The sequence below is a fragment of the Crassostrea angulata genome, chromosome 2, assembly GCF_025612915.1.
Source record: "Crassostrea angulata isolate pt1a10 chromosome 2, ASM2561291v2, whole genome shotgun sequence".
NCBI classification, from domain to species: domain Eukaryota; kingdom Metazoa; phylum Mollusca; class Bivalvia; order Ostreida; family Ostreidae; genus Magallana; species Magallana angulata.
This window is the reverse complement of record NC_069112.1, coordinates 24748129-24811815: the sequence shown is the minus strand read 5'-3', so window position 1 is coordinate 24811815 and position 63687 is coordinate 24748129. Positions and strand designations below refer to the sequence as shown.

The 63687-nt window shown below is 33.8% G+C and overlaps 2 protein-coding genes across 4 annotated transcripts; one reads left to right on the top strand and one right to left on the bottom strand.

Annotated features, from left to right (window-relative positions):
• The first annotated feature begins 3152 nt into the window (after positions 1–3152).
• Positions 3153–38783, top strand: LOC128171201 (uncharacterized). Of its 3 annotated transcripts, none has more exons than XM_052836935.1 (4): positions 3153–3494; positions 13778–13993; positions 26994–27125; positions 37825–38783. In XM_052836935.1, the coding sequence occupies exons 1-4, from the start codon at positions 3182–3184 to the stop codon at positions 37893–37895; spliced, it is 732 nt and encodes a 243-aa protein (XP_052692895.1). In that variant the 5' UTR covers positions 3153–3181; the 3' UTR covers positions 37896–38783. The 3 variants fall into 3 exon arrangements, with proteins under 3 accessions (XP_052692895.1, XP_052692894.1, XP_052692896.1); XM_052836934.1 differs by lacking the exon at positions 37825–38783 and adding an exon at positions 31428–32445; XM_052836936.1 differs by lacking the exon at positions 26994–27125.
• An 8974-nt stretch (positions 38784–47757) lies between these two features.
• On the bottom strand, positions 47758–61032 carry LOC128172928 (uncharacterized). Its single transcript, XM_052838664.1, has 4 exons — positions 59827–61032; positions 57895–58014; positions 49631–49797; positions 47758–48168 (listed from the first exon to the last, which is right to left on the bottom strand). Exons 1-4 carry the CDS (start codon positions 61015–61017, stop codon positions 48117–48119), a joined length of 1530 nt encoding a protein of 509 aa, XP_052694624.1. The 5' UTR covers positions 61018–61032; the 3' UTR covers positions 47758–48116.
• Between the last annotated feature and the right edge of the window lie 2655 nt (positions 61033–63687).

Genomic DNA, 63687 nt, shown 5'->3' with positions numbered 1-63687 from the left:
ATTTAAATTCAAGACATAACAAAAAATGTTAATATATGATGACGCTCTCAAAAAGAAAAAGAAAAAAAAAGACGCGACCAGATAAATAATAAATACTCTTACCGGAAGAGGGGGGGGCACGCTGTTTATTCCAACAATCATATTCTCAACAAAGGGAAGAATTCCCGGGAAAAGAGTTTTCTTTGGGGTAGAATATATTTAAAATGGGGCTTAGAATATTTTAGGTGTGGTAAATTAAAGAATTTATTTTTAACATTGTGTGAGATTTAATGAATAAGAACATTAGGCTGGTACTTTTTCGCACAGGTGCGAATAACAGGTGAAAATACCCTGTTACAATAAGTTTCGAAATAATATATACATGTATTTCAAGTGACAATTCTCTCCGGAGCGAGTAGCAAGAGTATATAAATAAAAACAGACGTTGTTTATTTTTACAATCTTATTTTTTCCATAAAAGGAAACATTTCCGGGAAAACGGGGTTTTTTTTTGGGGGGGGGGGGGATTATATATATAAAATGTCGACACTCGATATACAAAGCATTAATGTCGACACGTAGGAAAATTTAATTTAAAAGCTTTTTTCCAATTACAGTTCCAAATTTTTTGTACAATAATAAAACTATACAGCTCATACAATCGCCGACGCGACATGTCACAGAATGACAACTGGCGACAACTCATCGATATTACATGTATTTACTCTGAAGTGAAAAATCACTTCTTAGATTATTTTTTTCATAATCAGATAATTAAAATATGGCGAAACGTCCCATTAACCGCTTAACTATGTTAACCACGTGGCGCTTCTGTTTAGAGTTTTGGTAAAATGGGTAGCAAACTCGGGCCGGGGCAAAATAAAAGCCGGGGCAGATCGAGATTTTTCAATTTATGTCGATAATAATTAACCAATGTTATTGAAATTTTTAGGGATATGTTACAGACCGGTATTTTTGTATTCGCTGCAAATATCGTTCAACAACAATGCGCATTTTGGTGTTGATTTCCAAGTTGGTAAAATGGGTAGGCAAACCCGGTTCGACATTTTATGGGTTTGTGGACTTATTTAAGGAGAGACTTAAAGTCATGTTTCATTCCATTAAAACATATGAAATACTAGTTAGAAAGCGACATTTATTGAATGGAAAGTAATCATTCAGCGATTATTAATAGATTTTAAGAAAAACCGGGTCATTAATTAAAACCGGATCCGATCATCCGGGACAAACTCAAAAATTCCGAAGTGAGGAAGTTAGCTATCCCAAATATTATGACATTGCCCAGCTTTAACCGCAAGGATGTATCATCATTAGAGCCTTAATTAACAATAATCTCGAGAAAAAAAAGTGATTTATATATAATCATTATAAATTTTACAATTAATAAATGAATTTTTATATACATGTATTATAGTTTTTGAAAATCTAAACAGAACTTATTTTTTAAAAGAGTGATAATACAAATGAATTAGCATGCTGAAGGTTTTATTTGTGTTTATTTTTATTTTGTAAGAAGGTACTGTTATTTTCGTGGTTAACACGTCGTGCCACCAGGGCACAGACTCGGTTTGCCTCATAAAGTAACAAATATCTTACAAGCACAAATGTTAGGATAAAAAGAGAAACAATTGGGAAATTATGTTTAACATATCCGTATGTGTGAGAGGCTGATGCACACTTTGGACAGTTATGAATATGAAACAGGTCACCTGAGTTTGTTACACCTGCACATTTCTGATGATACCGTTGCAGAAAACAGAAAATAAATATCCATGTGGGATAATATTGACACGCAACTATTACGGAATTATCAAGTTTGTCCCGGGTGATCGGATCCGGTTTTAATGACCCGGTTTTTCTTAAAACGTGTTATTAATCGCAGAAATATCAATTTCCTTTAAAGAAATCTATATTTTTTAAATGTATTTCATATGTTTTAACGGAATTAGACATGAATTATTAAGTTTCTTCTTAAATAAGTGCACAAACCCGTAAAACGTCGACCCGGTGTTTTGCCTACCCATTTTACCAACTTGGAAATCAACAATCGTCAATAAATTCCAAAATACGCATAGTTTTGCAGCAATATTTACAGAGAATACAAATATATCGGTCCGTAATATATCCTGAAATTTTTAATGAGATTGGCAGATTAATAAAGAAGAAAATTATAAAATCTAGATCTGCCCCGGCTTTTTTTTTTTTTGCACCGGCCCGGGTTTGGCTACCCATTTTACCAAGGAACATACTAAAAGACCAGAAATACTATTGACCTGAAAGACCTAAATTTTCTATAAATGATACTTTTCTAAGATTTTTGTGAAATGAAATGACTTTGTGGTTTTTTTTAAATTATATTTCCAGGTATCTATGTGTTAAATATATCATACTGATCAGTTATTTACGCAGGAATACAAATACCTGAAAATTTGAATTGACCTGAAAATCATGTTTGGGCTGACCTGAAATTTTATATAATTGATACATTTCTATGTTCTGCGTCAATTTTGATGTCTGTTTGTGAATTTTTATCATATTTCCAGTTATATATGTGTTAAACTTTATCATAAATAGCATCATTATCAATTATTTACGCATTTATAAGTGCGAATTAAAGACTTTTAAAATTGGAATTGACCTGAAAATTTTAGATGACCTGAAATTTTTATGTGAAAGATACATTAATCTTCTGAGTCAAATTAGATGACTATGTCTGTCTTTTACATACTCATATAATACACTATATACAGTCAATTGAATTTACAGTCTTTCATATTCAAAATACAATATTCCCTATTTAAAACAAAAACCCATAAATCATAACTTTAATATTTGTGGGTCCAATAATTATTGAATACGGTGGAAAATATATTAGAATATATCAATATCCTCCCAGAAGACCCCAAAGGAGGAACTCGGACACTGTTATGAAAGGATGTGTATATACATGTGAAAATAAATGGAGACATGTACGTGGTTGTCACCGTTGGGTATCCGAACACATTTCACATTGGAGTATGATAAAAGTCAGACATATATACCTGGAAATATAATTTAAACACCCGGAAAGTCATTTCATTTCACCAAAATATATAAAATTTCAGGTCTTTCAGGTCATTAGTATTTCAGGTCTTTAGTACGTCCCTTTTACCAAGACTCTTTTGACCTCGGAGTTAAAAAGATGGAGGAATTTGATCTTGACAAACGGATATTTAAGGGTTTAGAAGGACTTGATATGCTTAAATTTGCTATTATCAACTTAGTATCTTGTAATGGGACGAAAAGTATATCATTTTCAGAAGTCTCTTGTGATTATGAAGTGCTGAGGGACAAAACAGACCGACGGACATGTTTTTTTCCTTTTCAATTAATCTTCAATTACGGAGTTTCTTTCTTGGAAAGTTTGGAAAAAGCAAGCAGTGATGACATAAAAAACATGGAACCTCACATGAAAAAAGCTGTTTTACGCCTTAATGCATTTTACAAATCAATAGGTGAGAAAAGGAATTAATTAAGTAATCACTCAGGGCTGTGACTGAAATCTATCAACTGATTATTGTCATTTCTACTAACTATACTCTGTCCCGAGTTTTACTTCCACCACTTTTTGCTTGATATTTCTATAATCATAAATACCTTTGTGCTCAAACTATTTTCATCCACTAATATGAAAAATGTCCAGATTATCTGTTTTGAAACGCCCCCTCTACCGCTTCAGGTTTCAATACACATCCCAAAATAGAAAGTCTACGAAGATTTAGCATTGCATCAGCCATTATTAAGCCCGGATGATAACGTTGAAAAATTGTGCGAGGTGTCCCGAGAACTTACGAATGGAGAAAAGATGTAAACATTTCCCATTATAAATCTCCGTAAGAAATTTGTTTTCGTTAGTGAAAAATGATAATTTTTTCAATGAAGATATTTTGGATACTTTTCCTTTTATCGATTTAAACAGCATTTCTTTCACAGGTATGTGTATTTTCATTTAAAATCATCAAAAAGTGATGGAAGCAATAACTTGGGACAGACTATATATAATGTAAACATCTTTTTATTTTTGTAAATACGACTTGCTTTCATCATAATCATATATCCATTCCCAAGTTATTACATTATCCTGCCATGGTCCCAAGTTTAGTATCATAGGATGCAATGTCACATTTTATAGAAGTGTACATATATTGATACAATAATGTATGAAATTAACATATGATTATCAAACAATTTTTTAGCATATATGCAGTCTGTGCAAAAGTTTTTTTGACAACACAGGACATTCGGTCCAGTGTAATCAATAAACACACAGGACCGAACAAAATTTTGTCGGACCGAGATAACATTGACCTAGAGTTTAGTAAGAATAACTTGAACTTCTATTCCGAGCAGATTGTAGACGATCGCTGACCAGAATTTACTCCATCATGAAAAATGTCACATACTAAATTTCTGGTTGCAACGTTAGCCTGTCTCCAAAATTGGATGACGAATTTGATTTTGTCTTTATGTTAAATTTCTTTGAAATAAGGCTGATCTTTATATTCTTTAACACAAATAATGACGTATATATGCATCCCTGCACAAATCATTTATTGTTTCTAATTTTATTTATTCACAAGGAAAAAACTTCATCGTTTTTATTCAATTTGATATTAAAATGATGATCTGATTTCTTTCTCAAACCCAACATGTTGGGTTAGCACACAGCAGGGGTTTTCCTACTGTTTTTAAACTGGGTCCAGAGTCCTTGGAATTGGGAAAATTGACGCGTAAACTGTTCAAATTGGGATAATTGCAAAAACATACTTATCTAGTTTTATTTGCTTATGAGGACCAACCTATGGCAGAAATTTATACTTTATGACTTCTCCCCCACAGGAATTAGTGAGAAGTTTGGAAGACTTACTTTGTTTTATGATGTAACAATGATATATACAGATTTTAAACCTAAATTTTAAATAATTAGTGTTACTGAAATAAAATTGAAGCAAACACACATTTACATTCAAAGATTTTTCTTAAAGTTTTCCAATTTGTAAAAGTTAATCAAATTCATGCATTTTTACCTTTTATAGATGAAATGTTTCTTAATTATGTAAGCCAATCGACAAACATACAATAAAATAATTCTTTGCAATATGGCAATGATATTTGGATTTGGGGGTATTAGTCCTACCCTTTGAGCCAATTACAACCATTATACAGAGAAACTGTTTAATTTTGTAAATAACTGCAGATTTATGATTTAATGATAGTTTTAGCATTTAATCGGCACAATTATTAACTAATTACAGTAGGGCCTCAGATATCCGGACGCCAGATAACCGGACACTTAAGTTTACGGACGATTTTATTTGGAAACAGATTTTTTATACATTATTTTGTTTCATTTATCTGGAATTCCGCGTTCCGGATCCGGACGGTCTGTTCTTACCACAAAACACTGTTTTACTACCATTTTATCTTGCTTCATTTAACCGGACGTTAAAATTTGATGATACCCCGTTCAATACAAAAGATTACGCCTGTCAATTGAGTTTCACACCTTTTTAAGTGCTAGACCCTCATGAGTAGCTCTTCCCAAATCACTTTCAAAGTTACCGACAGTGCTGGCCAGACAGTCACTCCTCACAGCACATGGCTTGGATTTCTTAATTTGTGCACCTGTCAAGTGCTGTATTTCAAATAAAAAATATGCTTATTAATTAAGAAAACTGGAAAGTTTTACAAAGCCTTGTGTTTTATCTACCTATTCAAACGTAATTTTAAAATGAATTGTCTCAGGATTTTTATGCCCCCCTTTGAAGAAGGGAGGGCAAATTGCTTTGCTGCTGTCCGTCTGTTTGTCAGTGTCAGTATGTCGGATGGTTGGTCCACCAACAGTTTCTGTCCATTTTCTTTGCAGAGGATGAACATATTGAAATGAAATTTGGTATTCAGGCTTATCATGATAATATCTAGGTCAATTTCAATATTGTTTATGATCAAGCAATTTTCGACAGAGTTATGGCCCTTGGACATAGAAAAATTTCAGTTATTTGCAGTTTTTGCTCATTTTCTTTACAGAGGATGTACATTTTGAAATGTAATTTGGTATACAGGTCTATCTAAGTAATATCTAGGTCAATTTCAATATTGTTTATGATCAAGCAATTTTCGACAGAGTTATGGCCCTTGGACATAGAAAAATTCCAGTTATTTGCAGTTTCTGCTCATTTTCTTTACAGAGGATGTACATATTGAAATGTAATTTGGTATAAAGGTCTATCTAAGTAATATCTAGGTCAAATTTGACTTTGGGTATGATGGAGCAATTCCGACAGAGATATGGCCCTTGGACGTAGATAAAGTCTATTTATTTGCAGTTTACATTCATTTTCTTCACAAAAGTTGCACATATTGAAGTGAAATTTGGTATACAGATTAAGTATGATAATATCTAGGTCAAGTTCGATATTGGGTATGATTGTGCAATTTTCGACAGAGTTATGTCCCTTGAACTTGGAAAAATTCCAATTATTTGCAGTTTATGTTCATTTTCTTTGTGGGCGTTTCCAAGGGAAGGGGCATACGTGTTTTACAAACATCTCTTGTTTATAACTGTGATAACTGTGAAAAAGGGGCTAGCCCCTATAATTAGGGAGTTAGAGGCGTCCAAAGTTTTTTGTCAACAACTGGTAAAGGAATTAAAATTTCTAATGCATTATTGAAACAAAGTTGTAAAGAAATAATTTCGAATCCTTCTGTAGTATTCAATTTCATGGTTTCGTAATTTATAGTCAGTATTTGCAGAAACAATTTTTGTCAGTTTGGTCCATTTTTGTGGGGGTGTGCAAGTTTAGGAAGTTATGAAAGGGCTTCTTGTTATGCACTAACTGATACATGCAGCGAGTAAAGATGATTCCACATAAAATTCCCAAATGTTTTTATTCATATGTACATTTTCATTTCATGAAGATGAAGCTCTTTGACCTTATTTCTGTTGTTTGCTTCAAAACTGTGCCCCTCTCTATATTTAGATGCATTACGAGACTCGGGTAACCAATCGATAGCAGAGTTGCTAACTGTATTCAGGCCGTCGCCCAGACAACAGTGTATGTGCTTGTAGAGGTGGACATACACATGTTTAACGCCCCACTGTTTTACTGTAATGAAGACATCTTAACCCTTAGGCTGCTGCTTTAATTTTCGCCAAGATGGCCACCACTGCTGAATTAATTAATCATCATTAATGGTAATTGTAAATCGAGTTTTAAAATAATATATCTCAGCAACTATTTATGCTACAGTTACCAAACTTATATTTAAATGCAAGAGAAAATGTTCAAGATTTCAATGCTGCAATGCTCATTTTCCTAATTTGGGTCTTCCGTTGGAAACGGAAGACCCTCTTGTTATTCTATAGGTTTTTTAAAATTATTATTAGGGTCTACCGTTTCCAACGGAAGACGCTCTTGTTAGACCTTATTGTTTTTGCTTTGTTTCTTTTTCCCTATTATTAAGGTCTTCCGTTTCCAACGGAAGACCTTATTGTTATTGCTTTGTTTCTTTTTCCCTATTATTAGGGTCTTCCGTTTCCAACGGAAGACCCTCTTGTTATTCTACGGTTTCTTTTTATTACTATTTTATATTTTTCCTCTGACATTTTTCGAGAGCTATAACTCAAGAACTATCCAATCGATTTTAACCAAATTCACAGGACTGATAGAGCATTCAATGTACTTGCGATTATAAAATTTTGAGCTGATGACTTCACTTCCGGTTGGAGATTTTGAAGATTTTGTGAATTTTTAAGGGCCATTTTGTCCACATAACTCCTCCGAAACTAATGGTAGTAAAAATGTGAGACTTTCAGGAATATGTAGATGGATGTCTGTAGATGATCCTTTGTATTTGACATTGTGGAAAATGCGCAAGGCGCCGACGCTCGCCCGAGGTCGAAAATTAGCACCAAATTTTTGTGCAAAATTTTAACACGTTTTGTAAAATATCTTTTAACTTGTTAATATTTTGTTAAAACATGTAAAACAAAAGTTGTTTTAATTTTGACGGGCTTTCATTTGAAATTAAGAAAAAGGGGCTGGCCCCTCAAATTAGGGGCCAGGAGGGCTCTAAAGTCTTTTTGCAATAACTCTTTACTGAACAATAATTTGTTATCAATTATAGAAGCGAAAATGTTTATTGTACAGCTGTTTATCTATACAGTACCACATTTTAATCATATGTTACGTAATTGAGGTTTCAAGGGGCCAGAAGTCCAAAACTTTGATCATTAATATCTAGAAAAGGAGAAATATTTTGAAAAGCATTGTAGAACAAAAAATGCTTACAATAATGTTCCCAACAATATGCCACCTAAAAAAAATGTTGGTGGCCCCAGTAAGGAGTTTAAGGGTCGGCCCCTAAAACACATTAGTTCAGATATCTTTAAAACGGTCAACAATTCGTGAACACTTGTTGAACAAAATATGTTTATAATTGCGAGATCTTTCATTTGATATCAAGAAAAAAGGGCTGGCCCCTTAAATTAGGGGCCAAAAGGGCTCTAAAGTCCATTAATAATAACTTTTTACTGAAAAATAATTTGTTATATATTATAGAAGCAAAAATATTCTTTGTACAGTTATTTATCTATACAGTACCATACCTAAGTCATATGTTACGTAATTAGGGGTTTCAAGGGGCCAGAAGTCCAAAACTCTGATCAGTAATAGCTAGAAAAGGAGAAATATTTTGAAAAGCATTGTAGAAGAAAAGTTGCTCAAAATAATGTTTTTAATAATATAATACCTAAACCTTTTTTGTTGGTGGCCCCATTAAGGAGTTTAAGGGTCGGCCCCTATAACACAGTTGTTCAGATATCTCTAAAACGGTTAACAATTCGTGAACAGTTGTTGAACAAAATATGTTTATATTTGCAAGACCTTTCATTTGATATCAAGAAAAAGGGGCAAGCCCCTCAAATTAGGGGCCAGGAGGGCTACAAAGTCTTTTAATAATAACTATTTACTGAAAAATAATTTGTTATATATTATTGAAGCAAAAATGTTCAACTTATTAAGCTTAATTTAAATCTGAAATCCGTTTTAAAATCGTACGATGCATTACAGAGATATAGGGGTTTAAAAATTGATTTTTCCGGAAATTTTGATTCCACATTCTTGGTAAAGAAAATAGTGTTATGTTCAAAGTTAAATTAACTCGTACCTAGAATTATTCGATATTTGTTAAGTCGTTCTTAAACACATTCGGATTTTTTTGTCAAGTCGTTCTTGAAATCGTTAAGGTTTTTGTTAGTTCTTACTTAAAGTCATTCGGATTCTGTTAAGTCGTACCAAGAATTATTCGATTTTTTATATCGTTTTGTTTTAAAACTCCTGGTATTTGTTTTAGAGCTCTGCTTCTTACAGGAACATCTAGCTTTTCTTTCGACATTAAAGGAAGACCCACTCGTTGCTTTGCAACGAGATTTGCTCTAGTTATTCTTGTTTTTTTTTTTTACGCATTTTTGTGCAGTCGATTTCTCAGAGATGGCTCAGTAGATTTTCTTGAAACTTTCAGATCCGATAGATGTTCATTTGAACTTAATACATATTTTTTACGCTCACCTGAGCTGAAAGCTCAAGTGAGCTTTTCTGATCACCCGTCGTCTGTCCGTTCGTCTGTAAACTTTTTACATTTTGAACTTTTTCTGAAAAACCACTTGGCCAAATTCAACCAAATTTGGCAAAAAGTATCCTTATAAGAAGGTGAATATAAATTGCAGAAATGAAAGGCTGATCTTTTTCAAAACGGAGAAAACCTCGAAACTGTAAAAAAGGGGTGCAATTTTAAAATTCTTCTTCTCAAGAACTACTGAGTTAAATTCAAAATAATTTAGGAAAAATAATCCTTATGGAAGGGAAAATATAAATTGCAAAAATTATGGGCTAATTCAGTTTCAAATTTGAGTAATTTACGTAACAAATAATAAAGAAATAATAGCTGTCAATCAGTTTATAACTTCGGGTTTGGTATTCCATACCTCTAAAACGGAAATTCTTTGTTCGAAGCAGCCATGATGAACGCATGTGTGGGTTAAACTGGCAAAGATGAATTTGCTGGTTGTGCAACATTTTACGTGCGAAGAGAATATTTGAAACATGCAACATAGATTTGTGCCGATTTTGTGAAGTAAATTGAGGTTAAATATTTCAATGCGTTAATATTTGCACTTACAACATATTATAAAATACTATACATTTTATTGGGAATTCGGAATGATATCTGCGGAATGGTTGATTAATGCAACATGTTTTGTTAAGATGCTTAGCATTTTCAGTATAAACGGAGATTGTTTTCGCTGCTAGAAATATATAGGATAGGTATATATGTGATGAAAAATAAATTGTGATCTTTCTTTTAGTGCACGTTTCTTCTGTTTTAATTGTTTAAAATTTTCTATTTACTTTCCATATTTGAGTGTCAAGCTTCGAATTATAATCAAGATAACATTCTCAGCTTTGCTCACAATTTTCTGTTCGCACACAGAGCTGAGGCCTTGCTTTTGTTCTTTTACAGTTTATCGCAAATCTTACTTGGGTGTATTCGCTGCGAGCGATAAACTGATGCGTTGAGTGACGACACTATTGGGATCGTGAGTTGCAGTTATAAAACAAGCATTTTCATTGGCCGTTTTAGTACCCGCCCACTCTTACCTGCTAATGTGGTATTGATAATTTATGCACCAACTGCCAGATGTGTTGTTAACTCTGTATCTGAACTGCAAAAACTAAATCACTGCAAGAATTGACTAAGAGTTCTCACAAAATCGCATCTTCTTTTTTTTGTAAACAATTGTCAAAAACACGCTGTTTAAACAGGTTCAATCCCCAATTCATTTTTCAATATAATGCATACTTCATCGATAAATTCAAATCATTTTATATAACTGTTTAACGCATCAATTTAAGATGAGGCAGTATTTATTTTGTTGTAGCTTATTCCAAAGAATTCACAACAGATATTGACAATAAATATTACATAGCCTATATTGCATTTTATTGAACTTTGACCGATTAATATGACACACTTAAAACTACAAGTGTGCACGTGTTTTCAATCATACCAAAAATTTGAAATTTACGGCATGTAAACGTGTTCAATTTTGGACTGATCTGTGATAAACATTATTTTGTAACTCACTTTGTCTGTAGAAACATTCATTTTATTATATGTTCTTCGATATTCATCACACAATATTTACTACTGACGTTGACACTGACTTTCTCTCAAACACGCTAATCGACCTCGGATTGTAAAATTCACGTGCAGATCGAGTCGCAATTTTCCCCAAGTATATAAACAAACCACACTTCTTCATTTTGCGAAGGTGTTGACGATGTTTCAAAGATTTTCAGTACAGATTTATTGTAAACAAAACAGTGAGACATATGCTGTAAAATGTCTAATGGATTTCACGGCGTGTCAACCCGAATTTTCCCGTGGATCTACATTTTGCAACAAGTTTTTTGTGAGGAAAAACTGTTCAACTCATGCGATTTTCCATACATACAGTAAATGGTACATTAAGAACGGTAACGTAAAATTTATTTGTTCACTAAACAGTTTCTGGCGATTTTTTTTTTCACAATAAACTGAATAACATAATTCGATAAGCGAAGTACAATCTGTGACTGATAATCTATATGCGCCGATCCCTGCTTTTAGGGAACTTTTCTTTTTCTTTTCATTTATATTATTTACACATGTACGTGAACATCGCCCCGTTTGTTTAATATCAAATAACTCTGTATGTAATTTTTTAACTTGCTAGTACAACTTCATGAGATGTTTTCTTTCTCCGACATATCTTTCCACGTGTTAGCATCATGTTCTCAACATGCATTTGATAAATGGGCGGGTCTATATAAATGCGCCAATCAGAATCTTTATTTCGAATCGCAATTGAAATACACACCGATTAGAAAGTGTCATCACTCAACGCAATGCTACATCGGTCGAAGCGAATACTTTCATGTAAGATTTGCGATAAATGCTAAATAGCATTTATAAATAGCTAAATACCAAGCTTAAAAATCTAAAGTTGAATGTAATAAACTCTTTTGAACAAAAAAATTGACTCAAACCTAGCAGAATTGTGAGCTCTATATCTTGCTAATACCGGTACTTCTGTTCGTGCGTCTCTGATCAAGACAAAAAATATTGTTTCAACGAGATAGCAGATTTGGCAGAGACGTGAACAACCAAACTTTGAGGGAAAATTGACTTATGATTGTACAAATTTTTAACATGTTTTGTTTGGTTTGGTGTTACTCTCGATCGTCACAGAAAGTACTTCAAAAATTGATTTCTTTTTCATTCTCATTGTTTTACATGGAAGTAAAGTCTGGATATTTTATTCACAATAATTATCAAAATCCACTATTTTTTCAATGTGAGAGGAGCAATGTCTTACAGTTAAATTGATACATGTATATCAAAACGGAAGACCTTTTTGTTGCTCTTGCAACAAGAGTCTAGTTGTATTTACATTTTCAACGGTGTTTGTCTTTGATAACATTTCGAATCAATTTTGAACCCTAAAACCCAATAACTTCATATAACATGAGTGACACAAAATGGGCGTGTCTTATAGCATAACCCAAAATGGTATTGGCTGCACCACGTAGTAATTGACATAGCATGTGCTACTTAAAATAATAGTGATTTTAAGTGCAAAAAAACAACGGCATCCTAACATCCACTCATGTCTTAAAGTTATTAAACTGTTGGGGTTTGAATTCGGGTCCTCTGGCATTCCAGTCCAGCACTCTACCGATCGAGCTAAAGGGTTAACTTACTAGCCAGAGCAAGTAGGAATGCCATATATCTGACTCTACCACATTGTCTCCCTCCAAGAAAAGAGGCGTCCCCGACACTTCCGGAGTGCCAACACCTATGGGTTGAAGTACTAGAAACAATGTCTCTCACCCACCAGAGATCACCCAGGTCCCAACATGGGCACCAAATATAACAGAGACACTTGTTGCCTCTGCTGGGGTTTGAATCTGGGTCCTCTGGCACGCCAGTCCAGCACTCTACCAATCCAGCTAAAGGATTAACCCACTAGCCAGAGCTAGTAGGAATGTCATATACCTGACTCTACCACAATTATATAGTGAAAATGCATGAATTCTTTGAAAATCTTCTCTTCCCTTGGGTATTGAGCTGATGAATTATAAGTACATAGTTATGATTAGGTAGGGTGTCTATTCCAAAGTTGTGAATTTCGAAGGGGGGTATTTTTGATCACATATACGGTACAATCGACCTTTTCAATGTTAAACTAATGTGGTCAGGTGAGGGATGTTCCCCATGGGCCTATTTTCATAATACTTACCATTTAGTAAGTTTTAAATTAAATGTATTTTAAAAGATTGCCATTCTTAATTACTGTAACCTATTAAAAATCCATAATGATTTTAAAAATATGTCTAAGAAACTCTGAATACTAGTAGGAAGTCCAAATTGAGACAAATTTGCATGCTACAATCATGTACAAAGCATGTGGAAACATGTACAAAGAATTTCATGCAGCCTTTCCTGTAAACCATGTAGCTTTTTTGTAGACAGTGTTTCATGTAAACCATGTAGCATCTTGTGTAAACTGTGCAGTGTTTGTTCAAATGATGTACTTAGTGTAAAACCATTTGTGTGGCGTACATGTAACGTAGTACATAGCACATTTCAGGGTATGTAAATAAACTTTACAGAAAAGAAACTTTATTATTTGTAGAGTATAACCAAACCTGTCTGAAAAAAGTCTTTGACATGAAACTAAAGGGTGAAGAAATGGCAGCTACAGAGACGGATATAAGCATTACACTTGCGGAGCACTTGCTAGGAAAGTTAGCTCCTGGAGAGTCCTATAAAATTGATAATAAAGCAAGGGAAAAGAAGAGCTGCAGGTGTGGATGTAAAGTGACGCCTGTATTTGATGGAACAGGAATAGGTATGAAAAAACAGTTATGAAGGTACTTTTTTCATTGAACAAATTTATGTAAATGAGAACATGTGTAATAGTCATACACCGTGACAATTGGGACAGGACAATGGTGTCTGGCAAGTGATATATTATTTAGTACCGTAATGAAGTTTTTCCCCCTTTTTGTGGAAAGACCTATTAGAATTGTTCTGTTTATTTAGGTTTTCCATCTGCAACAGAAGATATTTCTACTATTATTTTCCTTATATTTCACTTTTATAGCTTATCTGAGCCAAAGGCATTAAGTGAGCTTTTCTGTTTACATTTTGTCCATTGTTCATTTATCTAGCTGTCTGTTAATGTGATGTTACTGTCTTTGAGATTTTTCAATTTTATCCTTTTTTAGATCACCTGAGCCAAAGGCTCAAGTGATCTTTTCTGATCACAATTTGTCCGTTGTCTGTCGTTGTCGTCGTGGTTGTTGTAAACTTTTCACATTTTCATCTTCACCTCAAGAACCACTGGGCCAATTTCAACCAAACTTGGCACAAAGCATCACTGGGTGAAGGGGATTCAAGTTTGTTCAAATGAAGGGCCACGCCCTCTTCCAAGGGGAGATAATTAGAAATTAAAGAAAAAGTAATGGTGTATTTTAAAAAAATCTTCTTCTCTAGAACCAATTGGCCAGAAAAGCTGTAACATGCATGAAAGAATACTCAGGTAGTGTAGATTCAAGTTTGTTCGAATCATGATCCCTGGGGTTACGGTGGGGCCACAATTGGGGGTCGACTTTTTACAAAGGAATGTATAGAGAAATATCTTTAAAAATCATCTTCTCTAGAACCAATTGGCCAGAAAAGCTGTAACTTGCGTGGAAGCATCAAGTTTGTTCAAATCATGATCCCCACAGGTACGGTGGGGCCACAATGGGGGTCGAATTTTTACATAGAAATATATAGAAAAATATCTTTAAAAATCTTCTTCTCTAGAACCAATTGGCCAGAAAAGCTGTAACTTTCGTGGAAGCATCCTCAGGTAGTGTAGATTCAAGTTGATTCAAATCATGATCCCCGGGGGTACAATGGGGCCACAATTGGGGGTCGAATTTTTACATAGGAATATATAGAAAAATATCTTTAAAAATCTTCTTCTCAAGAACCATCTGGCCAGAAAAGCTGTAACTTGCGTGGAAGCATCCTCAGGTAGTGTAGATTCAAGTTGATTCAAATCATGATCCCCGGGGGTACAATGGGGCCACAATTGGGGGTCAAATTTTTGCATAGGAATATATATAGAGAAATATCTTTAAAAATCTTTTTCTCTAGAACCAATTGGCCAGAAATTAGCGACAGGAGTTCACCTTATGCAGAAATCAATTGATCTCTGAACTTCATTTGATTTTAATTTGGATCTAATGATTAGCTCACCGATATTTTTGTGTTTACTGTATGCAACCATAAGAGGTGTTGTGAATAGTTTTTTGCATACTTCGTCATGTTTTATGTTATCCAATTATTTCATAAGTTTCATTGTCCGTCATCGGTCTGTAAACTTTTTAAATTTGAACTTCTTCTCTAAAACGGCATGGCCAATTTCAACCAAATTTGGCACAAAGTACCTTATGGGAAGGTGAATCTAAATTGCAGAAATGAAAGACTGATCTTTATTCAAAGCGGAGAAAACCTCGAAACTGTAGAAAAAGGGGGGTGCATTTTTTAAAAATCTTCTTCTCAAGAACTACTGAGTCAAATTCAACGTAATTTAATTAGCATAAATCATCCTTATGGGAAGGAAAATATAAATTGCAAAATTGAAGGGCGAATTCTGTTTCAGATTTGAGTAATTTACGAAAATAATGATAACTATAGCAAAGCTCATTGCAAAGCAACGAGTGGGTCTTCCGTTAATGTCAAAAGTAAAGCTTGAAGTTCTTTTAAGAAGAAGAGTTCTTAAACCAATAACAAAAGACACTAAAACAAAACAAAAAATGAAAAAAATCGAATAATTCTTTGTACGACTTCACAAAATCCGAATGATTTTAAGTACGAGTTAACAAATACTTATCAATTACAAGAACGACTTAACCAAAAAAAATCTGAATGTGTTTAAGTACGACTTTAGAATTATCTAATTATTTTTGGTACGAGTTAATTTCACTTTCAACTTGACGCTATTTTTTAAACCAAGAACGCGGAATCAAAAGTCGAAAGTAAAGCTAGAAGTTCCTGTAAGAAGCATAGTTCTTAATCTAATAACAAGAGTAACAAAAACAAAAACAAAATTTAAAAAAATACAATTATTCTTGATATGACTTAACAAAATCTGAATGATTTTAAGTACGAATTAACAACCACATTTACGATTTCTATAACGACTTAACAAAAAAAGTGTTTAGGTACGACTTAGCAATGAATTTTAGGTACGAGTTAATTTTGACCTAGAACTTATTACTTTCTGAACCAAGAACGCGAAATCAAAATTTCCGGAAAAATCAATCTTCTCTGCAATGCATCGTCCGATTTTAAAATAGATATCAGTTTTAAATTAAGCTTAATAAGCTCGTGTTGCGTTTATCATTAACAACAAACTATTACTCATGAAAAAGTTATTATAAAAAGACTTTAGAGCCCTCCTGGTCCCAAATTTGAGGGACCAGCCCCCTTTTTAAATGGTTTCATAAATATAAACATATTTTTGTCAACAAATGTTTAAGAAATGTTGACCTTTTAAGACATATCTGAAAAACTGTGTTTTAAGGGCCAACCTTTAAACTCCTCAACGGGGCCACCAACAAAAAACTTTTTAGGTAGCATTTTGTTTAAAACATATTTCTAAGCAAATTTTCCTCTACACTGCTTTTCAAAGGGTTAACCTTCTGTATTGTGTGTTTGTTGCACTATCACATGTCAGAAACTAACCGATGTATAGTTTACTATAGATAAAATGTTCTATCATTAAAATGACAGGTTTAATGATAGAATTCTTCCCATAGTCTCACTTCATAACAAAGAAAAAAAATACTATCAAGCTGTATCTCGCCTAAATTCATATGACTAGTCTCAAATACCTACAATATTGCTCTTTTATAATCCCATTTTACCACATTAAATGTTTTTGCAGCGAAATCACTGTCACTTTCAACATCGCGTTTGAAAATTCGCTGTTTACGGTCGCCATGTTAATGATAAAATACGAGACATTCCGAGTGCGATTTCCAACAAAATGGCAGGCAAATTCAAACGTGTATATTAAAAACATTGCATTGCTACGACCCATTAAATGGATATTTGTTGGATTTAACTACATTTGCATGTTCAAAAAGATTTGTAATGTATACAAATGTGTTTTTCCCCTGCAGATAATTTGTACAGACTTAAAATCGTCCCGAAGCAGATCCGCTTCGCGGCTGCTACATTATGAGTATATGGGATGAATTCTTACTGTGACCTGAGCGTAGCCTTCTCACATTATGATTATTCTTTCTAAGTTTACTATGTCCCATCCACCTACATTTACTGGCTAAAAGGACGATTGCGAGTTTATTGTCTCCCAAGACAGCAACTATTTCACGAGGCGAAGCCGAGGGAAATAGTTGCTGTCGAGGGGGGACAATTAACTTGCTATCGTCCGAATAGTCAGTAAATAGGAATTTTTTATTCAGAAGAAAACTTTATTTTTCGGCGGTACAGAATTTATTGATGATAAACAAATTAGAGTTATCGGACTTTGAATTTAACGAAGCGATCGGTTTACGTCAGAGGTGTTCCGTGTTTAAATAGGGAGGAAATCGAATGCCCCCGGTGAATAGTTTCGATGACTGTTCACCATGGGCAGATAGCACAGAAACAGTTTCACTGTTAGATAGAATACACTGTAGCATGTTTATTCATAGCTGCAGGTCTGTAGCTCTCGGTCTGAAAAATATCGGATGGACGACCTGGGTTGTCTATCCGGTTGTCCCAGGTCGTCCATCTGAAATTTTTCAGACCGGGGGCTACAGACCTGCAGCTAGTTTATTCATTGTAATTTTACATACAAAATATTCACAGATATTCACTATATTTAAATTTTCATCCTGATTTGCAAAAAATATGGGGCAGGTGGTCGGGTTTTATTTTTTAGGTCACCTGAGTAAACTCAGGTGACCTGACCTATTGCTATCTGTTTTCGTCCGTCGTCGTGCGTCGTGCGACGTGCGTCGTGCGTTAACAATTTACATTTTTAACTTCTTCTTAAAAACTACAAGGCCAATTGTTCCCATTTTTGGTGTGAAGCATCTTTATGGTAAGAGGAATGTAAATTGTGAAATTGGTGGCTCTACCACCACCAGGGTGCCACAGGTGGGGCCAAATATGCAAAAAACAGCCAAATTTTCAAAAATCTTCTTCTCTACTCCCACACATGTGAGGAAAAAACTGATTGCATGGTTATGATGTCCATGAAGCCCTCTACCAAAATTGTGAAATTCATGGCCCCTGGGTCAGGGGTTCAGGCTCTAGGGTGGGGCCAATATGGCCATATAGTAAAAATGTATTAAATCTTAGAAAATCTTCTTCTCTACTCCCATAGATATTTGCTAAAAACTAAATACATGGATATGATATCCATGAAGCCCTCTACCAAAATTGTGAAATTCATGGCCCCTGGGTCAGGGGTTCAGGCTTTAGGGTGAGGCCAATATGGCCATATAGTAAAAATGTATTAAATCTTAGAAAATCTTCTTCTCTACTCCCATAGATATTTGTTTAAAACTAAATGCATGGATATGATGTCCATGAAGCCCTCTACCAAAATTGTGAAATTCATGGCCCCTTGGTCAGGGGTTCAGGCTCTAGGGTGGGGCCAATATGGTCATATAGTAAAAATGTATTAAATCTTAGAAAATCTTCTTCTCTACTCCCATATATATTTGTTTAAAACTAAATGCATGGATATGATGTCCATGAAGCCCTCTACCAAAATTGTGAAATTCATGGCCCCTGGGTCAGGGGTTCAGGCTCTAGGGTGGGGCCAATATGGTCATATAGTAAAAATGTATTAAATCTTAGAAAATCTTCTTCTCTACTCCCATAGATATTTGTTTAAAACTAAATGCATGGATATGATGTCCATGAAGCCCTCTACCAAAATTGTGAAATTTATGGTCCCTGGGTCAGGGGTTCAGGCTCTAGGGTGGGGCCAATATGGCCATATAGTAAAAATGTATTAAATCTTAGAAAATCTTCTTCTCTACTCCCATATATATTTGTGAAAAACTAAAGGCCTGGATATGATGTACATGAAGTCTTCTACCTAAATTGTGAAATTTATGATCGCTGGGATAGGTGTTTAGGCACTAGGGTGGGGCAAATATGGCACAGGAAGGGCCCAAATATCTTGAAAACGGTTAAAATCCCCACCCCTAAACCATATATATTCTTGTTCCTTGTGTTAAGGGCCATCAAATGGTATGTAGGTCATGGGCCTCAGGGGTGGTTCCTGACCCCCCTCAAACAGGAAGAGCCCAAATATCTTGAAAATGGTTAAGAACCCCACCCCTAAACCATATATATTCTTGTTCCTTGTGTCAAGGGGCATCATATGGTATGTAGGTCATGGGCCCTGGGGATGGTCCTGACCCCCCTCAAACAGGAAGTGCACAAATAACTTGTAAACGGTTGAGATCCCCACCCCTAAACCATATATATTCTTGTTCCTTGTGTCAAGGGGCATCATATGGTATGTAGGTCATGGAACTTGGGGTGGTCCTGACCTCCTCAAACAGGTAGTGCCCGAATATCTTGAAAACGGTTGAGATCCCCACCCCTAAACCATATATATTCTTGTTCCTTGTGTCAAGGGGCATCATATGGTATGTAGGTCATGGGCCCATGGGGATGGTCCTGACCCCCCTCAAACAGGAAGTGCACAAATAACTTGAAAACGGTTGAGATCCCCACCCCTAAACTATATATATTCTTGTTCCTTGTGTCAAGGGGCATCATATGGTATGTAGGTCATGGGCCCTTGGGGTGGTTCTGACCCCTCTCAAACAGGTAGTGCCTGAATATCTTGAAAACGGTTAATATCCCCACCCCTAAACCATATATATTCTTGTTCCTTGTTTATGTTAGTTCACCTGATATATAGTTAAGGACCCCTGGGAACCACATGAAACTTTGTGGGTCATCCCTACTCTATATGATAGCCTCGTTCGTTTGGGAGACTTTATAATCGCCCCGATTATAATTTACATCTTGTTTTCCTTGCTTCTTCCTAATGGAGTTATCTTCCTTTGCTTGTTCATATGTAGTAATTAATCGTTGAATATAATGTAATTATAAAGAAGTTGTATGATCAAAAGAGTTATGCAAGGCTTTTTATCATTTGAAACAAAAACAGTTTTTGAACTTTCAAAATAAACAAATAGACTTGTTAATAGTAAAGTAATAATTGGCTAACTAAAATCACTGATATATAAAGGTAAAATGATTTTGGTATATATGCCAGATGGTGATTCTCAACGAATGTTGAATATTCAAAAACTGGAACAGGAGAAGTCAGTAACTCATGATGGCTTTTATCGATAAAGCTGGGTTTTTTTTCGTTTGTTTAAATGCCCATAGGGAGAGTTTCTGTCTGCCCCGGGGGGATGGGAGGTTGTTTTAGATAAAACATGAATAATAACCACCTTGTTATTATTATTAAATTATTTTCTATCAGAGTCTTGCACCTTTTCAATATCAGGTCATGCATTCTTTTATGATCTTTTAAGTTTTTCGCTAAAATTATAGGTTTAATAGTCGTTTTTGAAAGATTTCAGGCAGGGAGGTGGTCGTCATTACAAATTAAAAATGTTTCTATTCCAGAATAAAACTTAACTAAATGCATATATGAGACTCCTTGACAAGTTTGTGTATGGGTTATGCTACTCAGGTGACCGTTAAGGCCATTTGGCCTCTTGTTATTTTTATAAAAATACCTTACTCACCGATCATGTTCTAGCTCTATTATTTTAAGTTGTTAATGCTAATATAAGTACACAAACCCACATGTAATCTTTTAATTCCATTTTATTTTGACTTAACTTTTAATGCATGAACGCATTTGTACCCTTATGATAACAAACATAACTGGAATCAAACGGTAATCCACATGTTTAGGCAGCCATTAAAATGTTTTGAGAATTTTTTGTATACGAAGCTCTTTTTTTTTCCCCAATTTTTTTTTCCACACAATTTTTTTTATTTCAAAATAAAATAAAATGCATTGGGGCGGGCCATTTTCAGAGGGGCTTGCGGGGATGAGAATCTATGAAATTAATTTTACGTGGCCTAAGCCTTCATATACAGCAACTTTCAATTTTACAAAAATATTAACAGGTACTTCATCCAATCTGTCCCTTGCTACCTTTAACTTAGTACATTTACATTTTATGAAAAGACATTTTGTCTTAGAATTAGAAAACTAATGCAATTCTGAGAAAAAGTATACCACATATTGCCAATTCCATTGAGGTTTAAGATAAATATGGCCATTTAAGTGAACCCACCATTTCCACTTTCCTCTATTGAACACAGATTCATAGGGTTCTCCATTGTAAAACATCTTTACCTGACCTTTAAGAAGTCAATTGTTGTTCAACCTCCATTTATAAGAAACCTTATTCAATACTACATACATCTACATGATATTATCATGATAAAAGCATCACATCACTTAGAAATGCCCTTACATGTATACCCCCCCCCCCCCCCCCCCCTATCTTTTGATTATGAATTCATGAAAAAGTCAATGATACTAAAAATTGATTTTTTTTTGTTTATTGGATGATTTGTAGCATTTTTATTAACAAATAGACTTGCTGTCCTGCATGTCATTTCTTGTTTCCCTGAAAAAAGTAAGCTAACAATCATATTTAGTGAATATCTCATCTATTATGGTTTTTAGTGCTAAAACAGTGAGACCTACAATTAAGTTAGACATCTGCCTTAAATTAAAATTAAATTCAAACATACTTGGACAGCTGGACACGGATGAGAATGCCATGAAAAATGTTCAAATTTGACATGCTTTTCTACATTTTTCTATGCATATATACATTAAAAAGGTAAAAATAAGTTGTGTCTTGTTCATTTCAAAAGTAATTATCAAAGCAGATGTTATTTCAATTTCAAATGTACATTTACTGTTACATATCGTACATGTAATCTAACTATATAATCTTAATGGAGACAATTTGAAAGAAGGGGTATTTAACAATTATGTAAACACATCTAAATATCATATTAAATTACAAAATAAAGGAAACAAAATTGCATACTTTTATTGAAAAACAAATTTTCACAACTAACAATTGTAAATTTCTTTAAACAGCCTTTTTTTGTTTGTGAGTCATAATTTTTTATCAAACACAAACCACAACAAGGCATGATGCCTCTTTAAAGTTCCATTATTGCTTATGCATTACCCAATTTAATTTGTATTACCGGTAAAGTCTGTAGAACACAAGGAAATATACATGTGGGTAGAGGTGACAGGTTAACCTCAAGAGCTGTTTTTATTTATTTTATTTTGTAAACAATTCTGTTGGGTGTGTATTAGCTGGGTTAGATGTGGATTTAGCTTGGTTAGTTAACGCATGCATAACCCCTTTGAGCATGCGCCGATTTTCTTGTACAGTAGATTTCTTATAAATCCCAAAAAATTGTAAATCTCCATCTGTTATGTCAGTAAATCCTCGCGTTGTTCAAATCTTACGGTAACTGACATGATATAAAAGCATTTGAACTGCCACACACACATATATATATAAATCCAATAGCATATTATGACACCCTGCCTTCGCCTTCAATGCCAAATTAAATCCATAGATGTTTTACGGAGTTCTGTGAGCAGATGAATTTCAAATCAAGATAATCTCAAACATGTCTCACAATCGTAACAACGTTTTTTAAATCGCGAAATGACCAGACAAACGCTCCGATGTAAACACTAGAACTTACAGCACCTTCCTCATGCAGACTACCACTCATCGACGTCACATTATATAAATAGTGCCTGCTTGGGAGGGTACCAGTTGAAATTGACACCCCGAGAAAACCATTAATCGTCAACCAACGCGAAGCGGAGGTTGACAATGGTTTTCGAGGGGTGTCAATTTCAACTGGTACCCTCCCAAACAGGCACTATTACAGTTAATTTTATTATACTGAATGTTTTAATTATAGCAAATTTTACTTCTTTTATATTGAAAAGACGTGAGTTTTACGGCGAACCGTAAGCGCATAATTAATGCGCATGTAACAATTCATTCTATCGGCCCATTGCCAAGTGTGTTGCTAACGCTGAGGATATGAGAACGAACTGTCAACTGCGTCTAAACCAATCAGATTTCAGTATTTAACATGAAAGTATAATAATGTAAAATACGACGTCACAGGTACATTGTTTTCCTGAACTTTCTTAACCTGAAGCAAACCTTGCACCTTGTAAGTAATATAAGGCATATAGTCTTTTTTATTAAACACACATACTTATAATTTGTTGTAAAAAGTTTCATTTTATACACACAATCAAATATCACAAGAGGAAATCAAACTGGAAAGTAGAAAATAGAAAAATCGAAGTTCGAAGTTTGAAGATCCATGATCCGCACTCATGTTTTACCTCCAGCTAAGATGTGCATTTTTAGTGTGCAAGTGGAGAGTTTTCAAGCCGCTGTGACGTCATTTTTCACAACCTTATTTCATATTCAGTGATCAGAGATTCAGAGATCAGAGATCAATGAAATATAACTCGTATTGTCCTCGGAGATAGACGAAAAGTATAATTTTCATTATAGGATGATTTTATAATGTGTACATAATATAGAGTATAGATCTACTCGGTAATTTCTCTGCACATGCATTTTTTAAAAAAATCCTCATTATTTCACAAATGCAAGCTTTCCTGCTCACATAATGCATGTACGTATTTAATGCTTTTCACATGCAATATTTATATCATGATGCTGTTGTGTAGCTCTGTATATATAGCAGAAGTATATGCATGCTAATAAATACCTACATTTTATTTCCTCTTTAGTATAAGTATAATGATATTTCATTTGGATGTCGGAAGCAAATTAAAAAAAATGGAAATATATGTTACAAAAAAAATTAAATATTGTGTACATCTAATTTTAATTTAAATGAATGAAAATGGGGTGCTAACCCCCTTTCTCATTTATTTTCTGTTTCCGACGTCCCCCCTCTCTCTCTCTCTCTCTCTCTCTCTCTCTCTCTTATTGCAATTTACTAATGCACGGCTTGTGATTATTGTGATTATGTAGTATATGCACCCTCTGATCCTTAAACACCCTCTGTAGTATGCTAGCTAGCTTTGTAACATAACTGCATGGTGTGCGCTTTTGTGCTCATGCGTATGGGTCACTAACCAGCTAATCCAAGCACTATGGACACTGGGGGTTCTAGCTAGTGCCAACAAATCTATTTGAAGTGTTGCGAGTCTTGAACGAACAAAGTTTTATTATATTTAAAAAATAATTCAATCATGCCTAACAAACACATTTTCAGAATAAATGTTGCTTGATTCAAACAATAGCTTCCGGTCTGAAAAAATTGGATTGACGACTTAACTCAAATTACTCCCATCCCAAACTTTTCTTTTTAAGCGCTAAGCATACGCAGTACGCAAAGCGCTGTTGGCATTGCTTTTCGGGGATGCCACTTCTGAATTAGTGCCACCTATAATCATCTAAAAATAATCTGATGACTCAATGTCTAATAATAGAATGCAGAGAAGAACTCGGCTGCGGTATCGGTGAAAAGGCAAAATCATGATCCCCAGGGGTTGGGTGGGGCCACATTGGGGGGGGGGTGGTGGTGTTAAAGTTTTACATAGGAATATGTAGAGTAAATCTTTAAAAATCTTCTTCTCAGAAACTTATCAGCCAGATGATTCTTTATAATTGTTAAGACTTTGGCCCCAGGACAATTCTTCGGCCTCACAAGAAGGTTCAGAGTTTGATGTAGGTTTATATCCCATATATAAAAAATTGTTAAGGATCTTTTTGAGAACTGCAATACTCAACATGTGATATGACTATAAAATCATCCTGTTAGAAAAGGGACTAATGATTATAAACATAAGAATATCCAGGGGGAAAATGGATTTTATTTATACAGGATCTACATGTATTATTGTACATTGTCCAGATAGTTATCATACCTATTTTCCTCAGGTAAGCGATGTGGCCCATGGGCCTCTTGTTGATGTTGGGGATCATGAGCTGCATTTCTGATGCTTTGGTCATCATCTACATCATCATTATCCTCTTCAGCATCATCTTCCTGGAGAAGCTGTAGAAAAAGGGGGATGCATTTTAAAAAATCTTCTCAAGAACTACTGAGTCAAATTCAACGTAATTTTGCATCAATAATCCTTATGTAAAGGAAAATATAAATTGCAAAAATTATTGGCGAATTCTGTTTCAAATTTGAGTAATTTATGAAAATAAAAATTAAGAGATAATTGCTGTCAATCAGTTTATAACTTCAGGTTCGGTATTCCATATCGAAACCAAAAGTTCTTTGTAAAGCAGCCATGTTTGAATGTTGACGCATGTCAAACTGACAAAGATGAATTTGCTTGTTGTGCAACAGTTTACGTGCGAAGGGATACTTGAAACATGCTAAATATATTTGTGTCGATTTCGTGAAGTGAATTGAGGTTAAATCTTTCAATGCGTTGACATTTCACTCGTGACTCTGGTTTTACGTTGTTTTGAATTTCGTTTATGCTTTTTAACTTGAGGGGAAATATCGCCTGTATTTTAGAATTTTTACGTATTGAATCAAATATAGACTTTGGTAAATCAGACATAAATACTATACATTCTATTGGTAATTCGGTAATCGTTATGGTTGATTATAATGAAACGTGTTTTGTTAAGATGCTCTGCATTTTCAGTCTAAACGGTGATTGTTTTTGCTGCTAGAAATATATAGGTATTATGTATTTATTATGAAAAAATAAATTGTGCCCTTTCTTTGTTTTAGTGCATGTTTCCTCTGTTTTAATTGTTTACAATTTTCTCTTTACTAACCATATTCAGCTGTGTCAAGTTTCGATTTATAAGCAAGATACAGAGCTTTGCTCACAGAACTGAGGCCATTCTTTTGTTCATTCTGAATAGGAAAAAACTATATCGAGATATACTTCTACTCTTAAATGAATCAAAATAGTTTTATATAACATTTGATCAGGTTTTGGTAAAGGAGAATTAATAATTTTTTTATTTGATAAAAAACAAAAGAAAACCCGTGGGGGGCTTCATCACCTTAAAAATCGTTTATTAGTATTTTTTTCGCTTGAAACAAGTTGGTACTCTGTAACACTCTTGTAGATGTGATTTTCAGTCATAAATAGAATAAATTGACTTTGACTTCTAAGCGCTTACCTCGGAATCCATGCTGGCTGCTGAGGTCATAGGTCACAGAATACATATTGGTTATCATCAGAGATCATTCGGAAATTAATCAGTTATAATAGCGTCCAACACAAAACTGGACATAGCGGCGTGGAATTTCAGCAAGTCTAGAGATCTTCACAGATTTCATTTTGAACCTGTATTGTTCTGATACACGTTTATAACCGAGGATGATTAAATATAAGGAGTTGGAAATGATATCAATGAACATGAATTTAGCAGCTAATGCAGCTTTAAAGGAAATTTTGATACACAAGGAAAAATGTCATGCATACTGTGTACAACATTATCAGTTTCACATAGCAGTGACATGAATTCAGAAAACCACAGTGTTGTGATCTGAAAAAAAATTGGATCACACTCTTCAAAATTAACTGCATCAAAAAAGGGAAATTAGTGGTTGATTAATAAATTTATTTACCTTTCCATGGTTCCTGTACAGTATTGTGTTATACACAGGTGACTGTTAAGGTCCTTGGGCCTTTTGCTATACAAAACTAAATAATCATTTACATGCAAAACTGTAATAATAATAATAATTGCAATCACTTTTAGGTCATGAACAAGTTTGGCATGGATTTATTGATATTGTCTTCTCCTCACATCTCGGAATTCATTCCATGGCAAATGCTGTGTTAGATATTGAAGAAAATATTTCCAAAAAAAGAAGAGTTGATGAACAGGATGGTAAGGATCATAAAATTTATTCAATGCATTTACCCTAAAGTATCGTGTATAAATTGCACTCGCAGCAGGTCCTAAAAATGTCGAAAACAACGGCCGTGATTTCCCCCAAAACTATTGATGTTTCATAACAATTTTATAATATAAGCATAATTTCTGTAATTTTGTGATCAGAATATTATAGCTCAGGCAAAGAAAATCAACGGCCGCCATTTTCCTAAATAACTATCTGTGTTTAATGATAATTTTATAACCCAAGCGCGTTTACTTTAATTTCATGATTAGAACTTGGCCCAATGATATTAGAGTCAAAGTCTGACAAAAAAAACCATAAGCCGTTTTTATCTTAATGAAATCCAAGGGCAATTAATTATTTCATCATCGTTATAATTGATGAAAAGTGTACAAGGAAAGTATGATTTAAATGGGCAGGATCATATATCATTTGACACTTCATAAAAAACGAATTTCTTATACGCGGTGAAGAAGTTGAAGATCATCAAGTATGTAGAGACAAATGGCAAACAAGCTTAGTGCTTAAAAGCAATAATGTTTGCAGTGATCTGAAAGAATTGTTTTAATTGATTAATTATAGTCAAACTCTTTGATTGTTGTTAAATAAACAGTGTGAAGAAACGTATGTATGTTGTATATTGTTATTATTAAGTCATACAAATGATCAATGTATTTTTTGCAGTGTCTGTGTAAAGTGATAACGTTTAACTTCATAACCATGATAACTGGACACAAATTTATCAAGTTAAATAAAATCATAATAATTGCTTATAGAACACCCTGTGAAGTCAGACACAAGTCAGGTGCATGCTTCTGACACTGGAAATTGTTAAACAAACATTGACCATGCGCCGAGTCAACAGGTGGCTGCTTATGTAATGGCGAATGCACTGGCGATAACTTGTTTGATGCAAGGAGTAGTTGTTTGAGAGGATAAATATTTCAATAAATGGAAATAATAAAACTAAGAGTAAGGTATTTCTGACACAGTAAGTTTAGTTTAAACTGAAACAATTTGCATAGCGTGCGATATCGACAGACACTACTCCTGTGGTATCCAAAATCACGGCTTGAAAAATGGGGTAAAATTTTAGTCCTATGTACACTACGCACCCTCCACTTTTGATCAAATTTTGACTGAAAAAGAGTGTGTGTTATACACGGGACTTTACGGTAAATTTATTTTGTCTAACAAAAAGAAGAAAAACCAGAGCAAAGCTCGTTGCAAAGCAACGAGTAGGTCTGATTGTCCCCGAAGGACAGGTATTATTAGTTACATAGTCAAGTAGTGACACCTGGTTATTAATTTTATACCTGCAGGCGAGGCGAAGCTTTTCTGATCACATTTTGTTCCTCGTCCATCTGTTCGTCTTTAAATTTTCACATTTTGAACTTCTTCTCTAAAACCACTGTTCTTCTCTCAAACCAAATTGTTCAAAGACTGTTTAAAGCAGAAAGAAAATTATTTATTTTTGAACTTTGAAATTTCTTTGATTTTTGTAGCCATGATGAGTTATTGTATTATAAATGCATCACTACCTATTTTATAAGGAAATATACTAAGTTTTTTTTAAAGCAGCGCAAAACATAATTCATTTACTTATTCTAATATTTTTAAGCTCACCTGAGCTGAAAGCTCAAATGAGCTTTTCTGATCACTTTTTGTCCAGCGTCCTTCTGTCTGTCTGTCTGTCCGTCCGTAAACTTTTTACATTTTCGACTTCTTCTCCAAAACCACTGGGCCGATTTCAACCAAACTTGGCACAAAGCATCCTTTGGTATAGGGGATTTAAGTTTGTTAAAATGAAGGGCCATGCCTTCTTTCAAGGGGAGATAATAAAAATTCATTGAAAATTTGTTGGTATTTTTCAAAAATCTTCTTCTCAAAAACCATTTGGCCAGAAAAGCTGAAACTTGTATGGAAGCATCCTCAGGTAGTGAGGATTCATGTTTGTTCAAATCATCATCCAGGGGGGTAGGGTGGAGCCACAATGGGGGGTCGATTTTTACATAGGAAGATATAGAGTAAATCTTTAAAAATCTTCTTCTCTGAAACTGATCAGCCAGGAAAGCTGAAACTTGTGTGGAAGCATCCTGAGGTAGTGTAGATTCAAGTTTGTTCAAATCATGATCCCCATGGGTAGGGTGGGGCCACAATGGGGGGTCAAATTTTTACCTAGGAATATATAGAGTAAATCTTTTAAAATCTTCTTCTCTGAAACTGATCAGCCAGAAAAGCTGTTACTTGTGTGAAAGCATCCTCAGGTAGTGTAGATTTAAGTTTGTTCAAATCATGATCCCTGGGGGTAGGGTGGGGCCACAATGGGGGGGGGTTGAGATTTTATATAGGAACATATAAGGAAAAATCTTTAAAACTGTTCTACTCAGAAACTGATTGGCCAGAAAAGTTATTACCATGATCCCCATGGGTAGGGTGGGGCCACAATGGGGGGGGGGGGGTCAAATTTTTACATAGGAATATATAGAGTAAATCTTTAAAACTGTTCTTCTCAGAAACCAATCGTGCAGAAAAGCTGCAACTTGTGTGGAAGCATCCTTAGGTAGTGTAGATTCAAGTGTTATCATGATCCCCAGGGGTAGATTGGGGCCACAATGGAGGGTTGAATTTTACAAAGGAACATATAGAGTAAATCTTAAAAAATCTTCTCCTCAGAAACCGATCGGCCAGAAAAGTTGTAACTTGTGTGAAAGCATCCTCAGTTAGGTTAGATTCAAGTTTGATAAAATCATGATCCTTATGAGTAGGGTGGGGCTTCAGTGAGGGGGGGGGGGGGGTGAATTTTCACATTAGAATATATAGAGAAAAATCTTTCAAAATCTTCTTCTCAGAAACCGATCATGCAGAAAAGCTGCAACTTGTGTTGAAGTATTTTGAGGTAGGGAAGATTCAAGTTTGTTCAAATCATGATCCCCGGGGGTAGGGTGGGGCCACAATGGGGGGGGGATATCAAATTTTTACATAGGAATATATAGGGAAAAATCTTTAAAAAGCATCTTCTAAAACACAAATTGTCTAGAAAAGCTCCAACTTTAGTCAATTCAGATAGTGTAGATTAAAATTTTTCAAAATCATATTCTTCAGGAGTAGGGTTGGGCCACATTGGGGGGAGGGTTCCAATTTTACAAAGGAAAACATTTGAATTATTCACAAAAACTCAAATGTTATTATATATGGTTTTACTTATATGCAAACATTTTGACATATTGTTTGTTCTTTAAAATTGTGTAGACTCTTGCCTCTGGACAATTCTACGACCTCACAAGGGGTTCAAAATTTGATGTAGGTTTATAATCCATATATAAATAGTTGTTTAAGTCTGATCATCTTCTTGAGAACTGCAATGCTCAATATGTGATATGACTGTAAAACCATCCTGTTACAAAGGGGCTCAATGATAAACATAAGAATGTGCAGGGGAATTTTTTTTTTATATATACAGGATCTATTATACAACATTGATCAGATATTTTGTATATGACTCCATAAAGCTGATTTTATTATGTCTATTGTTGCTCAGGTGAGCGATGTGGCCCATGGGCCTCTTGTTGATATAAGACCATACTTGCCAACCTCTAACATGTGAAATTCTGGTCATGACCAGATTTGGAAAGTAAAAAATCTGGTCATAGCGCGTAACGACATTCACAACATATTTACCATGCATTTTATAGGTATTTACAATAGAAATATGTGTTAAAACTTATGTGTAATACTTTATTGCAAAGAAGCATTTTAACTAACAGTTGCTGATTTTGAATTTTGTTAAGTGATCTCACACAGAAAGTGGTAGGTTTTGTTCAGCTAAAAAAAAATGCAAAAAAAAGAGTTCGGCTGCTACTTTAACCTTGCTTTTGAACTCTGTAAACGATGGCATGAAAGTTGTAAGTGACTTGAAAGACTTTTGTGTATTAAAAAGCATTTTATACATGACTTAACATTTTTGAATGTTTAGTCAGATCATTTTGGGCACAAAATTGCATTTTAAGAATATGTGAGGAACATGTAGTTAGCAATATTTTTAGATGTATGAAAAAATAATTGAGAAATTGTGCACTTATTTGTGTTCAATAAATATACATTTTTTCACTGGATTGCACTGTAGCTCTATTAAAGGTTTTCTATCACAATTCCGCATGTACATGTAGCTCTGAAGAACAGAGGTAAGTATTGTGGCCCATGGGCCTCTAGTTACTTATTCTGTCATAGTTAATAGGTGTGTGATATGTACTTTATTTCAATATAATACATTCCTCTCTTTGAAATTTTAGAAACAAAGAATGATGATTCTCCAGGCGGGAAAACAATAACACAGGTCAAGCAACCATTATCAGAAAATATGCTGTCACAAGCAATAGCACAAACAATTGTGTTTTCCCTAGTTCAAAAGCAGAAACACCCTGAATTTTTACACCACATGATTCCAAATATTGTTATTTCCCCAGAAAAGCTTGAAATTATGATGTATGATTCAGATAATGATGTTTTACTTTGCAGCAATCCAATTCTTTTATTCAATTTAGACCTCCCAGATGACAGAACTCTCATTGATGAGACTGTTCTTATTATTTGGATGGTTTTACACTATAGAATATTTTGTTCTGGATTAAATAAGGCGAATCCTTATTTACTTGAAAGATGTAAATCAAATTTTAGGCAACTTGTTGCAAGTAAATGGGATATCTATTCAAAATCCTTAAAGAGCTGTGTTCCTGGTTTCCCTTCAGTAGAAAAGTGGCCAATAAGTGAATTAATTCAGTGTGGCAAAAAACTTAAATTTGAGTCAGATGACTTTTAAAATCTGAATTTTTACAAAATGAAGGTTTGTCAGCTTGCCCGTGTTGCATTGGGTAACATTTTCATTCAGATTTCCATCTTGGGATAACAGTAGCTGAAAGCACTGTTAACCTTATTTCCTAAGATCTACCAAGCACTAAAGATACATGGAACACCCCCCTTCCCCAACTCCCATCCCTTTAATAAAAATGCAGGAAAGCAGAATAAAGATATAACAGAGTTTGAATCTGTAAATACTAATTCATACATCTATCACTATGCTCAGTAAATAAATCTTCTCTTAAGTCTATATCTGTGGATTGATTATATAGAAATCCAAACCCTTCACATGTAAAAATTAATCATACAAATGAAATACATGTGTGTGTGTGAGGGAGGGGGAGTATAGATCATGATGAATTGTTTACTTTTGTGAGGCTCTTTTGTTTAAATATAGCAAGAATGTATTAGTGCTTTGAAAATTTCTTGGCCCTTGAAGTAATCAAAATAAATTCAATAATATTAATGTAAATAATTTGTGTAAATATGCATTTTCTCTGCTCTCTGCTCTTTGGTTTCTAGGAGGTAAGCAGAGTATATCATTGTAATAAGTGATGCAAACTAGTTAATATTCCCCTTTTCGTGACTGTGTTAATATAATTGTGTTAATAAAAGAAGTCCCTGTATAAATATAATATTGTAAAACTATCCCAAAATTGGAAGAGGAAAAATACCAGACATTATTTAAAGATGAATAGAGAACAATACATGGCAAAATCTGCATCACATCCCATGTCAACCCGAGACTCCAATATCAGCCCGAGGGCCGATTGCCAGAGGGCTGATATTGGTCGAGGGTTGATATTGAATGTGATACAGATTTTGACATGTATTGTTATTTTTATTATATATTTGAATTTAGAAAGCTAGTTTTCATTTTTCACATCGAAAAAACTTACAAGCATATTATCACTATCTTCAACCACACATTTTTGACGTTCATATGTATTGTGACATCATCTATACTAAAATATTTAGATCATGACGTCATAGTTTCGACTTCAGATATGCACAGAAAAGAGAATAAGATCCGAGGTTATCTGAATAAAAAGTATAAAGGTGTTCCGGATAGGTGTTATATCGGGTGTGATAAAGGATGAAGTAAAGGGTAATAACACGGGGTGTGTGATAAAGGCGTGTGCCACTGTTCATATCAGGGGTGCAAAAACCCTCTATCTTATACAAAGTATATAATAAAGTATAATATTTGAGCTGAAAAAAGTAAAAAAAAATTGATTGAACCAGGTCCCCAAAATGATGAAACATGCTAACCATTATGCTATTGAGGATCATTGCTTAGTATGAAAAAAGATAAATGTCTATATTATGGGTTAATTTGAAATATATTTTTAATTTATCATTCTGATTAGACTTTTTATAAACCCATAAAAAATAACATAGAAAAGTTATGATACACACACAAGTTTTTAAAAAAACTTTTAAAATTATTTCCTGTGACCAGCAGAAGGTGCAACCCACACACCAAATGTTTTCAACACACATCTACATATGAAAGTTTCAGACTCCTATCTTCAACACTTTTTGAGAACATTTTGGTTAAAAAAAAATTTTTAATATTTCATTTCTATAGATTTAGCTAAAATTCATTGTGTAGTTTTTTGAGATAAAATATAATAAGAAGAAACAGGAGAATCACTAAAACGTTTTTCAATGGCACTGTTTTCCAAAGCACTGTTTATACATGTACTAAATTCATTTCTCGCAAAGATGTCTTGAAAAGAGGTATAGTGCACTTAATATACGATTTAGCCTCAAATATAGCCTTTTGCTAACATCAAACATTTTCAATATTATACAATATTCTGTTTAAATATATTCAAAGAAACCCAAATTACACAATCACCATGCACTAAGAGTCTTAATTATCTTACACAACATTAAAATATTGTGGTTTTGGGGTATAGGGATATATAGGAAAGTAGTTAGTATACGATAAAAAATTGGATATTTGACTATTTGAACCACTCTAAACCAAACACATCTGATTTGAATTATGTTCTACAGGTATTGTAGTACACGTTTACATTGAATTATTTTGGTTAAACGTGGTCTTCGTACTGAAAATTAGACAAATATTTCAATTAGTGTCCACTAAGTAGTAATTTTTTTCACTTTAATTGAAACATGAACAGAATAAAGAGGTTAAGTTAAATCTTGTTTTTTTAAATTATTTGTTTTATTCAGTCTGAGTATGAGCACACCAAATATATACAGATCCTTTCATTAACACTGTACATGTACTCTATTTACACTTAGATCCATTGCACTTTGCTTGAACTTATCACGGTTCAGAATATCAACTACTGTTATACACAGTTTCCCGAATTTATGACAAATAAGTTGTTACAGACACCTTTGTAAAATCAGTACAGTGTATCCAGGTTTCGAAAATCATATTGCGACAGCTAGGTACCTGAAGCTATTTTAAGAAACAGGTACTTTCCGTCCAAACACAGGTGTAGGCGAAATAATGGGAAAAGGCGCTATACCTCTTTGGTAATTTTACAGTATCATGTGGAAATAACACACACTTATAGCAAAATGAGCATAAGTCAATAATATTTCAGTGCATATATGCATACATGTACGTGATTGAGAATGTTCCCATATTCATCATCTTATAATATAGAACTACATGTACTTAAATATTTTAGATTTCAAAGAATTTCACTGAAAAGGTAGAAAGTTATAGCAATATGACAGTTATAATTGAGCACTGATTGTCCAAAATCTGAAAGAACATTTTTAGCTCAGCTGAGCTGATAGCTCAAGTGAGCTTTTCTGATCACTTTTTTACCAGCGTCCATCTGTCTGCATGTAAACTTTTCACATTTTCGACTTCTTCTCCAGAACCACTGGGCCAATTTCAACCAGACTTGGCACAAAGCATCATTGGGTAAATGGAATTTAAGTTTGTGAAAATGAAAGGCCATGCTTTCTCTCAAGGGGAGATAATTAGGATTTATTGAAAATTTGTTGATATTTTTCAAAAATCTTCTTCTCAAAAATCATTTGGCCAGAAAAGCTGAAACTTGTGTTGAAGCATCCTTAGATAGTGTAGATTCAAGTTTGTTCAAATCATGGTCCCTGGGGATAAGGTGGGGCCACAATGGGGGGTCGAAGTTTTACATGGGAATATTATAAAAATTTTCTTCTCAGAAATCAATAATCCAGGAAAGCTGAAACTTGTATGGAAGCATCCTCAGGTAGTGTAGATTCAAATTAGGTCAAATCATGACCCGCAGGAGTAGATAACGTCCACAATGGGGGGGGGGGGGGGGATGGGCAAACTTTTACATATTAGGAATATATAGAGTAAATCTTTTTAAAATCTTCTTCTCAGAAATTAATTCATCAGGAAAGCTGAAACTTATGTGGAAATCCTCAGGTAATGTAGATTTAAATTTGTGAAAATCATGAACCCCAGGGATAGGTTGGGGGTACAAATGGGGGGGGGGGGACTTTGACATAGGAATATCTAGAGTAACTCTTTAAAAATCTTCTTCTCAGAAACTAATCAGGCAGGAAACCTGAAACTTGTGTGGAAGCATCCTCATGCCATAATCCACGCGGCAGAGTGGGGTCACAACTGGGGGGGGGGGGGGGGGATTTACATAGGAATATAAATAGAGAATGTTTTAAAATTTAATTTAAATATAAACAATATTTTATTATGCAATATATCACATAAACGGATGGGATAACAGTCATTGGCTATATAAATCCTCTCCGAGAATTTTTTAAAATATCTTTTTTCTAACCTCTTGCCTAGAAAAGCTTTAACTTTACTGAAAGCAACCTCAGATAATGTAGAAATAAAAATCTTGAGGAGTAGGGTGGGGCCACATTGGGGATCTAATTTTACAAAGGGAAATATTTTAATTATTCACAAAACTGAAATCTTATGATATATGGTTTTACTTATATGCAAGCATTTTGACATATTGTTAATTCTTTAAAATTGTATATTTACATTCCACATATTTTCTTCTTGTCAAATGTGTTTAAAGCTACGGCAGTTATAACACTGTAATGCACACAGGTTTCTCAAAGGTTAAAATGATGAGTTTTATTATGATGTCACAAACGTTGAACGCTGTAAACTGCAACGTCATAAGCAAAAATCAAAGTTCAAATTGTTTAGACTTTGGCCCATGGACAATTCTTGGGCCTCACAAGGGGTTCAGAGTTTGATCCCATATATAAACAATTGTTTAGGATCTTATTAACAATTTTTTAGGATCTTTTTGAGAACTGCAATGTTCAATAGGTAATATGACTATAAAATCATCCTGTTAGAAAAAGGACTTGATTATAAACATAAGAATATCCAGGGTAAAAAAAAATGGACTCTTACTTATACAGGATCTACATGTATTATAATGCATTGTCCATCCAGTTTGTATTATGACTCCATTAAGCTGATCTTATCATACCTATTGTTGCTCAGGTGAGTGATGTGGCCCATGGGCCTCTTATTTGGATAATTTGTCAATTCATGACAAAAGTGGTCGTTTTGAAAAATCAAAATTGTTGCACATCTGGATTTCTGATATGTTTTATTAAACTGTTTGAGTCATCGAAAAATGCTATTATAATATAGGTCTAGCAGTGTGTTATTGACTTATGTTTAGGACAACAAAATACTGGTAATGAGAAATAGAAAAATGAAAACCCTTTGATATACTTTTAAAATTGCTTCCTATTTAAATCAATGCTGAAAAGTCCAACATTTCGGTTGTTTTTACTTAGTTGTCCATTGAAAATTGATGATTGATCATAAAGAGATATATAGAACCTATTGACGAGATTTTGAATAGCTTATTTGCATTTGTTTACTTTTGAGAAAGACTTGAATGACTTTAGCCACAGTGCGGGTATTAAAGGAAATTTACATCTTGAAAGCCAGGACTAAACATGTATGATAATTAAACAAGGGGCCCAACAGCCTTAACAGTCACCTGAGGCCGAGTTTAATACAGTATAATTTGTTTAATCCGGATTATGAGTACTCTGGAATTTTCTCAACTTCGGCTTTAAATTTTAGTCCCATGCCTTTCTTTAAAAAATATATTACCAAACATTCTGTTTAGTTCAGATACTGTCTATTCTGTAGTCTGAATGGCCATAAAGGTCCTAACTGTTCATAATTAACAGTCATTATTTTCTCTAATCTGGCCACACAATATCTGAGGTCGTTCAATGCAATTAACACCTCTGGTGGTAAATGTGCTAATGTATGCTTTCATAAGTGACATGATATACTGAAATAGGGCGGTGACACAGCCCACTTGAATAAATATAAAGTTTAGTTACAAGTAAATAAATTAAAAAAATGTGTGCTCATGTAAATGATTTAAATGCCATATCTCACAATAGAACGTAAAATTGGCACATTCTTTACATACTAATAGTTATATAAATCGGAATTGAAACTAAAACTGTCACTCGAACACTGAAGGGAAGACGTAAATGTGTGCATAAAAGTGTAAATGTTTATTTGATAATTATTGAATAATAAAAAACCTGGGTCTGGTTATGTTGAATGCAGATATACTTTTGACTTGCAAAACCCATGCTCAAATATTAGACTTATCTTTAATTCTGCTACATCAAAGAGATGCCGCATAAAGTTATTCTCCAATATACCACGAACGTCATCAATAAATTATCAGACCTTAAACACATGCCAAACTCGAGTCGATCATGAGTTTTAAGTTAAAAACTTGCTCTTTATAAAAACAAATACATTGATAACAAGGGTTAGTGTTTTTTACAGCGATGTGTATTTCCTTTAATGTTCATTTCAAGGAGCTGGTTGCAGCTGTTCCAAGACCCTCCCCCAACACATTTTCACTGCTTGTTTCCGAGATGCATTCTGAAGCAGCCATTACTAACAAAACCTTTGGGGAACAGCCGTCTCAACCAATCAGATTCATCTCACTTGAAAATATAACCTACTTACTCTCTCTATAGATAAACCGATCGACTGATAGTCGGATCTGTTAGTAGAATAGAAATAAAGTTCTTGTTATCGTGTTCGCCTCGGCTTTTATATTTCTAAACAACATTTCTCTACATCGGAGATTATTTTGCAACATTCTTTATTTTTTAAATAATGTCTGGTATTTTTTCCTTCCAATTTTGGGATATTTTAATAATATCACATTTAATATTGTTTGAAGTATGAAGGTGTTACACAAACGTAACAAATGTATTGTTATGTGTGAAAAGTCAACTTCTCTGACTCTGGAAAGAGGAACAGAATTTCTTATTGTTGCCATGGCGAAAGGGTTTTTACTTTATTAACTTATCTTCTTCATCAGTGCAAACTCAGCAAAATGGAGCATCCATTTATTTTAATTTTTAAAGAACAAAGACTTTATATCCCTTGCCAGAATCAATGAAATTTATAAAGATTAACTTATTGTTTTTGTTTTTTTATTGTGTGTAACCTAGAACAATGATGTCAAAATATAGTAAATGAAATATGACTATAGGTGTCTCAAAATAGAGAAATGAATTCCTCAAATGATGGTTATATGTAATATATACATATGCATTCAAATTATCTCAATGGATATGATTTAAATAACTTTAAATAATCTCCTTTATTGAAACATATTGTGTACATTACAGTTGCTTTACAATATATTTTTGTGATAGTTTAATTGATGTGTTGAAATTATTCAAATGTTATGCTGTAATATATGTATAAATCATAAATAAAGAGAATGAGATTAAAATTCATGTGTTATGTGTCATCAGCTGCAGAGTCATTTAATGCGTGTACAAACTCTACATTATACTGCAGACCAACTTTGATTCGCGACGACTTTATTTTGCAACTAACTTCTGAAAAAACGATTCGCGACGACTAATGTTCGCGACCAAGCCTGATTGAGATCAATGTTGTTATAAAATAACATACGACAAGGACTGGTTAACGGCGTGAAATATTCGCGGAGACGAGGCTTTCGCTTACCTCGCGAAAAATTTTCGCTCGCGAATGAAAGTTGGTTTACAGTAATCTCTAGAATAAACTGAAGCATGTGTATCAATTATATATTGCATCATTTTTATTAAATCAGCCATATTCCAAGTAGACATTCAATACTAAGATGAAGCCAAAATGAGCTAATGCTACACCTATTGCATCTGCATCCCTGTGAAAGGACAAGATAGGCTAAGACCCCTAAAATTAGCCACTCATCTTTCAATAAATTTTTAATCATTATACCCGCACTTATACAAGAAAGTTCGGGTATATTGTTGTTACCCTGTTCCGTCCGTCCGTCTCTCACGTTTTACTTTCTCAAACTGCTCTTACATCTTATAAACCAGCAAACTGAACTCTTGGAGTTTGATTTTGGGTGTCATGTTTCGTAAAAAGGTTTCCAAAATTTTCTGGTAGACCAGGGGGTCAAATAATTGGTTAAAAATGACATTTTTTTAGGGGGGGGGGGTTACTGAAGGCTTTGATCTACCGATACTGATTAGAACTCGATCGTGTAGATTTTTTGTCATCTACTACTTATATAGTATTGGGTGTGCCCCTAGCTTCAGTGTTAGAGGCCCTTGATCTTTTTGATATATATCTCAAACAAAATGTTATCTTTTTGTATACTTTTTGCTGACGACAAAATTTTGTATCCAATATGCATTGCATGTTTTTACTACAATACCAATCATGATTTATATACTTTGGAACAGTGATTTAGTCGATGGTTATGTAAATTTAATCCTATCAAAACTAAGGCTGTCTTTTTTCACACAAAATCAAGTTAATTACCAGAAATATTTTTTCAACATTGTGAATTAGAATATATCTGAACACACACTTTGGTCTACATTTAGCAAGTGATCTTAAATGGTCAGAGCACATTAACATTATAGTAAATAAAGCACTATAAAATTATGTCTTTTGAAAAAAATAAAATATTTAACCTTGGAAAAAATACTCCTTCCAAAATGTACATTACTTTTGTAAGGCCTATTCTCGAATATGCCTCATTTGTTTTGGATTGTTGTAGCCAATATGAAATTGAAAAACTATTGAGAAGGTTCAGTTATATGCTGTCCACATTGGTACAGATTTATCAACTACTGCTTCTAAAAACATCACTCAATTGTGAAACAGTCTGGGAAACTTTTTTTGACACAAGAAGAATGTCTAAACTTACTATTATGTACAAGATCCACAATAACTATTTATCTCGGATTCTTCCTAATGCTAGAAGTCACAAACTAGGAACCTTGAAAATTACAGTTTATTTAAGTTTAGAATAAAATTATTTAAGAAATCATTTGTGCTATTTAACTTTGGAATACAATGAGTTTGATGTAAGAAATGAAACTTTCAGAAGTCAATATCTAAATCTAATAACATTGCTATATTAAACTACTTCCTATTTCACACATGGTTAATGCAAGCTTAACATAAACATTATTGTATACACTGATTTATAAAAAATAAATGTTATATTAAATAATAAATATATATAATAAAAGAAAAGCGGTAATTGTCAGTGTGGACTACCCAAGGATGCCTACCATTTTTTCTTTACATGCAAAAATTTTACAATAGCTCGAATATTTTAAGGCCTAAACCTTTGACCAAGGGACCTTGAATTATGTGTGGTTCTTTCAGTTTGTGTACGTGGATTGTATAAACAAAGAGTTAGAAATTCCTACAAAATAGACTGGTGTCAGTGGTGACATTAAATCTTAAAAACTTGACTTGCACCTCATAAATGTTTGGTTTGTATTCTATTATAACAATTGTAAGTTTTTGTACAATGTTTCTGATTTTAATGGTGAAAGGGTTATTTTTGAGCAACATTTTTGTATGGTTCGTTATCTCTTTGAAAAAGAAAAAAGGAAAAAAAATTCCACTGTTTATTGAGATTTATATTTGTTATCAATTTTTTAATTAGTTAGACTTCTGATTAAAAAAAAACATTAAAAAAAACACACACACACCCCCCCACCTTCTGGGTCCTAAAACCATCAGGCGGCAATTCCAAACAAACAATTTTTTAAGGATGGCCACAGAGTACATCAAATTACATATTTTATTATTGAGTTTTCATTATATATTTCGGCTTTGGAAGAAAAAGGCTTTCAATGCCGTTTTTCCAGAATGTACGAAAACTACCGAAAACGTTAAACTCTGCTTAAAATTTCACTAACTTAAAAAAGAGCATAAAAAAGAGCATGAATTCTTTTCTTCAGTTTGAAAACTTCATTTGATAAACATGATAATAAATCTAATTTTAAAAATAAATTCATTAGCTTTCGCAAAACAGTTGATACATATATACAATGTGCACATCATGGCACACTCAGAAGATTATTTTTGCCTCAATTAGAACAAAATAAAAAAGTAAATCTAACTAAAGACAACTCATCACACTTTATGTTACAAAGACTGTCTTATGTCTGTCTTACTCTCAAATACATTCATGCAAGTAAGGTCAACCATTCATGAAGGTTTTGTTTCTTTATCACATTTTTTGAGTGTTTGCAAAGACAAAGAAAAGTGATTATTTTACCAAAAGTAGAATTTTGTTGTCAATTTTACATTGCAATAATGACAGAAATGACAGGGTAGAAACCTTTGATGTTTTTGAGCGCGATGTATTATATTCTAATTATACTCCTTTCTTAATGAGATATCAATGACCTGTTCAACAGAGTGAGCACGCTCGAGCGATCCCAAAAATTTGTGTTACATGTAACGGGAATTTTGGCAAGCCAGAATTTAGGAGCATACCCATACAGAGACCATTGCTACATGTTGTAGCATAAAGAATGCGCAGAAGGTTTCTTTGTTGTATCTAAATAAATAAGCCAACATGCCAGATTCTAAAAAACAAAACATCACCTTAAGGAATTTATGTTAAAGACTGACAAGTTTGGTTATACGAAAAAAGGCCGAAAAACACACTTATGTATAGCAAATAATAAATTCCTCCCTTTATTAGGGGATAACATTATTTATCTGCTGACAAATGTCAACATGAACTAAGTATCAGTTTTGCCTAAAGAATTTACCTATCAGCTTAACAAAGATAATAATTTTTAAATGCCAATTTTATACATGTACTTAACTTAAAATACAGTTTTACAATTCTTTTAAGGTAATTACTGATTCCTATAAATCCAATTTTTCTAATAAACATGACCATGCTGTCGTCTAACATATTTTAATTTTAGCAATAAAAAATATGCATTATGACTACATTCCTTTCTATACACTCTTTGGAAGCTCAAATTGAGGCCTAATGTAGAAAAAAAACAATGAAGAGTAAAGCATATAACTCGAGTCAGAAAAAAATTTGAATCTAATGTAAGTAATAAATATATATAAAACTAGAGCAAAGCTCGTTGCAAAGCAACGAGTGGGTCTTCCGTTAATGTCTAGAGTAAAGCTAGATATTCCTGTAAGGAGCAACGTTCTTAAACCAATAACAACAGTAACTAAAACAAAAAGATAAAAAATCGAATAATTCTTGGTACGACTTAACAAAATCCGAATGATTTTTAGTACGAATTAACAAAAACCTTTACAATTTCAAGAACGACTTAACAAAAAAAATCCGAATGTGTCAAAGTACGACTTTACAAAAATCGAATTATTTTTGGTACGAGTTAATTTCACCTTGAACTTTACGCTATTTTTTAAACCAAGAACGCGGAATCAAAATTTCCGGAAAAGTCAATTTTTGAACCCAAATATCTCTGCAATGCATCGTCCGATTTAAAAACGGATTTCAGTTTCGTATTCAGCATTATCAATTCTACAAAGATCATTAATATTTTAAATTCACACAAAATTGAAAATTTTAAAAGACTTCCGGTTTGGACCGGAAGTGACGGAATGTGAATTCCAGCCTTATGTCCCAATAAAAATGATAAATGTATAAACACAGAAAATTTCAAATCTCTATCTTAAAGTGTTTTTGAAAAACGCCCTGGACAAAATCACTTTTTGAAAATTTTAAAATTAACGTAACGTAAAAATGTAAGTGACGTTGTAATGGAAACTTTAACATCTTTGAGGAACGACAATGCCACGTAACCTCTGAAAATGTCATTGAAATCGGTTGAAAACTTTTAAAGATATGAAGCTTAAAAAAAGTCAGAAAAATAAAGAAAAAGAATAATAATAATAACTAGACACGATCTCGTTGCGAGCAACGAGGAGGTCTTCCGTCCGATTTTAAGAAGGTTATATGACATCATCGACTTAGATTTTTGACAAGAAAACATGATCTGTAAAAAGGAGTATTAATGCTTTTCTGCATCGCTTTTTAAGGTCTCTTACGCTGCTTTTTTAAATACAAGCATTTCTTCCAATTGATATAGACACGATTTAAGTTTTTACTTCTGGCTCCTAAAACACCTAGTTAGGTAACGCATGAGTAAATCATGATATTGTTAGGATATATAAACGTATATAACCTAATTTTCCTTTTATAACCCTCACAAAATATCTCTTAGTAAACAGCTACAGATAAAAGACTTTAGGGCCCTCTTGTTCCCTAATTTGAGGGACCGGCCCCTTTTTCTTGATATCAAATGAAAGGTCATTTAACTCTAAACACATTTTGTTCAGCAAGTGTTTAGAAATCCGTTACCGTTTTAAAGATATACGGCAAAGATCGTTTTAGGGGTCGATCCCTTATCTCCTTAGAGGGCCGTTTAACGAAATTTTGAACATTGCATATTGTTTAGTACATCATTTTGAACATCTTTCGTTTTATAGTGCATTTCAAAATATTTTTCCTTTCTAAGATATGGGTGATCAAAATGTTGGATTTTTGACCACTAAAAACCCCTAATTTCGTAGCACATGATAAACTCATTATATTGATTGGATACCTAACTGTAAGACAAACATATTTGCTTCTATAACCTTTCACAAAATATCACTCAGTAAAGGGCTACATGTATAAATAAAAGACTTTAGAGCCCTCTGGTCCCCTAATTTAAGAGGCCAGCCCCTTTTTCTTGATATCAAAAGAAAGGTCATTTATCTCTGAACACATTTTGTTCAACAAATGTTTAGAAATTCGTTACCGTTCTTGAATAAATGGGAAAAAACATTTTAGGGGCTGACCCCTTATCTCCTTATAGGGGCCGTTTAACGAAATTTTGAAGGTTGCATATTGTTAAGTGCATCATTTTGAGCAACTTTCCTTCTATACTGCTTTTCAAAATATTTTTTCTTTCTAAGATATGGGTGGTCAAAATTTTGGACTTTTGGCCCCTAAAAACCCCTAATTACATATGACATGATAAAATCATAACATTGCTTGGATAAATAACTGTAAGATAAACATATTTGCTTCTATAACCTTTCACAAAATAACTCTCAGTAAAGTGCTACAGATAAAATACTTTAGAGCCGTCTGGTCCCCTAATTTAAGGGGCCAGCCCCTTTTTCTTGATATCAATCTCAAGGTCCTTTAATTCTAAACACATTTTGTTCAACAAGTGTTTAGAAATTCGTTACCGTTCTTGAGTTATATGGAAAAAATATTTTAGGGGCCAACCCCTTATCTCCTTATAGGGGCCGTTTAACGAAATTTTAAAGGTTGCATTTTGTTAAGTACATCATTTTGAGCAACTTTCCTTCTATACTGCATTTCAAAATATTTTTCCTTTCTGAGGTATGGGTGATCAAAATTTTGGACTTTTGACCCCTAAAAACCCCTAATTACGTAATGCATGATAAAATCATTACATTGCTTGGATACATAACTGTAAGATAAACATATCTGCTTCTATAACCTTTTACAAAATATCTCTCAGTAAAGGGCTACAGATAAAAGACTTTAGAGCCCTTTGGTCCCCTAATTTGAGGGGCCAGCCCCTTTTTCTTGATATCGAATGAAAGCTCTTGTAAATATAAACTTTTTTTACATTACATGTCTTAACAAAATATTTTTCAGAAAAGAGATTAAGGTATTCAATGTATAATGAAGGGATATTGAACAATTTTGAATCATTTTAAAATAGTTAAATATTTATTGCTAGATAACTATGAAAGTGAAATGAAACAAATTTACATGACAGACAACATGTAAGAAGCCGGTTATTTTATACCTTAAAATTTTTTGTAGAGTTATCTCCCCTTGATGGAAAAAGAAAATTTTTAATTTTGTCAAAATATCTGCGGTAAATGATTAATTTTATTTCATATTCTGATAAAAAGAAAGTGTATGCATGTATTAACCAAGAGAGTTTTACGAATTATAAGTTACTTTTTACAACATCTTAAAAAAACATACGTTGCCCATAGACTTCAATGCAAAATTCAAGGTGTAATTAGTTGGACCATAATAAAAATTTTGAAAATTCCTTTGGTGGAGTATTTTTATTTGATAACACCTTCAAATGATATCATGATTAAGCAAATCGGACCACTCATTTATTAGGTACAAAATGTGGTCGTTATACATCGAATACCTTAACAAAGAAAACCAGAAAAATTTATGACGTTTTTTTAGTCTCAATTTTCGGGACCAGGCGAGCTTTAACGCTTTTTGAGCATGACAATTATGAATGCCAAATGACACATCTACAATCTCTTGTCTACAATCCCAGAAAGTTTGAACTCAATATCTTTTACCGTTTAGGAGTAGATCCTTGGACAAGCCAACCCTCTGAAAATCGCTAAAACGTCATTATCTCAAGAACGGAAATGACGTCATCAAAATAAAAAAATGTATATTAAGTTAAGATCAATATCTAGCAGATCTGAAATTTTCATGAAAATCGGCCGAGCCGTTTTTGAGAAATCGCGGGCACAAAATTTGTAAGAAAAAAAAAGAAAAATAACTAGAGCAAAGCTCGTTGCAAAGCAACGAGTGGGTCTTCCGTTAATGTTGGAAGAAAAGCTGGAAGTTCCTGCAAGAAGCAGAGCTCTTAATCCAATAACAAGAGTAACTAAAATAAAAAGGTGAAAAAAATCGAATATTCCTGGTACGACTTAACAAAATACGAATGATTTTAAGTACGAATTAACAAAAACGTTTCTGATTTCAAGAACGACTTAACAAAAAAAATCCGAATGTGTTCAAGTACGACTTAACAATTATTTTTGGTACGAGTTAATTTTACTTTGAACATAACGCTATTTTTTAAACCAAGGACGCGGAATCAAAATTTCCGGAAAAATCAATTTTTAAACCCCAATATCTCTGTAATTCATCATGCGAATTTCAAACGGCTTTCAGTGTTAGATTCAGCTTAACAAGCTCTACAAAACACATTTTCATTTTTGATTCGATCAGAAAATTTATTTTTTCGAAAAATTTGTTTCACTTCCGGTTTCGACCGGAAGTGACAAAATACATTTTTTTGGTCAAATGCCACAAGTAAATCCGCAGATTTACAATCACAGAAAGTTTCAAGTCCTTATGAACAACTGTTTACGAGATAAGTCATGGACAAAATCACTTTTTGAAAATTTTTAAAATTACGTAACTAGAAAACGGAAGTGATTTTATGACTGAAACTTTAAAAGCTTCAAGGGACAAGCATTGAACATAATCCCTGAAAAATTCTTGCAAATCGGTTGAATAGTTTATGAGATATAAAGCAAAAAAAAAAGTCAGAAGGAAAAACAAGAATAATAATAATAACTAGAGCAAAGCTCGTTGCAAAGCAACGAGTGGGTCTTCCGTTAATGTCGGAAGTAAAGCCGGAAGTTCCTGTAAAAGGCAGAGCTCTTTAACCAACAACAAGGGTAACTAAAATAAAAAGATGAAAAAATCGAATTATTCCTGGTACGACTTAACAATATCCGAATGATTTTAAGTACGAATTAACAAAAACCTTTCTGATTTCAAGAACGACTTGACAAAAAAAAAATCCGAATGTGTTCAAGCACGACTTAACAATTATTTTTGGTACGAATTAATTTTAATTTGAACATAACGCTATTTTTTAAACCAAGGAAGCGGAATCAAAATTTCCGGAAAAATCAATTTTTAAACCCCGATATCTCTGTAATGCATCGTCCGATTTTCAAACTGATTTCAGATTTGAATTCACCATGGCAAGTTCTACAAGACTGTAATATTGTCTTATTTTGTTAAAAAAATGAAAATTTCCAAAAATTGGAACTGCTTCCGGTTTTGAGCAAAATTGATGAACAAAATTTTAAACCCCCCAGTACATTGTAGAATTGATACATCTATCATCAGTAAAATTTTCAAAGCGATATCTTAAAAGTTTATGGAGATTTCTTCCAGACAAAATCACTTTTTTTAAATTTAAAAATGGCCGCCAAATTTGAACAGAAGTGACGTAAATGCTAAAACTTTAACATCTTTGAGGAACGGTAATTTTACAAAAGCTCTGAAAATTTCATTGCAATCGGATGAAAACTTTTTGAGATATAAAGCCGAGAAGGAGTCAGAAAAAAAATAAAAAATAAAATAATAATAAAAAGAAACCGAAGAAAAACAAGAGGGTCTTCCGTTGGAAACGGAAGACCCTAATAATAAAAAACAATAGAATAACAAGAGGGTCTTCCGTTGAAAACGGAAGACCCTAATAATAATAGGGAAAAAGAAACCGTACGAAAACAATAAGGTCTTCCGTTGGAAACGGAAGACCCTAATAATAATAAAAAGAAACAATAGAATAACAAGAGGGTCTTCCGTTGGAAACGGAAGACCCTAAAAATGTTTCTACAAATGAGAAATAAACATGTACACTATAGCTGTATTAAACAATAAAAAAAATGTTTATACCAATGCATACGTTGCAATAAAAAAGGAACACAATACCTGCAATAATTGCAACACAAAATGAACCTACACTCATGAAATAGAAATATAATGGCAAAATGTGTTCAAAGTATATAATCTAAAGAAATCATTGTTAAAAAAGCTATACATATATCGACACTGAATGTAGAACGCAACATATCACTGGGATTACATGTATCATTATAGCATGTATCACAAGTCAGAGCTAATGTCCATAAATTGATGATCACAACTTCGCACACTGTCAAGCTTTTCCCGTAAAGTTCTGTTGTTCATTGTGTTCGGAAATTTCGAATTGGTGTTTGTAGAAAGTGGTTATTTGTCAAAGTCCATAAATAAACCAAAATGCAGCATTACCATAGTGACCCTACAAAACAGAAGAATCTAAAAAAAACTTAAAGTGAGATAAAAGGATCATTATTAGATTGAGTCGTCACTCAAAACTAACTAGTACTTTCGGTCAAAAAGACCTATTGTTTTTGTCTTTTTTATTTTCATTATTTTCAACAAAGTTTTGTCAAGGATTTTATGGATACGGTTAAAGATATTAAAATTTTGATTGCATAGGCTTATAGCAATTGGTTCTGACACGCGTAAGTAAGGTTTTAACTTCCGGTTCTGGTACTTCCGGTTTTGGCAAGGAAAATAGTAAAAATTGAATGAAACGCAATATCTTGCTTACTTTTTACAATTAGATGTATCTTGATATGTTGTACAAAATTGTAAGCGTAGACATTTCTCTATCTACCGTTTTCAAATTTGAGAGAAGGGGGGATGATAAAACAAAAAATTTAAAAAACCTCAGAATTTCCTAAGACTTACAGACATTGTTTATATGGAATTAATTAACATATGCATGTATGTAACATTTTCTAAAATAGTTTAATATGGAATTAATTAACATATATTCCAAGATACATTGAAAAGTATTGAGTACTTCTGGTGTTATGATCTGATGAAAATTGTTTTATGGGAGTTTCTATGTTATTAAATCAATTGAATTCATGCAGGTAACATTTTCTCAAATAGTTTTCAAGCAAATATATATTTTCATGTCTCATATTTACAATAAGGGACCTAATGAGCATACCGGAAAAGGTTCTGAAAATAAAATTCCAAAACATAGGTAATCACAGATTACAAAGCTCACCGAGATGAGGCATCACCTTTATGAGACCTCCTCTATCATAATATATGAAAATCAAACTTTATGATCTTGGATATTCATGGATACTGTTATGACAGTATTGTATATCATCTGTTAAAAAATTGTATGATAATCATAAGTTCATTTCATTCGGTTCATGGATGGGAATATGTTCTATAACATACTGTGGTTTCATCAATATTCGTGGGTATCAATTTTCGTGGATTTTCTGAAAACCACAGTTTCAAGGATACGTAAATTCGTGGCCAATGACCCTATCAATACAAAATGTTAGTTGATATTGTTCTTCGATGAGCATTTAATTTCGTGGATCAACTTAACAACGAAATCCACGAAAATTGGTATTCAACGAATATTGATGAAACCACAGTATACCATGTTCTTATTTTATATCAAATACACAATCTTTGAGAAACAAAGTAAGAATTTAAAAAAAGGGGCTTAAAAAGCTGTCAAAAAGCCCTTCCTTTTTGTTAAAAACAAAAACAGGTCTAGTTTTTTTGTACTTGTGCTAGTACTCAAAGAAATGTATTGGAGATTAATGATATTGATCTGTTACTGCTAGATTGACCTTGTAAGGTTAGAGTACTAGTCTCGCATTAATTAAAACAAGAGGCCCATGGGTCACATCGCTCACCTGAGCAATATAAGGCATGCTTACATCAGCATCCGTAAGGCCTGTACATTTCTGGTGAGATCCTGAATAGCTGTCAACATGGTGTAGTTTGTGACAGCCTGGGTGTCGCTGACTTCAGGTTTAGCCGTGACTCTGGCAGCTAGCTCCGCCTTACTGGCTTCCTGTCGGAACCCTTCCAGTGTCTGTGGGATCTGCCTGATAATATATAAATATTATTATTATTATCATTAGGGTCTTCCGTTTCCAACGGAAGACCCTTTTGTTTTTCTACGGTTTCTTTTTTTTTCTTATTCTTATTATTATTATTCTTTTTATTTTTTTTCCAACTCGAATATTTCAAAAGCGCTTGCATCGATTGCTTTGAAATTTTCAGTTTTATGTGTTTTTAAAAGATCTCTATGATATGTAAAAATTATTTGATGACGTCATCAAATTCGTCAGATATTGACGTTTTTCACGTTTTAAAAAGTGATTTTGTCCGGAGCTTTTCTCCTTTTTGATTTAAGATAAAGCTATGAGATTTACAGAGCACGTAGAACTACCTTTTTACTTATGACATAAGGCTGGAAACTTAATTCGGACACTTCCGGTCGAAACCGGAAGCAAAACCAATTTTTTTCAATTTTCATGTTTTTTGATTTTAAAAATTAAACGTATGTATCTTACAGTAATTTTCATGCTGAGTACAAAACTGAAATCCGTTTAAAAATCGGACGATGCGTTACAGAGATATCGGGGTTTAAAAATTGATTTTTCCGGAAATTTTGTTTCCGCGTCCTTGGTTTAAAAAATAGCGTAATGTTTATGGTAAAATTAACTCGTACCAAAAATAATTGTTAAGTCGTACTTGAACACATTCGGATTTTTTTTGTTAAGTCGTTCTTGAAATCAAAAAGGTTTTTGTTAATTCGTACTTAAAATCATTCGGATTTTGTTAAGTCGTACCAGGAATAATTCGATTTTTTCATCTTTTTATTTTAGTTACTCTTGTAATTGGTTAAAGAGCTCTGCTTCTTACAGGAACTTCGAGCTTTACTTCCGACATTAACGGAAGACCCACTCGTTGCTTTGCAACGAGCTTTGCTCTAGTTATTATTATTATTATGTATGAAATGCTTTATAAATAGTAATAAACTTTAAACATTTTAATTGTCTTATACATGTATATACACACACTTTTTTTTCAGCCAAAATTTGATCAAAAGTAAGGGGTGCATTTTATACATAGGAACAAAATTTTACCCCATTTTTTCAGGCCATGATTCTGGAAAAAGTGTTAAAATAACAGCCATCTGGTACTATGTGTGCCAACAGATGAGGACGTACCCGACACCTGAATCAGTGTTTCAGGCACATTTAGGAGATATTTTTTATAACAAATTCAAGACATTGTCAACAGGTTTTGACGGTCACCTTAGTACCATATTTGAAACTCGAGCTTGAACATTTATAAAGTTTTTGAAAGCATTGTATAACATCGTAACATTTAAATATAATTAATAAAAACTCATTCAACATCAAATGCCATCATTCTCTTTTTTGATTACATTTGAACTACATTATTAATTACCTTGGCAAAGGAGGTAGGTGTGGAATTCTGCTCTTTGGGTTCAGAAGAAGCATAATATTCTGAATTCATGTAGTTTGGACGAAGAAGGTAAACTGTTTGGTTTGGTAAGTTCTGCCAACTAGAAACATGGTGGCTCTGATATCCCTTATTGGAAGGTAGGCTCTGTTGCTGGTAATTCTGCTGCCCATAATGCATCTGGTTGTGTTGCGGGGTTGACTGCCAGTAATTGTATGGATAGGTCATCTGTTGCATGGGCTCATAGTGATTGTTGTGTTGGAGCATTCCATTTTGTTGACCTGGCAATTGGGTTTCTTGGTTGTTTGGATCTGTGATCTGCAGTTGAGGTTGTTGACTAGATGCAGTCAGAAAAAATTTAAATTAGTTATATACAGATAACTGTATCTTAATATTTGCATTTATTAAAACAAGAGGCCCAAGGGCCACATACATCTCCTGAGCAAAAACAGCTCTAGGTTTTTTGGTTTTTTTTTTTTTTATAATTTATTGTTTTTGTTCCATACATACTAATGTTGACATTAATAAATTCAGTTTTTATAAATTTTATACACATGCATACTCACTCACACACAAGTATATTTACATACATTTTTCAATATTAGTGGTAAATGGTTACTTTGCTTCCAAAAAAACCCCAAAAAACCAAAAAACACCCCCCCCAAAAAAAAATAATAATAAGAATAGTAATAATCATAATATCATAAACTAATCTTAACTATTTTTCCATGTAAGCCACAATTTTTCAAAATTGCGCAGCTTTTGATTTTGGATAGCAGCATATTTTTCTGTATGATATTTTATTCTTAAATAACCGAGTAATCCAAGAAAATTTGGCATTTTATTTTGCATTAAATATATAATAATATATTGTTTAACATATAGAATTATGAAGTTTATAACCCTGTTATTGTTTGACAATAATAGCTCACCAAGAATAACATTCGAAACATTAAAACCAACTCTTTCAATGGTCTTTCTGTATATATGAAGACTTAAATCACTCCAGAGTGTTTGTACTTTATCACAATAAATGAAAACATGTATTATTGTTTCAATATTTTCCATACAAAAACCACAACAATCAGAAGTTTTAATGTTAATTTCCTTAAGGTATTTTCCAACAGGAACAATTCTGTGCAAAACTCGAAATTGTAACCACTGGGCAGAAGAATCACTAGTGGTTTTGTAACAAATTTTAAAAACATCTTGCACTGATAAGCTCTGCCTCCCACTTGCTGATTGAGGTTGGAATAGCCTCATTTTTATTCAAAAAATTATAAAAGATTTTTGAACATTTTTCAAAAGATACGAGAGGTTCAAAAAATGACGGTACATATGGATTAGGAAGTCTCTTGAAAGAAGACCTATCTATTAACAATGATTTCAAATATTTTGAAATAGCCGTAACAGTGCTATTGTATTGCATCACACAACTGTCAGATAGATTGTATGTGTTTTTAAGATTACAATCATCATCAAAAAATCTTGCACAACCTTTACTCCCTTTTCATACCAGGATTTAATAAAAACTGGTTTGTTATTCACTTTTACATTAGAGTTATTGCGAGCGCAGCTCGCCGGCGCGAAGCGAGCTCTACCGGCAAGGCGTGTGTGAATAGAAAATAGACCCCTTCATGATAACTGCGGTACTGCTCTCTTGCAGGGCAAAATGATATACTTTGCCAAAATTTCAGTAAGTAGATAATTAAATGACGTCGTCATATTTCACCTAACTATGTCATTTTGTCCTGCAAAAGAGCAGTACCCATATTTACTAAAGTTCGTAGACGTAGACGTAGAAGTTACGAATGGCGTAAGATTGAAGTTACGAATACGTAAAATGGTACTTAGACGTAGACGTAGGTTACGAATTCTTAGGTGTACGATTTATTCGTACGCATGCGCAATAATTAGTTTCACCGCAGTTACCCACTCGCAACATCTCGGGCCTTTCCGGCAGACTCGGAAAGGCCCGAGAAGTTGCGATTGCGCAGTTACCGTGAATGGGTTAATTCGGACTATAGTTGCACATTCATTCAACGGATTTTTTTGGCGTCAGTAAATCGGACCAGTAACGCATTGTTTTAATCGTCCCAGTAGTTCCCTGTAATCATGGTAATTTTCATCACTTCACACTCTCACGAGAATCAGCAAGACAATAAAAACAATAACAATGTATACGACGTACAGTCAATGTTACCTCTAAAGTTCACCTCAGTACACTCTCAATCAAAACTAATCGAGTGACGTCACAAAGGTTTACACATTGATCCGATAGATTTTTTCGTAGTCTCATTCAACCAGACGCTCGGCTGTCTCCGTAAATCTCTGCTCGTCGGAGATTTACGGAGACAGCCGAGCGTCTGGTTGAACGAGACTAATGTTTTCGGCGTCGGTTAATTTTGACCCACAATTCATAGTTTCCAACCTCACGTTCTCGCGAGAATCAAAGTACAGATAAGATGTGTAATTTTAAGAACATCATGCTTTTTAAGTAAATAAAACAGTATACTTTTATTTCTCAAGGGAGTTTTAATTTAAAGAGTCAGACGACACTAACCAACGCAATCGTAACTACTCGGCCATTTCCGTCACCGCAAATAAGATATTTTATCGGTTACGGAAAAGGGCGAGCGTGATCCGAATGTAACCAACGTTAACTTTGACCTCACAATAAGGGGAAATAACTCTAACTGAAGTTATTGTAAATCTGCTGAAATTCCTCTCAAAATCTTGCAAAGCTAAAGAATAAGGACATTTCTTCAGATATAGGAAACAGTTGTAACTTGCACTCATTTGGATGAATACTGACATTTATTTTATTCACTATAATTACGGTAACGTTAATTTCCAGGTACGTACACGTAGCATGCATCGTTTTTTAAAAGGAGGTTAGGTGGGTGGATGGCAGCCTCGTCAAAAAAATCTTAACAAGCAAATAGAAAAAAAAAGATAATTCTCAAAATCATGAAAGAAAATTCTAATCGATCAGCTCTTTAGCAGTTCAATGGTTTTTTTTAATTTTCACTTCCATTTATTACATGCTCCCAATCCAAAGGTGGGGGGGGGGGCAATTCCATTTTTTTTTTATAATATGATAAGCTAATTTTTTTAAGCGTAAGTTAAAAAAAAAAAAAAGATTAAAAATTAAATTTTTCAAAAGTGGAGGGGGCAACTCCATGGGGGGGGGGGGGGGACTCTATGATAAGTCAATATTGTATGTAAGTTTAAGAAAAAATGTCGACTGCAAAAAAAAGGGGATGAACTGACATACGTTACAATCACTTTAATAGAGGAGATAGATCGAGTGCAATGAACATTAATTTTATATTAAAATCTTTATTATTCAGCAACATTGTATCTGAGATTGAACTTTTGTTCTACTTATAACAAATCTTATAAACTATGAATAATGTAAATTTACTGAAAAAATAGGTATGTTTTATTTTATTTTGCAATCAAATTTATTTACGTTGTTAATTTTATTTTCATTAATTTATCATAATTCATTGTTTGATCATATGCTGCGCTCGCCCCAACGGTCGCACCGTAAAACATATTACCACACTGGAATGTAATGAAATTTGTTTTTAAAATGCGGAGAGTAAGTAAAAGATTTCATATAACAGGTCCAAGCAACAACAACAACAGTCCTAGGTTAATTATTTCTTAAGTATCAAAATCAAAATTTCTTGACATTTAAGTGCAATGAATATTGCACAACAAGAGGCCAATAGGTCGTTATGGTCACCTGAGTACCAGGGCCAATACACAAACCTGTCGAGGAATCTCATATAGAAGCATTCAATTAAATTTCATTTTGGAGTAAAAGAAATATATTGTAATGACAACCACCTGTCTGCCTGAAAATTTTCAACCTATAATTTTAGCAAAAAACATTTATAAGATCATAATAGAGTGTATAACCTGTTCTTAAAAAACAAGATTCTAATACAAAATAATTTTCCCACATTTGTTAACTTTCAAGATAGGTTTATAAGTATATGTGTTCATGGATAAACTAAACCAAGATTGCTAGCTACATGTAGTATACATGTTTTATTAAAAACAACCTCCCAGACAGACTCCCTCCCATAGGGCATTAAAATGAAAATGATACACCTCATCTCCTCCACTCACTGCTCATGTTTCAGCTTACACATGTTCCATCTTTTTAATTACCAACCATTGGAGCTGCATCACAATCTGACAGTTATCCCAAAATCATTTTACATGTACTGCTTATCAGTAATTTTGGCTAGCTAATTATTACTTTACTATTGTTTAAAAAAAATGTTTTTTGCAATTTTGTTTTAAATAATAGATTTGCTTGCCTAAGTCTGGGTAAGGGATATGTTTCGCACCTAAACATGTTTTGCGCTGAGATGGTTCGCACCTACTCTGTTTCACGCTGAGATGGTTCGCACTGCAAATACATTCTTAACAATGAATAATTTATAAAACATGTACATGTAAATGTTAAGTTTATGTAGCCGGTGTCAGTAGAATAAACATTGACATATTATGTAAACATAAATAGTAAACACATATGGTTTTTTAGCTCACCGAGACGAAGTCGGGGGGAGCTTATGCTATACCCTCGGCGTCGGCGTCCGGACCTGGTTAAGGTTTTTGTTGCATGTCCTGTATCTGTTATTACTTGTCCTATCTTTACCAAACTTGCATGGATGATGCATCTGGACCTACTTATGGACTTGAGAGACTTGGATGCTGAATCTGGGCCATGAATTTCAGATGCTGGAGGAGGTTATGGTTTTTGGAGCAGGTTAAAGTTAAAAATAAGACCCCATGGAAATTTTTTTAAAAAGCTACAACTAAGCGGGAAAATCAAAACAACTATATCAAGGTAGATAATATAAGTTGTTAGATTTATTTAATTTTGTGATCCAAGGGAAAACAAAAATCTGTATCCGTTTTACAAAGTTTATGAAAACTCCGAAAACTCTCTAACTGCTGAATTACCGAATAGGCACCTGGTCACGGTCGTCATTTGATTTTTTAGACCGGCTTATCTGACACGATTTTCTGGCAGCGAATCATGTAAAATTAATAGGTAAAAATAAATCTGTATGCCCCTTACTACTTTTTGTGTAAACTCGTGCATCATCTACATGAACTACCATACATCCATTCCTTTTATTGAAAATCATACTCCGAATTCAGTTTTAATAACTGCTTTTCAGATCGATAAAACTAGAAAATGGAGACCGGAAGTAAATGAATCACGTTATACTTTGGTGTTGACCTATCCTGATTTGCTTTAAAATTTTACGTTAAAAATAAAGCATTAAAATGATAAAGACATCAACTGATAAATTTACAGAGACAAGTCAATGAAAGGACTGGTATGAAATAAAATAAGTAAAATGTCCAGATCAGTCACTTAGTGCAAATGAAGAAAAGTATTCACTCGGCGTTAAGACACCGGACAAGATGAACATCAACTTTTTTCTTTAATCCATAAGATTGTATACCCGGTATATTGTTTGATGTATTGGTCACCCAAATGTATAATCTATATAGATTTTGCTTAAAATGCATTGTTCAAAATTTAAACTCAGTTTCGTTACTAGTAACTAAAGAGTAAATACACGAGAAGGCAAGTTCAGACTTCTTATTATTTTCTATGTACATGAATCAACAGAAAACAGATAATCTTTGATCAGAAAAGATCACTGGCGCCTCTGGCACGGGTGAGCTAAAAAGGGGAAACTGTACCTGGGCTGTATAAGTGAGTCTCTACAGAAATGCACTGCATTGTCCAGGACTCTCCGTCGGCTGTAAAGAGTGTTGAAATGGTCCTCCATCCCCCGTGCCACGTCTCCTCAAACCAAGGAAGGAGAGAGATGAGGGACCTCCTAAACCCTTAAACAAAAGTGAATGAGGACAGAAAAGTCAAATTATCAAAAGACAATTATTACCAGGGAGTTTCTTGTGAAGTATTCTCAATATAAACCTCATAACATATCTGCTATATGGCTAATTATCCAATAATTTTACACTAAAAAATGAGTTGGTTTAATGCAATTCAAAACTACATTTAATTACATATAAGTATATAGTGATACATGAAGCTTAAAGGCATTCCAGTTATGCATTTATTACAAAATTCAGAATCTTAAGAATTCTTATATTTAAAATAATATCATTTTATAAATTTCTTCATATTTAATGGGGCATGAAACAATACATCTGTTTCTTGCTAATAAACCATTGCAACTTTACAAGGCTGGCAAACTTAAACTCCAACAGGCTTCTCAAATTAGGGAAAACAGTGGTGATGTAGAACCAAGTCATTTTTCTCCACCAGATGGCATTGCAACTGACCACTAGAATGGGACCTGGCGTCTGAAGAGAGGAGGGGCCGTGCAAGCTGTATAGATTCCCTTGTGCCAAGTGTGATTCATATCAGGGCAGTACAATCTGTATGAGGAGGTATAGACACCAAATCCTCGGGTAGAAATGCTGCTAAAATTTAAAATATTACCTTACAAAAACATCAAATTCAAAGCATGTCCAACCCAAACGGTGTATTCAGTGGTGCGTGAGACACCCTTCCACTGACGACACAGACTGTTTACTCGTTCACTGAAAATGTTACCTCAAAACATTGCGACAAAAAAAATTTCTCAAAACATGGCCACTTACGTGAAGAGGGCATACATGACCACAAGTTCACCCTTGGGTCTTTTGGGCTATTCTTCCACTGCATCATACTATAAGGGATGAGTTCATCTGGGCTAGGGAGGGAACTTTGTGAAGATGGCTTATAGATCAAGGTAAAGGACGGTTCAAGCTTCTGAAAGGAAGAAAGAGTTCACTTGAACAAGGCTAAGATAAAAGCTGCATTCTTGTGTGAAAGACAAAAATTAATATATTCCAGCAGTTTATTTATTTAATTCCTTAACAAGTAGGCTAAAAGTGATTTTTATTTACAATATATGGACAATGTATACACATAATGAATAAGAGGTTTACATTTCACAAGTATATATACCTTAGAGACTATCCCTTTAAAGATTTCAATGTGAAATCTGACTCATGAAGATGAAATCTGACTCCAATATGAATTCTTTAACACAACATCTACTACATAAAATATCACTAATGAATATCTTGATGTGATTCTTTCTTCCAATGTAAAATGTTAACAGAAATACCCTGTTTTCTATCTTTTTTTTAAGAAACGGTTCTGCTCCACTCTGGCAGTTTGATTTTCGGCAAGTCTTTCCACAATTTTGATTAGATGAATGTTTAAATGCACCACAGTTAAATAACTCCAGTTAAAAACTTATGAAGTATTAAGACTCTAGTAAAAGACTCCAGTGTAAAATCTGACTCCAAGATGAATTCTTTTACATGAAATGTCACTTACAGATGTTCGAATGAATCTTTAAGTGTTCCAAGTGAAGATTGCAATTGAAAAACAGAAAATGATCCATGTTTGACTTTTTTTATTCGTTTTGCTCTTCCAAGTACATGTACTTCAGATTTTGTTTCAAAACGCCACTGCCGATCGAAATCTAATGAAAGATGAAAACTCTTGTGAACAATCTGAATCCAACATGAAATCTGACTCCAACATGAATTCTTCTACACGAACTCTCCAATGTAAAAAGGTCACTCGTGAATAATCAATAGGATTTCTCAGTCAGAGACGACATAAGAAATTTGTTGAAAAAATTATAACAATACATGAACCTGCCTTTATCATGTTTACAGTTTGTTTTCATTATATGGCTGCACTTAGTCTTTGGTTTGCTCAACAAGAATTGTTCTAAGATGCTCCAATATGAAATGTGATGAAAAAAAATGTCATGCAAAATCGAACCTCAAGATGAAATCATGACTTAATCTGAATGAAATGTTTAATGTAAAATGCCACTAATGAAATATTTCAATAGGAATCTTTCTTCCAAAGGAAGTCGACAAATGTGGAATGTTTACACAATTGTCAAGTTTTTTGTTTATTTTCATAAAAATAAAACAATGGCTGCAATCCAGTCTGACCTGTCAATTTTTTTTATAAACCTCTCCACCTTGTTGATAAGATAAATGATTAAATGCACTATTGCAACAGCTCCATTGTAAAAAACTTCTGAAGTAGACTCTAGTAAAAGACTCCAATGTGAAATCTGACTCCAAGATGAAATCTGACTCCAAGATGAAATCTGACTCCAAGATGAATTCTTCTACATAAAAACTCCCATATAAATAATTCAGCTCCAATGTAAAAAAAATTCTAAAGTATGAAGACTCTAGTAAAAGACTCCAATGTGAATTCAGACTCCAAAATGAAATCTAATTCCAAGATGAATTCAGACTCCAAGATGAAATCTGACTCCAAAATGAAATCTATCTCCAAGATGAAATCTGACTCCAAGATGAAATCTGACTCCAAAATGAAATCTGACTCCAAGATGAATTCTTCTACATGAAACCTCCCATTTAAATAATTCATAGTTTTTGACATTTTTCTGGCTTGAAAACTTCATATACCATACAAAAATTTGGCATTCTGTAGAGTGATCTCCATCAGTTCTTCGGGTTTCACATTCAAATGTTGTGCAACAAGTTTAGCAGTATCTCCTATATATGCGGGTGTACTAACTTTTGCTGTACCAAAGGGAAAGTAAGGAGCATCAGTTTCCAACACAATATTTGTTCTCGGAATGGCCTTTAAACCTGCAATCTGATGACTATCAAATGTGCGAACTGATGCAGTTAGTCCAAAACAAGTATTTGGAAACTTCTTTAGCCATGCCTTTACAACATCTGTCTTTCCTTGGAAGCAATGAAGATGTATCCGCTGCGCATTTCTACAGTGCACTTCCATCAGCATCATACACCTTGCAATTACATCAGATCCATATTTATCCCCAGCTGGCCCTCTGAGATATAACACAATTGGAATGCAAGGCTTGGCAAGTTTCAGAAGTTTTATAAAGACATCTTCCTGTTGCGTCCACTCAGATGGTGGGACACTCCTATCTAAGCCACATTCTCCTAGTGCAACAACTTTTGGATGGCACAGTAATTGCTCAAGAAGCATTATTTTTTCCTCAGTAAACGTACTATGCTGTTTTGGGTGTACCCCAACAGCAACTTTCCAAGGTCCATTTAAAGTAAAGGACACGTCTGGATAGGTGTTGGGCTCGCTGTAGACAATGATGCCTCCAATGACGTTAACAGGAACAGCTGGTTTGTCCGATTCACTATGTTTCAAAAGGTCCTCTACAGTGTGCCCCTCTTCAACACCCCATATCTTCTTACAGGCACGGTCCAAATGGAAGTGGCTATCAAACACAGCTGGTAACTCGCTGTGTTCAGCTACTTCCATTCCACTAGAATCATCTGGCAAATTACACTCTGCCAGATTTGATGGCAATTCTAAGTCAGAGCCATGTAAAACTAGTGATGGATTTTTAGGAGGAAAGGTAGAGTGAATAAGAGGATTTGATTTAAAACGGACAAACTCCTTTTGTTGGAATTCTGTACATTTGTCCAATAGCACCATAATGCATCGCCAAAACAACAATACAGCTGGAGAGTTTACCGGGTGCAGAGTAAACTGTTTTGGCTCGTCTACCTCTAAGAATGGACATGCCTGGCGAAAATAATCTGCATGCAATGGATTGAGGACAATGGTCGAAGGTATTTTACTGGCCTGGTTGACTGTTTCCATAGCATCAGAAAGAGTGGCTTGTTCTCCTAATGCGGCTTTAATCAACCATTTTAGTGCTTGGACACAATGAAAAACATTGCTTGAGTCTGATGACACAGTTTGAAACATTAAAGGCATGTGCCTTTTTGTACAGTGACGTCTCACTTTAGAATCCAATGAAAAACAATTTGAGAGCAAACAATACTCTGATTGTTGGGAGGATTTTAATTTCAGTGAGGGTTCATCTACGTCAATGGTAACTGATAATGACCTTTTACTAGATTCAACTTTTCGTAGGGTTTTGCCTGTTGTTACTTTTTTTCTGTGCTAAATAGATGCTTTGGCGTCTCTTCAGGAATTATTTTTTTGAAACTAACTGTCCTTAATGAGCTGGTAGAGGGATCAGATCTCTTTTTCTTGCACAGGGTGTGCGTTCCCTGTGTCTTTGGGGCATATGAGATGGGATCTGGGCATTTAATTGGTGTTTCTTCTTTCCTGTCCTCTGCTGCATTTTCTCGAACAATATTTATGTTCGGTTCGGTCCTCAGACGTATGTCGCGCGATGATTCTGCAACATACACTGATGCCGACCTTTTAGATGTCTGCAGCCTTCTGCCGTCTAATGAAGGCAGATTTTTATCAATCCAATCATCAGACAGGTCACACTGACAGTTTTTCCTAAATTCATTGACCCATTGCTTACACCCGAGGTGTCTAGCAACTTCATATTGCAGGACTGCAGCACTCTTTAGTTCTTTATTGTTAAGCTGCATAATCCCCAAATATAAACTTCGTGGCTCAATTAGAATCTGGCTTTGACTTATGCGAAAAACGCTAGAAAAAATATTTTCTCCAGGCCATCTGAGAGCTTCAAAAGTGTTGCAGCGCCTTCCAGATGATTGCGTCTCGTGGGTTCTTGCAGCATTTGACATTGTAAATCTAAGTAAACAAAATAGAGAGAGCTATTACATTGTTTAGTGCTCTGGCAATATTAAAATATGTATAATATCACTAGAAAGAGACCATATGGATGAAAATTGCAATTTGTAAAATTATATAAAATTCAAGACACTAAACCACATTGCTAACCTGAGTAAGCAACAAAGGCCACAGCTCTTATTCAAATAGCTTCATGATATATTACCATCAAAATGCCCACGAAAGAATAAAGGTTTAAATATAACTTGAACAGTCCTATGAAGACTAATACCCTTCCCTCTCCCCAAGGTTCGACCTTTAAAATGTCATTTTTTTAAAATCATTTTCCAAATTAGCCCAAAAGCTTTGATTTGAAATTAGATACCTTGTGCGATTGCACTATAAACTGAGAAGATCATTAGTTGCACAGTTTGTAAGCAACAATAAACATTTTAAGCTTGCACCCCTTAAATACAAAACAAGAAATGACGTAGACAGGAATTATACATTTTGTTAAACAATGACATTGAAATTGCCTAAATGAACTTGGGTCAAAATTATAACACATCTTTATGACTTCATCTTTTTGGAGGTCCGTGTTGCTCTGCTTTGAATTTGTATTTCGTTTTATGGATTTTTGAAATGGTTGACGGATTGTTATTGTCACTTTTTCATCCTTGGGTCATATGCAATTTTGAAGTGAAGTATGAACTTAATCCAATTAATATTCTCAATAAAAAAAGGTATACAGCGAACACAAATCTTCCAGTGGCCTTGAACTTGCACAAATGACCTTGGGTCAAAATCATGTTTCCCCTTTATAAAAAAAAAAATCATGACACACCCTCTTGTCATAAGAAATCTTTATGTGAAGTAATAGATCTTATTGTTCCTACATATGAAGATTAAGGACCAGGCGGATACGCCTTCACAGATGGGACATTTTGCTCAATTCAAAACTCATGCAGTATTTGCTGTTGATGTTATTCAGTAGATTGATTGATTACTCTTCACTAGAGCCCATGACTTACTTAAATAGCACAAGATTTGTCTTGACATGGTCATGTGCATGGTCCTAGATACAAATTAAAACATAAGGGATTTCATTGGTTTGAAGACATTTTAAAAATAATTGACTATTATTAGTTCCAGTTCTGGAAAGTCACTGGGTGTCTCAAAAAGGGGGGGGGGGATACCATTTGATGCACAATGACACAAGGTGCAAGGATGAATATGGTTTAGAAATGTCTATACTTTTAAAATGATTAACCGATTAATCAGTCAAAATGAGTCACAAATAACCGATTGGCAATTCTGCAATTGATTGCCATCCCTAGAATAATATTACATGTATATGTATATTTGCAGTTTACTGATCTGGTGGAGTAAGAAAATAAAACATGTGCAGGCGCAATTAATGAATATATATATTTAACTTTATCAACTGCTTACTAAATCAATCAACAAACTGTATAGATATATGAAATTCATATGAATATCACATTTTTAAACTAAATTGCTATACATGTATTGTATGCCGGTGTCTCATGATATTGCGCTACTGCATGTATTATACATGTGTTACAGACTTACCTATAATGGTCAACATCATAATGATAATCCAGTTAGAACATCAATATAAATTCCTTTAGCTGATCACCACAAAAGAATCGTTTATTCATGTTTTAATCCTATTCTGCATATCGAAAACCAATGTATATATGTACACCACGTGAAACCCATCCAACCAACTGACCAAAGAGCTGGGTAAAACAAGTACATTGTATCTGCTATTAAATGCAGCCTGTGCTGTGTATACATGTAGCTTCAGACAAAGATCATTCCGTTTTCTTGCAACATGCATGTATTTTCACAACTTGATTCCTTAAC

Excerpts from the sequence above, each read along its gene's own strand:
- LOC128171201 (XM_052836934.1), top strand. The coding sequence starts at position 3,182 with ATGGAGGAATTTGATCTTGACAAACGGATATTTAAGGGTTTAGAAGGA. Across the intron at positions 13,994-26,993 it reads ATTTGATGGAACAGGAATAG|GTCATGAACAAGTTTGGCAT; the intron begins GTATGAAAAAAC and ends AATCACTTTTAG. Across the intron at positions 27,126-31,427 it reads AAGAGTTGATGAACAGGATG|AAACAAAGAATGATGATTCT; the intron begins GTAAGGATCATA and ends TTGAAATTTTAG.
- LOC128172928 (XM_052838664.1), bottom strand. The coding sequence starts at position 61,017 with ATGCCTTTAATGTTTCAAACTGTGTCATCAGACTCAAGCAATGTTTTT. Across the intron at positions 58,015-59,826 it reads TTCCCTTTGGTACAGCAAAA|AAGCTTGAACCGTCCTTTAC; the intron begins GTTAGTACACCC and ends TCTTCCTTTCAG. Across the intron at positions 48,169-49,630 it reads CAGGCCTTACGGATGCTGAT|GGTCACTATGGTAATGCTGC; the intron begins GTAAGCATGCCT and ends TCTGTTTTGTAG.